The sequence below is a fragment of the Astatotilapia calliptera genome, chromosome 15, assembly GCF_900246225.1.
Source record: "Astatotilapia calliptera chromosome 15, fAstCal1.2, whole genome shotgun sequence".
NCBI lineage: Eukaryota > Metazoa > Chordata > Actinopteri > Cichliformes > Cichlidae > Astatotilapia > Astatotilapia calliptera.
This window is the reverse complement of record NC_039316.1, coordinates 38,418,273-38,479,229: the sequence shown is the minus strand read 5'-3', so window position 1 is coordinate 38,479,229 and position 60,957 is coordinate 38,418,273. Positions and strand designations below refer to the sequence as shown.

The window sequence follows — 60,957 nt, the reverse complement described above, 5'->3', positions numbered from 1 at the left end:
TTACTGACAGTTTAAGGAGACTGGCAATAAATACAGCGCTGATTGTAACTATGGCAATTACGTTTTTGATTATAATTTTCTTGAGATGCTTGATGTTGAATGTTTATTTCCTATTTCAAGTAAAAGAGTTGATGAGTATTTTTAAAATATTTCACATAAAACATACTAAAATTACTTTGGGGACTTTAAGGACAAAAACTTTCAGAGCAAATAAAACTAAAAGACTACGTGTGATTAAACATTTCATTTAACATTTCACTTGATTTTTGTTTTACAGCACAAACACAAAAAACACCAGAAGTATAACAGCTCTGCATCAAACACATTTGTAATTTTATTACCATCTTGTACTGAGTTTTTAAAATGGTGTAAGATTGTCTTGAAAGAAATTTTCATGTTATAGCAGCTTACAGGAAAATACGTCTTTAAAGGGCGCATCCACTTAGAAATATGATTTTGATGCATACTTCACTTCATGACATCTGCGCAGATGTTGTTCGTCTGCTTGCTTGAACACCTGCAGCTTTTATGACATCACAGCTATTTTTCAGTCACTTGGGTTTGAGCTTTAAATGTGAAACGTTTAGGTTAAAGAAGAAATAAATCTCAAGTTAAGCTGGCCTACATGCCCCCATGGCACAGAGGCAGGCTGTCCTTAATTCAAGGACAATAGAAGGGTGAAAAGTAAGTTGTAGCAATGAATCTTTAAGTCATGCTTTATCTGTATTTTCAATTTTAATAATGTAAAATATATATGGTTAGATATTTAATGATATGAGGTGCGTCAGATTTTGACAAGCTCTAGAGGTTTCTGCTTACTAATGAGAAGTTTTTTACTTTAATAACTAATAACTCTTTTTTTTAAACTATTCTTCATTAGGTCAAAAAATGTTGTTACATGTGTTTCCCTGTGCATATTATTAATATAAAAGAGATTATAAAAAACTTTCAGATAACCTCGACATTCATGGTATAAATTTAGGAGTGGCAGAGAAGTACATGAAGGTTGTGCAGAGGCAGCGCTGAGGTGTGCAGTAAGAGTGACAGAAGGCTTTGACTTTACACCAAGGCTCAACTCTGAGCTGCTTCTTGTTTGCAGTGGTGATGATGAACAGGTTGACAGATGAGGTCAGACAACAGTCTCTGTGAACTATATGTTTGCAGATGATACTGTGATCTGTAACAACAGCAAAGAGCAGGTAGAAGAAAGCCTGTAAGTAAAAGGAATGAAATGTCCTGGTATTACAGCACACATCTGTGAATGAGAAAAAGGTATAACAGTGAAGCTGCACAGAGCACAGGTGGTGAAGGTGGATGAGTTTAAGTACCTGGGGTCAGCCATCCAAAGCAGCAGTCAATTCACAGGAGAGGTGAAGAGGAACGTGCAGACAGGGTGGAGTGTGACAGAAGGACAATAGCAGGAGTGAAAGGGAACGTTCATATCCACCAAATCAAAACACACACACACACACACAAACAACTAAATTATGCTGAAAACACAGTAGACACCAACAAAACCACATCACTGCTGTCAGAGCACATTCACCGACCAAACACAGCCTGGCTAACTGCTGCAGCTGTGCAATGGTTTCTCAGGGGAAATGGGTGGCAGAGGAGTTCAGGGAAGAGACAGGACACAACAACAGGCACACAAGGCTGAAACTATGTTTGGATCAACAGTTTTTATTATGGAAGGTATCAACAGGAAGCAAGCATTCTTGCTGGGTGAACAAGTGTGTTTCCTGTATTTGGCAAAGACAGAATCAAAGAAAAGATAGCGTACTGCAATGTACAAGAAAGGCAGTTTTTATTTATGCATTTTTAGCTTTGCTGATGCTATAATCTAGCAATAAATCTGCCAGCAGAAATGGTGGGGAAAGAAAAAGTAGTGCCACAAAGCAAATACCTTTACAGCAACACCTTCATTTGGCCGGACTGTGAGAGCGCATGGATATTGAAAAAGCACAGCCTTTAAATCACTCTTAATTCAAACACAAGTTAATTAAAAATCTCAGAAACTTGGCCGTTGTACATGTAAGCTCACTGTTTTCAGTCACTGCACAAAAAAAGCACATTTATTAAACTGTGAGATGGGGTGCAGATATTCTTCTGCGTATGATGTTCAAAGATGAGGCTTAAAAATGAGGGGAACTGAAGAAGAGCAGAGAAACAGTCTGAACAAGCAGCCAAGTAAAGCCGATCCTCACTCCTGACATTATTTCCTTCTGCGGCTCCGTGGCCTTGGTTCCTTCTTCCGGTCATCTCCCCGGCTGATTCCACAGTAATAAACCGCCGAGTCGCTCTGCTTGGAGCCTTGCACCACCAGTGAGCCATCGGCCGCTATAGAGACTTTACTGCGGGGAACACCGTTGCCGTATTTCAGTTTGAGTCTATCCATAGACCTGAAGGAGACAAGGAGCTGTGGTCCCTGTCCTGGTGCTTTCCTGTACCAGCTGAGGGTGGTGGGCGCGGTCGGGGCAGTGGTGGTGGTGAGCATGGTGAAATTGGAGGTGTCCAGCAGAGGGCACTGCAGGGTGGCATTCTCTCCAAGCCTCACCTGGATGGTCGACGAGGGATCGACAGCTGCGTGGTTCTGTAAACCTTTACATGAACAACATCAAAGCGTTTGATATTCCTCACATACTGAAATGTTGTGTACAGTAATATGAACCCGTAAAAAAAGCTTGTAGTGGAAAATCAAAACCTACAAAGTGAGTGTTAAAAATAAAAAATTAACATGGGAAAAAATGTTATAACATGTCATAAAATCAGAAATGTTTGGGTCCAGATTTGTTGAATAAATGTTAAAGAAGAAAATAGCTTAAAAATTAAAGTATGTTAAAAAAATCTCAAAATATTACCATTATGATCAAAAACTTTAACCTTTTGGAAACGTATTAAAAAATGTGCCTGTTTTCTTTGCATTCAACTTTAAACAACATCAGCGTTTAGTTTGTTTGACCAAGATTTAAAACAGAGGAAAACCTTCTAAATTAATTTTTAATGAATGTTTATTCAATCAAACCTGTAAGTCTGTAAGCCAATAAACATTTTCTCTTTTGCACTCTAATCTCTTAATCCTGCACACAGGAAGCTTCATTTTGAACAGATTTTCACCATAAAATCCTTTTAAATTGGCCTAAAGTGGCGAACAGAGCTTCAGCCTGTCGACAGCGTCTTCGTTAAACATCCAGTTTTAAAGTCGGTGAGTCAGTGAAGTGTGAATTTGAATTCATTAATTGACGACAGAAAAGACAGAAAGTAGAACTCACCACTGAGAGCGAGCAGGATCACCCGGACCAGCAGAGACTCCATCATCAACTGACTGAGGAAGCTGCTGCTGCTGTGAAACCAGCAGAGTGTTTCAAAACAAGACTAACGGATAACAACACATGGCTCAGTATGTGAACGCTGGATGTTTTTCCCTCATGTGAGACTTATTTCTGTCTGGTAATGTGGTTTTCGTAGTTGCACATTCTAAAAAAAATGTGAGAATTTCAAAATTCAAAGAAGGTTTGACTAATAGAAAACATACTTTAACATTTACATAGTATCAGATATATTTGGACACTGACACAGTTTGTTTTTTACCTGTCGACTGAACTATACATGGCATAACTCTCAGCTGTTGGGCTATCCAATTCAGTTCGATGTTAGAGTTCAGCTCCTAACATGTGCTACACTTTTAAAGCGCGAAAGTATTGACACTGACCAAAGATATTTCTCAGCTGTGAGGAATTCGTTATGTCTTTCAATTGACAGATAAAGGCTGAAAGAGTGATTTGAGGTGTTGTGTTTGCATTTGGAAGATTATGCGGTGAACCGATAACAGTCAAAGGAGCTCTCCATGGGTGAAACAAGCCAATCTTAAGCTGCAAAAACAGAAAAAAGCCCATCCGAGGTATTGCTACAATATTAAAGGTGATAAAAACACTAAGCTTTGGTTCAGTCAAACCCCAACCCATTTGACCTTAGAACTGAAGAAGCTTCTCGGATGAGAGGTGAAAAGTCCAGACGCTTTTCTTTGCAAGCTCCTTTGACTACAATGACCTCGATGACTGAGAACCTTCACAGACATGACAGCATATATTGCTCTGCACACCTTTCAGCACTGATCATGCTTATCTAGACGTGCAAGCTGCCAGTTCCATATGCACTAATGCAGCGGTCTCCAACCTTTTTTGCGCCACGGACCGGTTTATGCCCGACAATATTTTCACAGACCGGTGTCCCAAAGTAGGTATCCCCGACATAATTTGTTTCCCCTGTGCTGGGAGTATGCAGGAAGTACTGATGTTTTCATTTTGTGAAAAAGTGAAAAATTAGTATTGTTACGTTACCATTCAGTTTGAAGGTTACAACAGAAAATTATATATTTATTGCTCACGAGGTATCAGATGGGATTATTTTAATAAACCATTAACATTTTGGCTGATAAATATTTTTATTCTCCTGTAACTTCACTATATAAAGAGCTAAATCCTCCAAAGTTTCAGGAGTAATGCGTGTTTGTGAACAAAAAATCAACAATGTGGGATCCTGTTTGTCCGTGATTTACACAGGGGGAACAAATTGTGGCAGGACCAGCCTGATATTATTTGTATCCCACTATAACTTCGTTGTATAAAGAGCTAACATCTCAAAAATGTCAGGAGTAGTTGGTCATTATAAGAAGTGTTTGTAAACGAAAAATCAACAATGTGGGATACTGTTTGTCCGTGATTTGGACAGTCCAGCGTGTGCTCCCTACGCAGGGGAAACAAATTCTGTCGGGGATACCTAGTTTGGCACAACACCTGTACCGGTCCGAAGCCCGGGGGTTGGGGACCGCTGCACTAATGCACCCCTATACCAACAAAGATACGGGCTGTGGACTGAGTGCTGATAACAAGCCATATGGTCTCTTTCTCTGACCTTTACCTCGATGGATGCAGCATGCATGTTTTACAAACAGAATTACAAATCTCGATTCTTCTGACCATAGAACAGGTTTCTACTTCCCCACATTTTAAACGAGCTTTGGCCCAGAGAGGAAGGACGCATTTCTGGTAACAAATGGCTTCTTCTTTCCATGATAGAACTTTAACCTGCATTTATCGATGGCATGGTGAACTGTGTTCACAAACAATGAAGTGTTCTGGAGCCCATTCAGTCATTTTCACCACAGAATCATGCCTGTTTTTATTGCAGTGCCAGCTGAAGGCCCAGAAACTGAACGAATACACAGATCACTATTGATGGTCACAATTTTTTTAAAATATAATTTTAACAGAATTTTGTTAAATGATCACAGTGTATAAAATAATACCATGAATAATTATTGAACTCTTGTCTGTGTTGGGAGTTTGAAGGTGTAGAGTATGTGATCTTCCAGCAGGTGGTGCTGTAAAATCATCACTGCTTCGGAATCAGTCCGAGGTATGAAATCATGAGATGATGAAGCCTCAAAGGGCACACAGGGACTGGAGACTGTCACAAGCCAAAAACAACTTGTTTCAAATCTGAGCTTGTGCAAGGGGTTGCACAAATCTCTCCTCACAAAGCGACAGTACTTCACTCACTGTCTGACATGCTGGATTCTTATGCGTTCTGTTAAACTGAACCACATTATCTCATTAGTGATGTCTTAGTGTCAGCAGTAACACAACGCTGAACAAAACAATTAGAAACAGAAATGAAAACTTTGGTTGTTTTTGGACAACACAATCAGCTGCAGAGCACAGCACTGCTTTTATTGGTAAGCTGGAATATGAAGCCACTAACACACAGCCAGCAGCAAGTGTGACAACATGACACTGTTTTAGTTTACCTGAGTCACCCACACATTCACACACACATTCATCCAAGCACACGCTCACACTCCTGGTGGATTGGGGGCATTTCAGGGTTCAGCAACATTCAAGGTTGCTTTGGCAGACAGGGAGAGCTCGGGATTGATGAGTAGATTAGCTGTTCTTCCTCTTAAGCCTCTGTTTTTGGTATATCTGCTGCTAACATCAGCACCACTGTTCCTGGTTTGAATTAGCTCACTTTGCTGAGACTGCTTTTGCACTAAACTTTAAACATGTTCATTTGTGCTGTAAAGTTTTGTATTTTAAAATCAGAGTCAGTGGAGATTGATTCACTTTTGACACCAACACCAAGCGGCCATCAGAGCGACTGTGGATGTGTGGCACTGATCGGCTCATCTCGTTTCCAGGAAAGGGAGGAAAACAACCTGAACCTTATTAGAAACTACATGTTAAAATGCATTTAGATTTCAAAGGTTTTAAAGAAGTTTAAAATTGTAGGTTTGAGTTGATGCGACCATGTCTCTGACCGCCATGTTTCTATCATTGGTTAATACTGCTGCACCATCAATAAATAACAAATACAAGGCACTTGATTCATAAGACAAAATTCACATTTAGATTATCCCAGAGTGACGGAGTACAACACCGTGTATCCAGTACTCTCATCATATGGAACTAGAGGGTTGTATTTTTACTCAGTTGTATATAGTATTTGTATTTGTATTCTATTCTTATCTTATTGTATATTTATTTTATTTTATTCTACTGTATATAGTATTTTATTTTATTCTATTCTGTACAGCTGTGTACTGTATTTATTCTTATTGTATTCTAATTTTTGCCTCATAACTTTTGCACTGTCCACTTCCTGCTGTGACAAAACAAATTTCCCACGTGTGGGACTAATAAAGGTTATCTTATCTTATCTTATCTTATCTTATCTTATCTTATCTTATCTTATCTTATCTTATCTTATCTTATCTTATCTTATCTTATCTTAATTTAATTTTAAAAATACAATCATGGACATATTATTTCCGGTCTTGGCTTAGTATTGCCATGCTGTGTGAGAGTGCGGTTAACCCCTGACCTCATCTGAATGCACAGCACTTCCTCTGTTTGGACAGTAGAAAGGAGGGTCAGAGGTCAGCTGGCTGTCTGCCTTCAAGCCAAAAACATCAGATCTGAGAACAGAGGAGTGTTTTCTTTCTCTGTTCTCATGTTTTCTCTGCATTATTGGGTCTTTACCTAACAACACGAAGCCCCTCGAGGAGACCGATGTTGTGATTGGTCCTATATAAATAAAAAGAATTGAATCGGTTCACAAATCTTTATATGGTGGCAAGAAAGTGATGCTGATTAAACATTTCCTGTTGGCTTTTGCTGCAGCTTTTGAAGGTTTGAAGAATTCAGATAGTTTTGTGTTTGCAGGTGGTTCATATTTTAAGGTATACACACCATTTGGCTAAAGTGATAGCTACTCTGTTTCTTAGTTTAAACGGTGATTTTGAAAACCTGCATTCAGGATGGCAAAATGAGAAAAACATACGGTAATTTTAATGAATGATTTATTGCTTTAATCAAGAAAAATAATCAGTTTCAGCTTCTCCAAAGTGAAAGGTTGGTGCTCTCAACTGTTCTGCATCCTTGTATATTTAATATTTTTGGAGCCCTAAATGAACTAAACCTGTGAATGTAAATATCTTTTTCATGGCACTAACATATAATTAACTAGTGTAACTGAATTGTAGCTATCGAAGCATGCAGAGGTCCACAGCATTGTTAAACTTGACTTCCTTTGAGTCTCGATTTCTATAAAAGAAGTTAAAACTGGACTGTAGCTCTGATGTGACTAAATGAGTCGCAGCTCTCGTTTGAAAACTAATTCTAATGGGACAGTCGATTGGTGTGAATTGTAGAGAAACATATTTTATATTTTTCAGTCGGTTTTCTCTTTTTAACTGAAGGATACACAAACACCTGCAGAATAATAACAATGGGATTATTTTTCAGTATGAAAATGTGCATGTTAAACTAAAGCATCCTGTATAATGAATATAATTAAAGGATTGAAACAAACCAACCTGGTTGAAAATGAGCTGAAATTGTAGAGCAACCGATTTTGTGTACAGCTGTCGCTCCTCATAGATGCACTCAACCACCCAGCACTATGGCAGCTGTGCTGATAAACAGGCATATTTATCATTGACAATGATGGCAGAAAGCCACTGTTTCCTGCTCACTGTTTTTCTCTGCTATTTATGGACTTGGCCCAGGACACCTTCACTACACTAACTGTTTATCTGTCAGAGCAGTTAGCAAACACAGAACTAAAGGCAGAGGTCAGTGCATTATTGTTTGGACAGGAAAATGAATGTTATTTCCAGTTAGATTTGAAAAAAGAAGCATTTTTATTTAAGCTGTAATGCATTTTGATTCTAAAATCTCTTTAAAGCTCTCCCATCAGCAACAATAGTTTGGTGTTTTCCAGCTGTGAGCAGCTGGTCCATTTACCAGAAGTGAGTGTTGTTTGGTCTTAAGGCTCTTTGCTTTCAGTAAGTCTCCCTGTTTCATCTATTCTGCAGACGCTGCCCGTAAACCTGCTGAGAAGTATTATCCACTGGCTTCTTTATGAAAACAACTTGCATGTGTTTGGCTCCATCCCTGAAAACTCTGTCCTGACGGGGTGGGGTAGGTGGGTGTTGTTAAAGGAGTGGCTAACCCTAGGTGATTCAGGGACATGGAGCCACAGCTGGACCAGGGTCCCTTAAAGCTCCTGGTAGGAGTTACAGATGTTTAAAAAGATGTTTGGCTAAACCACAGAGACTGTTGCCCCTGAGCCAATCACAGCGAAGGTAGACATGGTGGGCATTGGGGGCTGTGGTCTTGTGAATCAGAGGGTGGGGCTTGTGGGATCTACGTGCCAGCAGCTGGCATGAAAACATGAATGCGGCTGTAAAGTAGGTTTTCTTTCTGATGCTGCGTTTCTTTGTCTTTCTTTTCTCTGTTTCTCTTTTCTGAGTTTCATTTCTCTGCCTGGAGCATATTTGCAGTTTGAGTTCATCCAAGATCATCACTGGCAAGCTGGGAAATAGAAACAGAAAGCTTCAGTGTTCGACACACACCCACACACCCACAGACACCCTCCCTCTCTCTTTACATGTAACTTTCCAACTTAGCTCTGTGTGAGTGTTAAACTCTGCTGGCTTCACTCTGATGTTGTAACTTTCCTGTTGATCGCTGCATGCTCTCTGGGTTTGATAACACCGACACAGAGAAGGAGGGCGAGGTTCAGGGTGGGATGGTTCCTGGGGGTGGAGATGGTGAGGTTTGCCGTCCTCCTGTCATCGTGTGAGGGAGCCCCTCCCTGTGTCCCTGCCCAGCCTGAAGGGAAACTCCAGCTCACTTCAACCTGAGAGACTTACTGAGAGCAGCTGCTCCACCGTTCTCCACCGTTCTTCATCGCTGTCATCATTTTCATAGCCTCCAATCCCCCCGATGGCGGCCGCCTCCAAGTCCTCCCAGATGGTAAAGAGTGTGGTGATTGCCCTGCTGGCGCTCTGGTCCATCATCTCTCTCATCGTGATCGTGGTGTGGGCGACATCTCCCGACATGAAAGGCGCAGCCCAATGCCGCGCCGAGCTGCAGGAGGTCACCGAGAAGATGGAAGGGGCAAAGGTGGTGTATAACAAGAACAAAGAAGCTCTGGAGAGGATGGTGTTGGAGGAAAGGAGGAAGACAGAGCAACAGAGAGCTGAGAACCTGGTGCTCCTGGGCCAACTCAATACCACCAACGTCACACTGGAGGAGTGCCGGCAGGAAAACGTGAGTTCAGTCATTTATTTATCATTTCAGCACCTCCTCTGCTACCCATGGGTGGCATTTATGTCAGATTGATTATGTAGTTTACAATGATGTAGACTTAGTTGAAGAAATAGAAAAGAATAGAATAGAATAACAGAGCACCAGTTGGATCAGTTATCAGAGCCATGCAAAGCTCCCCTCCTGCTGTACCTATCTTTGCATAGTATGGTTGTTTCATTAAAATGGTGAGCCAGCCTTTGCTTCATATTAGAAAATGTTCATATATCGTTGGACCAACGAGTAATTTTCTTTGAGGTTAGTTTGCACGATGGTCGGTTGGCCTTACTACACCCTTAACTCCACAAACCCTTCAGAAGCTTCTTATTGTATCTAAGACATTATAATAATTTTCAGCTGCAACATTGCAGTCATATGCACATGAACAAATTACTAAATATTATCCTGCCATATCATGTGCACGACAATTAAAAAGCTCTACGTCTTTTTTAATAGAAGTATGTTGTGTAGGTTGGCCTGCTGCTACAGTGGTTAGCACTGTTCTCGTACACCAAGAAGGTCCCGTGTTCCTGTGTGGAGGTTCATGCTCTACTCATCTCCGGGTACTCCTGCTTCCTCCCACAGTTTAATGATGATTCCTAATTGAATGTTAGTGGGAATATTTGTCTGAAGGGCATACCTGCCTCTTGCCCTTTGATAGCTGGCATAGCTAGGCTCCACAAAGTAGAAAGGGGGGAAAGGTGGATGTTTGGGTGGCAAATTTCAACTAAATTAAATGACTAATATGCTCCTTTCACTTTTTAGACTTTTAAACCGGTTTAAAAAAACGCTCTCTTTATCTTTGATACTGCGGGAATAAAAGTCAAAATCTTTTTGATTGGTTCCTTTCATCACAACCACCAATAGAACCTATGGTCATACGGTCGACACTGCAAAGAGCCAAATAGAAATGCATTAGATTCACCTCAGTTTTTTATTCTTGCCAGCTTTAGACTGAAGCTGAAGTTGTGCTTAACTCACAATGAGTCCCAAACATCAGCAGACTTCCCAGCATGCACTGGAAGCGCCCAAGAATGATAGTTTGACTTAAATTACAAACTTAATACTGATACTGAAAATAGCATCTTTTTTTAATCCAGCTTGCAAAATTGAAACCAAAGCTGCCCCACCCACCTCACCAAAACACTAATGGCTTCCATCTGTCCTCAAAAAGAAAAAACGCTGAGACATATCAATAAATGTCATCAGAGAGGGTAGACGGAGACCAGAGTTTAGCATGTTTAGGAGTCAAAATGTGAAATATCCACAGTGACGGTGCAGAGCTGAGTTTGATGCAACAAGGATTTCTCTGAGTGTGAAAATGAGCTCAGATATGAACAGAGTGGGATTCTCTCCTCCTCTTTGCTCAACTCTTTCCACTTTGGGAGACCTGATTTTCCTTCGCGTACAACAACTTTTTTCCTCCCTGCAGGCTTGACTCAGTGTTTATAGGATAAGAGGCATTCAGTTGCTTCCAACATTTCCAACTCTGTATTCTGAGAGTCGCTGGTTGGAAAAAATGAGTGTTTGCCTTCTCTCTCCCTCCTCCTGTGGTTCGTCCTGACTCACTCCCACTCTCCACTCCTTCACTCCTCCCTCCCTGCCTGCTCCTTACTTTTTCCTCAGTCTAACTTCTCCCCTCTTGACTCTGACTTTTCTACTCATCCAGTAAAAATGTTTGGCTTCTGCACACATTTTTGTGCTGAAGTAGTTGCAGGCGTCATTGCTGCTAGCTGTCCACAGCTATTGAGATTATGGAAATGGATGCATGCACAAACACGCAGCATTTTTCTAGAAACATGCTCACCACTGTGATGTGCGCAAATCAGGTCATCGCAAACATAAAAGCAAAATGAAACTCAAGGAAACAGAATCTTATGTTGAAGCTGCTTTTAGGGCTGAGTGCCAATGAGCAAAGATCTCTTAAATATGCATGTTTATGAGAATTATAGCAAGATGATCATCCACACTGACAAAGCAGACATTTTGGAAAGTACCAAAGAAACCAAAGTTTATTTTGTCCTTCCTGTCAGCTTCCTGTGCTCAACTTCAAGCTGGTAGAAGAAATCCTGTCAGATATCCTTCAGCTGCTTTTCAGAGGTTAGCAGTTATTCTCAACTATCTTCATCAACATTTCCCCAGCACTGCAATTAATGCTGTCAAGTCAACCGTGCAGGCTTTTTCTTTTTGCAGGTCTCCTGTGGCATCCCCACACAGACATACAAAGTTTTAGCAAAGTCCACCTAAACAGGGTTACCATTGTGAAGAGTTTCGTTTTACCCCAAAGTACTGGCTAAACCCTCCCAGCAAATGAAAGCAAAAGTAAAAAGTGAGGCACAACAAACAAACAAAATCCTCCTAAGAAGCTTTGAGCCTTGGATGCAAAGTTTTCAAAGGGACCTGACAAAGTTGCACCACCTCTATCCTTCTGATGTAGATTTCACCTGTCTATAAAAAGGAAAGGTTATCTTATATTACTGCAGCTGGTTAATCGGGACATTCAGTGAATATGCAGAGGGCATCTAACAACAACGGGGCCAAAGCTGGAATTCCTCCAGTACACTTACGACCTTTTGGAGGATTTTTAAAGGAGATATCTGAAAGATAATTCTTAACTTTACTAACATGTCCAAGACGTTTGTGCTGAATTCGCAGTAAATGAAATTGTAGTGTTTTTTTATTTATTTGTTTTATATTTTATGTATTTGTTACTTAGGACTGTGTGCATGAAACACCCACCCAGTAAATGGATGCGGCTTGCTAACAGAGGCTACTTGGTAGCACTGGCTGATAACGCCTTCCGAGTCCTTTCTGGCTCCATAAAGCCTGCAGCACTCATGCTGAAAGTCCAAAACCTGTAACTCCACCGTGCTTGGATTTTTCTTGATTCTGATTAGTTCTTTGGGTGTGACTGTGCAGAGCGACGTGCAGTAAAGTCTGTTACCTTATATGACCATTACTTCTAGCCATCTAATAAGCAATAGTGTTAACTGCACCTGAGTAAGTGAAAATCTAATTAGAAAAACTGGTTAAAAAAAGGCAACAACAATGTAAGAGGTGGGAGTTTCCTAGGATTTGTCTAAAACCTTTTTCCAGGATTAAGAAAGACAAAAACGTCCTCTGTCGAGGGAAAAGCCTGGACGTGTCAGTTAAACTCCACTGCTGTAAACACACGCTCTTCTTTTCTGCATGTAAAGAACAACTGTCGCTCAGTCCTTCCAGTCATGCTCTGAGCTCTCAGATGTGAAACGTTTGGACTACATGTGATATTTGCAGTTGTTACGTGAAATTTTGAGATCTGGGTTTAATTTTAGTTGGTGTGTTTTCATGTTAATCAGCTGAGGCTGTCTGTAATGTTTGTCTTTTGACTTGGGTATTAACTTCCTTTAAGTTTGTCACTTTTTTTTTTCTGTAATCAGCTGGAGGCTGTCTGTAATTTTGTCTTGGTTAGACACATTGGAAGGCCTAAAAGGTTCTACGAAAACAAGAAAAAACCCAAAAACTGATCAAACGGTAAAGTGAACCACTGAAACGCCATCAACCTGAGTCGTGTCTGTGAAGGTTCTCAGTCATCCAGGTCATCGTAGTCAAAGGAGCTTGCAAAGAAAAGCGTCTGGACTTCTTTAAGTTGCTTGAAGACGTTTCACCTTCATCCGAGAAGCTTCTTCAGTTCTAAGGTCAAATGGTGGAGAGTCCCAGATATAAACCTAGTGGGAGTTTCTCCCCACAGAGGGACAAAAGGACCCCCTGATGATCCTCTAGTCGCCTGAGCCAAGGTGGGAAACTGGGTGTGGGCCCCAATCAGCCAGAGTTTCGGGTGTGTTCATTGTGAAACCTGGCCCCACCTTATCATGCGAATTCCTGAGGTCAGATGGCCCAGGATGTGAGTGGGCGTTAAGGCGTCTGGGAAGGATCTCAAAACTGGATTATAGATGGCAGAGAGTTGGTGTTGTAAACCCCCGCCTCTGTTCAAAGATGGTCGCTCACAGTGGACATAGATGCTTCTTTCACTCCTCTTTCAAACCATCTGTCCAAAATGTGAACATTGGCATCCTCGAAAGAGTGACCTTTGACCTCTAGATGCAGATGGACTGCTGAGTCTTGTCCTGTGGAGGTGGCTCTTCTGTGTTGTGCCATGCGCTTGTGAAGTGGCTGTTTGGTCTCTCCAATGTAGAGGTCTGGGCATTCTTCGCTGCACTGTACAGCATACACCACATTGTTAAGTTTGCGTTTTGGCGTTTTGTCTTCCCAGATGCCTTAACACCCACTCACATCCTGGGCCATCTGACCTCAGGAATTCGCATGATAAGGTGGGGCCAGGTTTCACAATGAGCTCACCCGAAACTCTGGCTGATTGGGACCCACACCCAGTTTCACACCTTGGCTCAGGCGATTAGAGGATCATCAGGGGGTCCTTTTGTCCCTCTGTGGGGGGAAACTCCCACTAGGTTTATATCTGGGACTCTCCACCATTTGACCTTAGAACTGAAGAAGCTTCTCGGATGAAGGTGAAACGTCTTCAAGCAACTTAAAGAAGTCCAGACGCTTTTCTTTGCAAGCTCCTTTGATCAACCTGAGTCATGCAGATATCTTTAATGTTGTTATGCTAAAACCTACACATAATCGTCTAACAATCCCACAGTGCACTACACCATATTTTACAGATGTCAAAATAACCAACGCACAACTCAACTTCCGACCAGTGATGATACAAAACCACTGCAGAGGTTGACTTTAGTTCTCACGTTTGAGAACTAACATGAAAGTTCTCACTTTACATACTGAGGAGTCATTGTGATAACAATAGGGGGATTTTGGAAACCTGTCCTTATGCTCCAGTATTGATAAGAGATTGACGTAATAAAGATCTCTGTCTCTGCACAGCATCAGTGTCATTATCAGTGAAGTCTGAGTGGACAGATTATGTTATATTGTATCATTAAAAGGCCTCTCAGGATGGAGAGATTTGTTTGGACTGGTCCTTTACATCTAATAATAACTGTTGCCTGTGATGAAAGGAATTCTTCTAAAAGCCAGCGCTGCCCTGCTTTCAGTCACCAGCTTAGCTCTGAGAACACAAAGTTTGGTCCAAGTTGATGTCGTACCAAAAATGATATGAAACACTGAGTTGTTGCCACATAGAAGCTCTGTTCATTACAGAAAACAAAAAGTCCTAGCTATATATTATTTATGTGAAGTCAAAATATCTAGATTTGTTTTACTGAAAAAAAGTTCATAATTAAATTCATGTTTCTACTGCTGACTTAAGCTTTGCCAAATTTTCTCAATTGCTCAAAATGTTCATGTTGCATGCTCCCAAAGAGCAAAGAGGAATCCTGCCATCACACAGCAGGAAGAAGGCAACAGAAAACCTTCAGTCGGAGAGTCTGAGTCATGATGTGTGCCAAACCCAACAGTCACTGAGATGGCATGAAGACCCAGCACACATTTTAGCAGCTGATTTACAGGTTTAACTAATCATATATATAAAAACATTAAAATTGTTGGAAAGAATCAACTTCATGAAAAACGTTGTTTACAAACAAATAAATCTTTTGTTAAACTTGAAAATCTTTACTGCATGTACAGAGATTCAAACTGCAACGTGACTCTTGGTGAGGCAGCAGTTCTAGTTGTTACACATAAAGAACCTGTCAACTTGTCATGCTGGTTGTGAACATTTGAGTTCTACTGAAAGACTAGTGACTAGTTAGTAGAGGTAGTCCCGGTTCATCTACTTGTCAGTTTCTTGGTTCATTGCTTCCTTTGATCCAAAACACCTGTGAGGTTTGTTTACGCCCACATACTTGCCTCCTAAGAGGAGGAAGCACCTTGTGACAAAGTGGATGAGCAGTTGGAACACGCTCCTCACACCTAATCAATGCCCCACATCTTTAAAGCTTCTTGAAAATAAACGAGTGAAATCTTTCTCTCACAATACTCTGAAAGTCAACAATGTCTCAGACAGGAACTTTTTTAAACTCACTAAATCTAAATATGAATCCTATTGTATGACTAGAAATGAATTCTTACCACCAATAAACTGTTTGTGGTAAATTTACACAAAACATGGACATAACCCTGGTGATGCCACCCAGTGGTTAGTGAAGCTGCATGTTTTTGTCCACACCATCGTAGCCTCAGGGTGATGTGTACTCGGGCCATTAGGTGAGCAGTGGCATCGTTTTCCTACAGATTTTGATCAGAATTTTGCTGTAAGTTTTAAATTATTACAATATATATAAAATATGTGGTTGATAATGATGGAGGCATAAGAAAAAAAGGGCGTAGTCTTAAACTAACCACTGACCCTCTTGCTACAAGTTGCTGATAGTTGACAGAACCACGGTCAGAAATCTTGCTGTTAAAATCAAGGGATTTGTGATATAAAATGAAATATTATTGATAGGAAAAGCTAAACATTACACAAACGCAATGCACAGAACTGTTAACTCACAGTAACACCAAGGTTTCTTTTTCTTCTTCTCCCTTTGGGGTGTGTTTAATTCATTCTACAGGTCCTCCTGAACAGGAACATGACCATCATGCAGGAGGACATTGAGGAACTGCGACAGAAAGAAGCGAACCTCACTGTTCAGCTCGGCCTGCTGAGAGGTAGGAAAAACTCCATCACTGCCATGAAAGGAGACTTTTCCCCGGCCCTATTCTTAGCCATATTTTCCTCCACTGTTGCCATGAGGACAGAGTGTAAATAAATACACGATTGGTCGGTCAAAAAACAAAAAGAAGTGGAGGGTTGGTATTACCAGCAACAGCCCAAGTTGTAGGTGTTGTTGTCTCAACACCTAAAGCACCCATTACTCTGTCTGGATGTCGTTGTCAGTGTTGTGGTCATTTCTGTACGTTGTCGCAGTAGATTTGCCTCATCAGTAGAATTTATTCCTTTTTTTTATGTTTACTTTATCAGGAATTCTGAGATAAAAACCTGGCCAAGGTAGCAACTTTACACACAACACTGGTGCATTGTTCCTTTGTTGCCGGTGTAATTACTTTCAGAACAAACAGCGGGACCCGTCAGGTCTGAGGAATGTGGGTTTCCCTGTATTGAAGGATCACAACGCTATGCCAACAGCTCGCAGGGCAGAAGTGACTTCACAGAGCAGCTCAACATGTCACAAACTCCAACACCTGCATTTTAATTTAACTCTTACATATCTTCATGTTTCCTCTAATGATCAGGTCCAAAACCTGGTGCAACAGTTGTCTTTGATTCTTTGTGCTGTTTGCAGCAACACAAACTACAAAATTCTGTGTGAATCCAAGTGCTGGAGATATTTCAGTACCAGCAGGGTTGATGGTTGAACTGCATCAGCATTGTGTGGTGCTTCTAAAATTAATTAGATCATTTTTTGTTGTTTTGTTTTTCTTTCCAAAGCCAGGCAATGTCTCGCTGTAAAACAGCTGCCCATCGGTGTTCTTTCATATCCTTTGTTATTCTTTTAAAGCTGATGAAACAGTTATGTAAAAAAAAACCTTCGACTGAGGTGTTACAACAGGAAGCTCTGCATGGTTTTGAGTTTAGGAACCATTTATGTTTCACTTCCTCTTTTGTGCACATTCTCTCAGGGAGGCAAGTGGTTCACTTTGTGGTGTTTTTGGTGTATAAACTACCAGTCAAAGGTTCAGACACGCCTCCTCATTTAATGGTTTTTCTTTATTTATACTACTTCCTACATTGTAGATACATACTGAAGAAATCAAATATTTGAAGCCAGATATATAGAATTATGTAGCAAAGAAAAGATTGATAAGATATTGATATGTTTTATATTTTATATTCCTTAAAGTAGCCGCCTTCTCTCAGTGAGCTTCATGATGTAGTCACCTGAAATGGTTTCTACTTCACAGCCGTGTCTTGTCAGGGTTCATTTGTAGAATTTCTTTGCCTTGAGTGGGACCATCAGTTGTGTTATGCAGGTTGGTGCACAGCTGACAACCCTATTTAACAATTGTTATAATTCATATTATGGCAAGAACCAATCTGCTAAGTAGAGAGAAACAACAGTTCATCATTACTTTAAGAACTCAACGTCGGTCGGTCCGGAAAATTCACAAAATTTCAAATGTGTCCCCAAGTGCAGCCACCAGAACCATCAAGCGCTACAACGAAACATGATCACATGAGGACCGCCCCAGGAAAGGAAGCCCAAGAGTCACCTCTGCTGCTGAGGATAAATTCACCAGCCTCAGAAATCGCAAGTTAGCAGCAGCTCAGATTAGAGCCCAGATAAATGTCACAGAGCGTTTCAGTAGCTGACACATCTTTACATCAACTATTCAGAGGAGACTGTGAATCAGGCGTTTGTGGTCAAATAGCTGCTGATAAACCAAGACTAAGGAAAAGCTACAAGCAGAAGAGATTTGTTTGGGCCAAGAAACACAACGAGTGGACATTAGACCAGAGGAAATCTGAGCTTTGGTCTGATGAGTCCACATTTGAGATCTTTGGTTCCACCTGCTGTCTTTGTGCGATGCAGAAAAGGTGAATGGATGATCTCTACATGCATAGTTCCCACTGTGAAACATGGAGGAGGAGGTTTGATGGTGTGGGGGGGCTTTGCAGGTGGCACACTGAACCAGCATGGCTAACACAGCATCCTGTAGCAACATGCCATCCCATCCAGTTTCCGTTTAATTAGTCCATCATTAATATTACAACAGGACAATGACCCCAAACACACCTCCAGGCTGTGTAAGAGCTAACTGACCAAGAAGTGATGGTCTGGCTTCCACAGTCACCCGACCGTAACCCAATCAAGATGGTTTCGGATGAGGTGGACCACAAAGTGAAGGCTAAAGGGCCGACAAGCGCTCCGCCTCTCTGGGAACTCCTTCAAGACTGTTGGAAACCATTTCAGGTGACGACCTCATGAAGCTCATTGAGAGAATGCCAAGAGAGTGCAAGGCAGTAATCAAAGCTAAGGACGGAAAGTTTTGAGTTATTTCACACTTTTTTTACTACATAATTCCATGTGTTCATTTTGATGCCTTCAGTGAGAATCTACAATGTAAATAGTCATGAAAATAAAGCAAAACCATGAAATTGGAAGGTGTGTCCAAGGTTTTGTCTGGTAGTATATATGTGACGTAGGATTTCTTTAAGCAGGTGTAAAGTCTATATGTTGTCATTTTGAGAGTTGCACTCATGGAGATCTGTTTGTTGTTGAGGCAGTTGGGCTTTCTGAGCGTCTTGGAGATGATGTCTGGATTCTCTGTAATGTTAATGTTTAGTGTAAAAATGTCCCGGACACCAAATATGCAGAAAAGAATCACTATCGACTAAGGTTTTGGGTTGGTCATTAAGTTTAGTCATTAACACTTTCACAGCAGCTTAATTCAAACCACCTATTACTGACTAATCAGTTAAGTATGGGGTCATCTAAGATGTTCTAACCCTGGATAATGAAAACATGCATTTTTTAAAATTCTGATCCAAAATATTACCTGTGCCCAGTGTTTATTTTAACCTATTGATTTAGCCCTGGAGGGCCTACTTCTGGTAGCTAAAGATGCTAAAACCATAGCGTAGTCAGAGGGATGACAGCAGCATTTTTTCTTTGTCAAACCAGTTTGAACTAGTAAACGGCAACAAATAAGATAACCATCTCAAAAGATAATCTGCTTTAGTCTTGTTTGTCTCGTTTCATCGTAAACTGAAAATGAAACTAAAAAAGTGTTTGAGGTTCAGAGGCACCACTTTGTGGTGACACATAGATGTCTTCTCTCCTGCTGGTCAACTCAGCACTCACATTCTTAACTTTTGTTCAATGAGATCAGTTCTTAAAGCTGTTCATACTATGAGTTTTGAACCAAAGCAGCAGGACTTGGTTTAAGTAGTTCCTTTTTAAAAAGAGCTCATTAAAAAACAGATGTCAAACTAAAACTTCATTAAAGGACTCTTTGTATTGTTTAAGTGATTTTTTTTAATACTGTACCATAAAACACTAATCTTTATCATACGAAGGAAAGCAATTTTCTTGACTAGGAATCTCAAAAAATAACAGGGCAAGAACAGCGGCCTGATGGGAAGTGGAGACATTAATGGAGGTGACTTCCTGCAGCAAGCGGTTGAAGGGAAACAATAAATTCCTGTACGGAGGAGATATGAAAGGAGCATTGTGTTAGAAGGGAGAGGGTTGCTCTGATAAACATCAGTCACTATTTAATATGAACAAATCAGTGTGGAAGAAATCAGTCACAAAACATCGGACTAGGAAAAAACATGTAGCCAGGGCGTGTTTTCGTTTAAAATGTGTGCTTTTGATCCCTGGAATTTTTCTGTTTGCACCAAACGCTGTATGTATGTATTAAACAGACTAATAAAACCCCACTAATTGTTTTTCACCAAAACCAAAGTGCAGATGTCTTGGACAGTTATTCAGCGAGCCATGCTATTTATCACATAACTGCATTTGAGTCATACTGAATAAAAAAAATTAAGTTACGCTTAAAATTTAAGAATGCTCATTGACTTACAAGTTTCCAGTCTCAGGCCATTAGGAAGCGGTTTCACAATCAGACCCGTGCCTTCTTGTCACTTCTGGTTTTTGAAACCAAGATGTCAATGGGAAAAAACCTAATCTCAGAATCAGACTCAACGAAACCAATGGATGATGTTAGGTAGCTACTTTCATCTTTTACACCATCTATGCACCAATGACTGTAGAAAACTTTTATACAGTCATTGCTATGAACCTACAGCTACAGCCCCCTATGTCTCTAGCTACCTGGCAGTCAAATAAGCCAAATGCCTAATAATGCAAACTTTATTTAAACTGGTAAGTTACTTAAAAGTTCACATACTTTACAGCTGTTATGAAGGATGGGATTTGCTACAAAGTCAAAATTGTTGTTTACCAGGTTTGGGCTGCAGTTTTTTAGGCTTCTGATTCAGGTTCATTTTCCAGCTTTAGATGTTGCTGCTTTTTTTAAACATACTGAAATAATTTTGCTGTTTCGCAGAAGACTTTAGGAGCCTGGTTTTTGGAAGTGGAGGAATGTTGGAAAGAATTAAGTATGAAAGGAAATAAATGAATGTGTGTTGGAAACAAGTGAAATGATGACACAACTCTAGAAAAAAAATCCGGTTGTAGGATTGATGATGATGATCTCACTGAGCCTGAGTAACATTCTGCAAATAACGAAGTCAAAGTCCAGACAAGACGAGTGCTGGCAGCACAGCACAGGTCATTCCTCACATAGCTCCCACTGGAGGCTCTCTGATACCACTCCATGTTTCCTTATAAGCTAATGCAGGCGCAGACCTGAGACAAACCCTCAAAGCGTGTCCGGACTGAGGAGTTCCCAAGAAAACAAATGTAGGATTGGTTAGTTACTGTTGCTGGGTTGGAAAACTGACTACAGGTCCAGAAAACTAAGCAGAACGTAGACTTGGAGTTTTATTTCTACTTCACAGATCTACATTTTTTTTAAAGCACCTGTTTCCAACCGCAGTCCTCTCAAGATCCTTTATGTTGTGAGACAATATAATAAGATAACCTCAGCTATCAGCCAATCCCATGTAAGGAAGCACTTGGCGACAGTGGGGAGGGAGAATCCCCTTTTAACAGAATCTGGAAGTATCCTGTATGTGTGCTGTTTGTGTGGTTCATCTGTTTTTGCATGGTTCCTTGCATTCACTGGAGCTTTCCCTGTTTTCTGTTCTCAGATCAAATTGACACCCTTGAGCAGAACCTGACCCAGGCCGTTCATAAGACCGAGGCTGCAGAGAGTCTGCAGAAGGCTGCTGAGAGCAACATGATGGCAGCTCAGGCTCAGACCAAAGGCTGTGAGTCCAGCAAGCAGGCTGTGCAGAAGCAGCTGTGAGTCCACACTGTGAGCTAAACTGATCATTGGGGGATTCTCCTGAATGAGGCGGTAGTTCTGACTCTGTCTCTGCTTTTGTGTTAACAGTCAGAAGTGTACAGCGACCAAATCTGAAGCTCCTCAGCTGACACAGCCACGGGCCCCCACCTCTGCCCCTAGTTCCACTGCTCCTCTGTTTGCTGGTATTCCTGCACTGATGCTGCTTGTCTGCAGTGCTCTGCATCTGATAACCTGTGAGTAGCAACAATGCTTACACATCTGTCTCACTGCAATGTTAATCCCTTATGCATGATGCCAAATCTGATCCTAAACAACCTGCTGCACCCAAACGTGTTCTGCACAGGGTGTAGCAGGGAGTCATCCTGGTTTTATCTTTGCTAAATTATTTAAAGTTGAGTTTAAGTAGATTTGCTTATTTCACTTAAGAGTTTATTGTTAAAAACATTTTTCATTTTACTTTAGTTTTATTTATTGTGTGTGTGTGTGTGTGTGTGTGTGTGTGTGTTAGTTTTTATGTCTTTAGTATTTACCAGCTGGCATCCTGCAACAAACACAGATTGAAACTCTTTTGCTTAAAAATGTAACAACATGGAAATGAATGATCTATTGTCACTTGCAAAAAACGTTCAACAGAAAAAACTCATTAATGGTGTAAAATAAATGATTAAACATGTCATTATAATATGCAACAACATAAAATGATGACAAAAGTCTGCATGAATCTGCAGTTACTAAAATACCATAGTTCATCACACAGGTTAAGTTCTCATTAAGAAAGACACACACTCACAAAATAAATAGTTCTCCATCTGCTGGCTGGAGTTGCTCACTGCAACGAAGAGGCTGCAGAAAAGCCGTAGAAAAGAGCATCCTTAAATTATAAGTCCTTTAAATTTTTGAGTCCTTTAAATGTTGGGGTGGAGCTAGACACTTCAGTTAAATTCAGTTTTATATATAAATCGTGCCAAATCACAACAGTTGCCTCAAGGAGCTTTACTCTGTAAGGTAAAGATCCTACATAAATACAGAAAAAACAGAAAACAAACGGCCCCTATGAGCAGGAACTAGGCGACAGTGGGAAAGAAAAACTTCCTTTAAACAGGAAGAAAGCTCCGGCAGAGCCAGGCTAGGGGACAGGCAGCCATCTGCCACCACCACAACGTGAGATTTCATAGATTTTCATTGTTTTACACATTTCTGTTGTCCTAAATCAAATTCCATTTGCTAAGTTTCAAGCAAATGGAATTGAATCTGGCAAACTTAGTTATTCTGAGAGAAAAACAGTTTTTAGGTTTGAATATATGTGGAACTTTTTTCATGTATTTTTTCTGTATTGTTTTTTAATGTGAAGAAAAAGTAAATTCAGTGGAACGCAGAGCTCTGGTATTTGCTTTGTAAAGTAGACTCAAATGTCTTTATTATTATTATGACCAAGTTTCTTTTGCATCTTTTGTTAAAGGAAGTAAGCTCTTAATCTGCATGTGACATATATCTATGTCACTGTTTTAGTTAAATTTCTTCAGTTTTTTTTTATCCATTTGGGAGATTTTAACAGCCTCAACAACTACTGATCAGTGGCCATGAGTACCATTCATAGAGAGTTGGTGAATGGCTACAATCAAACCATTGTAAGATGGCGAAAGATGTATCTTTGGTCTGTAGATGTTGATCAGTGGTCATGAGAATCTGAATGATCATAAACTGACCTCCCAGCCCATTGTTCCTTCAGAGGGCTGGTTTCAGTCATTATGCAGACGTACTGTTTATAAGATTGAAACCTGCAGTCAGCTGAGACTGAAGACGTCACCTGGATCAGCGACGAAACGTTTCTCCCACTGAAAACGTCCAGATAACAAAATCAACTTTTGGGACTGACTTACCTGGATGGTTGAGCATGCATCAAGACACACAGGAGATGTTCATTATTTATTTACTGTATTATGCAGAGTGAATAGACACCCACTTTATTGGTGGTAAGGTGACAAAGGGTTTAACACTGCCACCTCTACAGCAAAGAGGTCCTGGGTTCAACTCCCATCGTCCAGCTAGTTTCTTGTGTGTGGAGTCTGCATGTTCTCCCCAGTGTGGGTTCTGTCTGGGTTCCAGCTCCCTCCCACATTCAAACACATGCATTTTAGGTTAATTAATGATAACCATCACTTAACTTGTTTTTTCTGCTTTGTAGGAGTTGAACATGGAAAACGGTCGTACTAACAGCGAGCACTGCTGTCCAGCAGGAGGAGCGGAGCCTGGACTAACATACCGACTGCTGTACAAACGTTTTGCGTAACAAACGAACTGGTTACCGTGGGGATGCATCACGCTGAATGGACACAAACCTTGCTTTTTGTTTTTTACCCCACAGCTGAGACGTTTACTGCCCACTGGACGCTGTTGACTGTCTTTTTTACTGTTACATATGACCATTTGTAGAACAACCATTTCCATTAAATGAAATCAGATAAAGGTCGGATTTTTACTGCTAGCTGCGATCAGGTTCAAGTGTGTGAACGATGTTTTGCTTTTTGCATGCCTTTTTGTGCGCTTGAAGCTTCACTCATCCAAAAGACTTTTACAGGCTTTTCATGACTTTCATTAGATGCTTTTGTTTTAGGCAGAGGGGGTGGGGGTCAATGTTCCATTTAAATAAACCTGAGGATTGTTTTAGGTTAACACCATATTTTTTTCTCAGTTTTGGATTAAAGTAGCTTTTTTTGTACATTTCAAGCATTGCTCTTTCATTGGGAAATTTTGATGACTGAAATAACCTGAATGTTACTTCGTCCAAATCTGAGGATCTATTTTAGTGTTTTAATATTGCAGCTGTTGGTTTTGCAGGATATCCTCAAATGTTACTGTTGAACATCTGAAATGTTTGTTGCAGTAAAGGTTGAGGCACTTGGAGTAATGTAAGTGTTCTGGAAATATTGCTGGTTTTAATTTCACTCAAGTACTTGTAAGGTAAACATGACAACATGTTCAGTGTGCAACTTTTTTCAGGTATTAAATGTTCTATTTGGTCACAACAAATTTTTTGTCGCCAGAAAATTTAATGTAATTTGCAATTTTCAACTTAATGCAAAAACTGGACCCTGTCTGATTATCTGGTTTTTGTACATACTTCAAACAAGTACAGACAGAAATTTGATTATCACAGATGTTACTTTGTTTTTAATGCTTTTCACACCGGCAGCTACAGTGCTGACGTCAGCTTCATTAAACATCAAACACCACACACTCTGGCTGTTACCAAGTGATCTTAAAATCTTTTAAAGTTGACTTATTCTGCTTTTGGTCATTTTTTTCACATGTACTGTTTCAGTGATTGAAACTTTTTAATATGAGTATCCAAGTCAGTGTTTGCATGTATGCAAAAGGTAGAGGTCAGACTATGTGCAAATAATCCCTGTAAGGCAAAAGTACAAACTTAAGACTGTCCCCGATATCGTTCCATCTGTTGTTCATTAAAATAACCCAGAAACTGATAAATAAAGATAACTTTGAACTGTGATGTGTAATCATGATTATAAATACAGTAGTATCTGTGCAAATTGAGTGAATAAGTTCATGTTAGTTTTGCTTCATAAAAAAAGCTAAAAAAGAAACAAATTTCGATTGTCAGTGATGATTTTTTTAATTTGAGGTAATGTTTGTATAAAAAACAAACAAACAGACGAGAGGCAATTTTAAAAACGTGTCTTTATTCTCTGAACAGCAGGACTTTAGTGTTTGAACTTTACAGACACTTGAGGACACTGAAGTTACAAGCGGTTCCTCCGGGACAGCCACACAGCTTCCCGATTCTCGAAGCCTTACGTATTGCACACTGCTCACCTGCATCACACTGACATACAAAAACACAACATGACTTTCAGTCTGGATACAGTTTGATCATGATATTTGCTAGTACAGTATTAGTTGGACAAACAAAGCCTGACAAGTACATTGTTACATATTCATATAAAAAGAGATGTGAATCACCAGAAACCAAAAAGGTTTGTGTCTGTAAATCTTTCGTTTTTGTGGAAGATGGGAGGCATTTCAGTTTGGCACGAGGCCGATTGTCTTATCCACTCAGGATCAGTGGTACTTGGATGGCATCCTGCTCTAGAACAGCAGTGTGAGAAATGTGCATGCTTACTCTGGAGGTGGAAATCTGCTAACCTGAACACCTAAAATAAATCCCAAGCTATCTGATCAGCACTGGAGGAGGAAGGAGAAATGAACGATCGTACTTACAGCAGCAAGCCAGCCGAGTTTTTTCTCTGAGGATGGCAGCTGTTTGCCCTTTAGCTTCTCCAGAACTTCCTGCAGAGCTTCAATCTAAGGAGGAAACGAGATCATGTTAAAATCTGACTCAGAAATCAGAAGAACTGAAACTAACATCATATTGTGTTTATGGCTACGCCCATCGAATTAATTTGAGATCCCAGAGGAGCATTTACCATCATCAGCCTTGGATTGATAATGATCAGTGGCACCTACTCTGTCGTTTTTAAGGGCTGTAAACATTGCATGAATTCAGACTTTGCTTCATAACTATTACAATTCTTGTATATCTAATTTTCATACTACATGTGGACAGTATTTCAAATAAAGAGAAAAGCATGTAAACTAAATCCTGCTGCTTGGCACCAAGTACAGCTGTCAAAGACTACGGTTTGCTCTTAAGGTTTCTGAGAGATCCGGCTTTTAGGCAGAGGAGGGGGCCTTAAAGAGGCCTAAAGCATTCAGCTTTGCCCGTGATAATCATTAGCATGGTAACACTAAACTGCTTCAATTAAACTGGTAACATTTTCAAGTCAACTTCTCATAATGAAGAAAATGTTAGCATAATTTAACAGCTATAGATGATGATGTCAGCATGATGGTTGAATAACTGAGCCCCCCTCTCTTTTACTGCAAAGGAAGCCTTTATGATACAGCCAGTACAAGAAGGTGGCTGGGAATATTCAGCCCTGAAGTTTGTACTGGATTTAGTTTATATCAGTCAAAGCCAACTCATTTTTAACATTTATTGCAAGTCCTGTTTGCAGGAAAGCCAAATAAAACAAGATAATACAACTGACCAAAATCTCAAATTTGCTAAACTCAAACTGCAGGCAGCAGCTGATGGACAACATGGTCATGCAGAATGGACGACAGACCCAGCTTCAGATTTTCTGTTCCTAAAGGCGTTGCTGTTGTGGGTTAGGGTTAAATAGTACAGACAAAACAATTCAGAAACAAAAAAAAAAAAATTGTTGCAGCCCCAACAATCAGCCCCCTTTGTCTTTATAGCATCATCATGACCCATCATAAGTCAGCCATGACGTTGCTACTCACCAGCTCTTTCTCTTCTTGTGTCTCGATGGCGTCGTATTCGGCTGACCTCTCTTCGATTGGCTCCTCGCAACTCCCTAAAACAACGAGCAGCCAGCAGGAGGCACCGAGAAGCAGCATCCTGCTGCTGACCATTGTGCTGAAGGACTGCCGACAGGTAACGGACACTAAAAGATGCTGGCCAGTGACGCTCAGTGTGCTCCCTGATTCTGAGGCTTATTCTCAGATGTTTTTAAGTGAGCAGCTCTGACGTCACTCAGACAATGTTTAGTTTTCAATAATGAGACAATCAGCCATCTCACATCTGAGGTCAACTGTGAGAAGAACCTCTGCTCTGTCAAACAGGACATGAAAGCAAGATCTTCATTTTTAATATTGGATTAAAATCAGACTTAAGAGATGACACGATTCCTGCTGCCATACAACACCACCACACAATAATTTTAAATATTTTCTCTAATCAAATTCATCAGTGTTTCAAAATGATCAGTTCTTATTGCTGTGATTTATGGATAAAGCCTCTTTACAAACAGCAGCTTGATAGGAAGAGGTGCTACGCCCAAAGGTCTTCATGTGTCACCGTTTACGTCAAAGCACATAAGAAGCTTTAACATCTAATCAATCGAGTCAACATGTGTCACGCAAGCAGAGAAAGGGGGTTAGAGTAAAGTTCAGTGGCATGAATGAGGAGCAAATGTCAACCGGCAAAAATAAAACCATGTGCAGGATCAGAACCTGCCACAGGAAGTTGATCTGTTTTTTAAGACACAGAAGAAGATGACGCTCAGAGGTAATCCAGCTTTCTTTTTAATAACAAAACACTCTTTTCTCCAAATAATCTGATTTAATTTGTCAACAGCTGCAACTTTGAAACAAACACTTCATATTCGCTTCAAAAAAAATAAACAACAACAAAAATTCCACTACGTGCACAGTTTCCATGACAACATTCAACTAAGAACAAATAAGATACTTGTAGAAATACAAACAATAATCAGAATACACGTGAGCTGTGAATGAAAGATGAACATCCCAACTGCATCTTGTCCCTTGATTCTCTCGACTCTACAGTAAAGAAATAAAAGAAATAAATGCATACATTTAAGATCAGTCGCGCTGCTCAGATCCTGCACTCATTCAAACTTTGTCTTTTTCCTTTTAATCAGGTAAGTCTGTAGAAACACAACTGAAGGGAAACGCTACTGTGAGAGAGATCTTCCAGGAACAGTGACACCATTATCTGGATAATCGATTGGTCAGCAGGCCGTGATTTCATATCTGCTTACCTCTAATCTGGAACCTAACCTGCTCCACAGGCCTATAGCATACGTTTCCAAGATGATTTACCCCAGTAAGACATGAACCACCTTCACAGTACAAAACACCCAGGGTTAACCCCAATAAGCCAAAATTATGCTTATAATACAGGCCTCTGGTCCATAACTTGCAACTGTCATCTGAGCCAATGTTGGGACTTTTAAAGCTTTTCCTATTTATAAAGACCTCCTCAATGGCCATTTAGGCTAAACAGAGGAATTAAGTGACCGATGAACAATTAAATGACAGAAAAATAACGTCCATCTGGTCTTTAAGTCTGACGTCATCAGCCGTGTCAGGCCCAAACTCTGCTGCAGGTTATAAAGTCAAACGAACACTGCAGCATCACTGAGAGTTACAAACTGCCTAAATTCTTTCATCTTTAATAAAACGATCAGCGTTGCTGCTTTACCAGGTGTAACAATGAAGTTTAACATCCAGGCATCCATGAAAATAGAACTGATTACATTTAACAAAGTTAGAAGTTAGCAGGAAGTTAGCTTGCTAGCTTCCACCTAAACATGATATAGCATGTTCTGACTGAGAGGTTTCTGAATAAATTCAAACGCACAGCTCTGCTATCACTTCCAACATAAATGAAGACAGAAAACTAAACAGCAGTGACGTTTGTAGGGTTACTGAAGTTGGGCTAGCTGCTATATAATGATGTGCTACGTGATTGCTAGCAACACAGCTATGTTAGCATAAACACAGTGAAGCTGGAGGATGAAGCTAACTTTCTTCCACTGGATAAAAGTTAACGTGAGGGTTCCTGATGGTTAGAGACAAATGTAATGGCATGGCAGGATGCTGTAAACGGACCAAACTTCAGCAGGAGAACAACTGAGATAATCCATCCACAATACGAGGTTAGTCATTAATATACTGCTGCTGGGCTGCAGCTACATCGTAAGGGTTTAAACACTGAGCTGTCAAATGAACAGTGATGATTAAAACCGAGAGAGGCCGACAGTGATCACTGACTGTTTTTACGGGCTTGTTGAGATTAAACAGAACAAGATACAAAACATTAAAACATGTTAAAAACACAACAGCCTTAATAAACACAGACTAGTTTGGACCTGAAAGGGTTCATCACGTCATCACTTAAAGACCAGATAGAAGTTTTGGTTATAGAAAACAAATATAATAAACTCAAACTGGAGATCTTTCACGTTACAAAAGTGTAAACCACTACTCTATGAAGCTATGTATACACTCCATGGCATAAATATACCTTAAAAAACTTTTTATATATACACTGACATGTTTTCCTGTGATGCCTTTGTGTGAAGCGCATTATCACGACATTCTATTCCTGCCTGTCTGAGTCTGCGCACATGTTCAGTGTGGATTCTCACCTCAGTCTCTGGAGGCCGGCTTGAACATCTGCTGAGCCTGAAACAAATTCACGACACATAAGTTTAAAAGCAAGTGTCACATTCTTATATTTATAACTGAGCTACAAAAAATTAATTTAATGACACAAGCAAAGTCCTGAGTGTCACCCCCAGCTTTTACAGTGTTCACTACTCAGTTACATTTCAATGCAATCAGTATCATTTACTGTTTTTTTTAATACATCTCTACGTTCTATAATTCAGCGGTCCCCAACCCCCGGGCCTCGGACCGGTCCGTGAGTCGTTTGGTACCGGGCCGCGAGAGTTGAGGCTCAGGTGTGAAATGTCTGGTTTTCAGGGTTTTTATCGGTTTTCAGCGTTATTTTGTTATCGTTTTTATCATTTACTCTGTTTTCCTGGGTCTTTTCACGTGTGTTATGAATAAATCTTCTGTTTTTCGGTACCGGTACTGGTTTTATTTTGTTGTATTTATCCGCGACACCTTAAAGGCCGGTCCATGAAAATATTGTCGGGCATAAACCGGTCCGTGGCGCAAAAAAGGTTGGAGACCGCTGCTATAATTCATCTAACACATGATGCTTTCTACTAGCTAGCATCTACTGGGCTTCACCTCAGGTCATGTTTGTGCTGCTGGTGACTTTGTAGCATTTCTGATGCAATTATCTGACAACTAACACAGCTTTCAGGATTAACTGTTCCAGTGTTTCAGTGAATGGACCATTATACTGTCTGTTACTCACTTAATGCCAAACAGTTTATGGATGAAGCTTGCTAACGAGGAACTCCACCCACTTGTCTTGATATTGTCACTTCAGGCTAAAAAGTAGGTGACGTCAAGTAAGATCCACCATTTATGTTTGGCTGTTCTGAAGGAACAGATTTTATATAATTTCAGCACAATGAGCTGCAGTTGTGAGATTAATATGCAAAATATTACCAGAGGTCAACTTTTTAAGGTTTATTATAACCTCCCCTAACACTACATCCAGTGATACCCTTAACTGGCAGTTCATTACAACTGTACCATCAAACCAACTGGTCACATGGTTTGGATAAAACACGTGACCTCTCAAGTGCTGCGTACTTCAGAGATACCTCATATATGAAGACAACAGACATGGATGAAGATGTATTATTTTTTGTCACAATTGTCAACTTGTTTTGTTTAAATGGCAGTCACACATTTTGTGATTTATCAGGTCATATTCATTCATAAAGAGCTTTTTATACTCTTCATATGTCCTCAGGACGTGTGATATACGACCATGGGCCCCATAACGAGAACAACAGGAAACAGCTGGGGGTGAAAGAGCGTTGGAACCGTTAGTGAAGTATAAACTTCAATACCATAAAAGGTGTTGCAGCTAACTGTCATGATGCATGATAATATACTCTGTTTACGCATACAGGGCGTGTACAGCCCTTTATACAGCCCAACATCAACGAATCGGGACACTGTCTAATAACCTGCTACTGACCATGAAGCTGCCCGTGTGGAAGCCACACATGTACCACAACATCAACATGCTGGATGTGGAATCAGTGCCAGGAGAGCCATCAGACTCTTTCCCACCAAACATCCACGAGGGAGGAGGAGGAGCAAAAGGGGGTGGAGCCAGGAAGGACACGCGATCCTGACGAGGGAGACACCGGCACAGGAAACATTATTATTACATTAAAAACAACATTGATAAACATTAACTTGATCCAAAGTAAAGAGAATTTGATTTCCATGTGTCACTGAAAAAGAAAACGTGAACAACGTCCACATTAAGCAGATAACGATTAGAAATGGCAAAAAAAATGGATACAGCACAGCATTGCAATGTTTTGTGCATCCATGTTGTGTTAACGCACAGAGACAAAATATTGCTATATTATTATTTAAATTGCTATTATAAATTTAACTTTGCGGTACTAAATTAAAATCACTTCCTTTTTTAGTCACCAGATGGTGCTGTTGAGTCTTTTGCTAGTTCCTACAGACAGGTTTATAAAACAAAGACGGAGACATTAGAGAAAAATCAGAGCATTTAAAAACATCTGGACTTATTTGGGATTTATTTTTATTTTTCAAGAAAGAAAAAAATCTCATAATTTGAATAAATGTAGGTTTACCTCTGAGCCCAAATGAGGAGGAGGAGGAAAAGGACGGAAGCTGTGACTGGTTGTCTTTTCTGCTCCTACTGTCTGCTGGCTTTCTTTCTTCTCCTCAGCTTCTTTCTCCACTTTGCGCTGATCACCAGGTCTCTCCTTATCCTGCAAAAACACAAGACAAAAAACACAAAATATCAGAGGAATCTTTTCTGTAAAGTAGATACTAGCTATGAGACAAATTATAAATAAATTAGGCTATACTGAGTGAAAACACTTGTAGTGTATCTATTAAACTTTGCTGAATTGACATCAAAGTGAACAGTGTGATCAGTAATCCAACCGGCATTTAAATGATTGGTTATATGACTTTTTAAGTTAGAAGTAGAAACTAGTTATGATCTTGGTTGCTTAGTCTGCAGTTTCAGGATAACATCAGTAGTGCTAGTGTCTTGATGCATACTGATGTCATCCAGGTAAGTAAATCCCAAAAGTTGATTTTGTTATCTGGATGTTTTCAGTTTGAGAAACGTTTGAAGACTGAAGACGTCACCTGGATGATGATGTCTTCAGTCTTCAATCTTATAAACAGGACATTTGCATAATGACTGAAACCAGCCCACTGAAGGAACAATGGGCTGGGAGGTCAGTTCCTTAATCATTAATATGCAAATTCTCATGACCATTGATCAACAACCACTGATCAAAGCCCAGATCACACCAAGAAGGTCCTGAGTAAAGGTGGTTGTCCCAGCTGGAAATGTTCTTCGCCTAAAGAAAGCTCCAGCCGATCCAGGAAAGAAGGAGAAGCGCAGCCTAATGCTGGGCTCACACTGTGCGATTTTTGGCCCATTTTGAGCCGATTTTTCAGTCGTGCGACCGTTTTGGGGATCGGCCCGAGTTTGGCCTTAATCGTGTGTCGTGTTTCGTATACACGGGGTAACGAGAAGCGATTAACACCTCACGACCAGCTCCCGATCATCAATCGTTTGGTCGTAAGAAAATCAAACCTGTCTGAAATCCTGAAAAGTCGGAGCAGCACGGCAGCGCAGCGTGTGATCTGGACACAAGCGATGGAGGCACGACTTGTAGAACTTTGGCTCATCCGAGCATTTTCGATGTGGCCTCACAAAATTATCACGACCACAACAACCGTGAAAATAGTTGGATGGACTTTGCTGCTCAATCACAGCTGCCTGATCAATGTTTTTCATTAGCAAAGTTGATGTTGGTGTCTGTGTGAGTGAAAGACAGAGAGGGAGAGACAGATTTTGTGTTTTAAGCTTCATGTTATGGACGCACAGTGTGAGACCTACGAACTTCTCACCCCTGCGAGTCAATCGTACAGTTTGAGCAGGAGCTGAATAACGTAACTGATAAAAATCACAATCACAGCTTAAGCGAAAAACAGCAGTGATCCCGTACTAGAGCAGGGCAATGTGACCAAAAATATTTATCACAACATACATTTGAAAATTTATGATAACGATATAACTGACGATATAATTGACACGAGACAAAATACTTTACAACTCCACAACTTTATTAGTGCAAAAAATCCCATCAATGTATTTTCACTTAAACAAGCAGCTGTTTTTTGCATTAAAGTTATATAAAAATTTAACAGTGCAAATGCAAATTCCTCGCTGACAGTTTAACCAAAAGGCGTTTCCAGTGGAAACTGGCCGACATATCCTCAGCATAACCATGTATAATGTCCACAACACTTAAAAAGAGGTTATACACACACAATACGGTAACATTATGTTGAAGCGCAGTACGTTCTGAACCAGAACCAGTTCTGGTTCATCCGTTTCATTCAACGATCCGCTCTCGCCCTTCTCATTCCCCGCCGCCGCCATGTGCGTATGAAAACAAAGGCACTGCGCATGCGTGTTTTACCCATATTCTATCGTGATATTTCATTTTCTTATTGTTGCCCAACATTATACCGCTATTACCGTGAACAGTATGATATGGCCCAGCACTACCCCGTACGTGTCAGAAGTATCACAATAGTTGAGACGTATTTTTTTCTAAACACAGAGTCTCACGCTGCGCCAAAAATTGGTCCACTCCAACAATCGGGTCCCCGAAACAAACAGAGTAGCATAGTGTACGCTGTGCCAGGAGGATTGGCAGGATTTATACATCGGGGAAACCAAACAACCTCTGGCTAAGCAGATGGTACAACACAGCAGAGCCACCTCGTCAGGCCAGGACTCTGCAGTCTGTTTACACCTACAGGCCAGTGGACACTCTTTCAATGATGAGGATGTAACATCCTGGACAGGGAGGAACGCTGGTTTGAGGGCGGAGTCAAGGAGGCCATTTACGTGAAAAGGGAAAGACCATCTCTGAATCGAGGAGGGGCCTAAGGGTACATCTGTCACCATTCCCCAACTCTCTGTGAATGGGACTCATGGCCATTGATCAGTGGTCATTAGAATTTGCATAATTAAGATTAAGGAACTGCCCTCCCAGCCCATTGTTCCTTCAGTGGGCTGGTTTCAGTCATTATGCAAATGTGCTGTTTATAAGATTGAAACCTGCAGTCAGCTGAGACTGAAGACGTCACCTGATGATGATGAAACGTTTCTCAAACTGAAAACATCCAGATGAACAGAATCAACTTTTTAGGCTTTTATAAACCTCTTGAAGGCTCTAATGTTTTGATCACTCACCCATGAATCACTATTTAGATTCTTGACCACAAATGGAGACTCACTCTGGAGTAGTTCTGATCATCTTTCCCTGCAGACCTCCTCTCTGCTCCTCGTTCTCCTTGGTTCTCCCTACTTCTCCGCCTGCTTGTTAAATTGGACCTCCAGTTGCTGGCCTACAGGAGAACAACACAACACCTTTTTTTCTTTATGGGGCATAAAGACACCGATCAATGAAATTAAAAACACAAAAGAGAGCAGAACAAACAAAACAACCCAAAAACATCATTTTGAATAGTTAAAACAGAAAGACTGCGCCTCCACTTCATATCAATGATGAGAAAAGCTTTTAGACCACATCAAAGAGGTTAGATTCTGCCCTCATCAGACAGCAGGGAGGATCAGAAGTGAGCTACATCTAATTAAAAGAGTCCTTTAATAAAGAAATGTATTTTGTTTTTTATTATTTTAGTTTAACTGCTTTCATATTCGTGCAGTGGTTCAGTTATTTTTTAAAAATGCACACAATGTTGGTCCATAAATCTAAATGATTTTTTGTTACTATTGTTTCTCTACTGCTTTGAAAAGTCCTGAACACTTTCTTTCATCCTGAACATAGATCACATATAAAAGGTAGACATCACAGCTTCGGTGACTAGCTTGATTAGCATGTTATATCCACCTATACTGCACAGGTGCAGATAACTGCCGATCAGAGCTAAACAACGTACAAAAATAATACCAGAATTTCACTAAACTCAAGCAGAGACAGCGAGAGCCAACCTCAAGTTATCTTTAAGGGAACTGCAATGTTGAGCTGACTGAGACTGCCGCTTCGCTACAACAAAACATTTTTTCTCAAGTGTTCATATCCATATCAAAGACAGGAGCTACTGTATAATTGTAGGGTCTTTATAATATAAAGCACTTTGATTTGGTGCTATAAAGTTGACTTCAACTGAAGTAATAACCCTCTGTAAAACAACTGAGTAGCAGCACAAACAGCTGAAAAACCACCTGAGGTGGTATTAACTAGAGATGGCACGATACCACTTTTTTATGTCCGATACCGATATCATAAATTTGGATATAAATCTGATATAGTGTGTTTTTTAATTAAAACTGTTTTTTTAATATCTTGTTTCATTTTGTATAAGTTCAAATTCAAGTTTAAAAAAAAACAAACAAACACTAAAGCTATTCTGTTACACCTGTATGTAAAAAACACACTGCACCCAAAATATTTCATAGTTCAGCAAAACTGATCAATCTAATAAACTTAAACCTGCTCCAGCCTCCCTATTCTGGTATTTTAAAGAGTAAGCAATCTAATTAATAGGGTTGCAAACTCCCAGCAAAAAAAAGAAAAAAAAAAGGAACCACCCCCCCACGCTACACCTCATGATGCTTAATCGACGTAATCAACTTTAATTTGATGCAGTGTGAAAAAAAATGCACAGAAATCAATTATTTTTCTACAATAATTAAATAGATTCAACATCTTTCTTCAACAGAACTGCAGACTGCACAGATGGTACCTTCCCAAAGGAAGAAGTACTATAGCTTACTAGGGTATATATATATTAGACTTAACAGTTAGTATATACAGTAATGGACTTCTATACATTTTACATCAAATTAAAACTTTGGGTGTAAGATTCAGATAATTATTTATTAAAAGCTTGACATTTTAAATGAGAATAAGAAAGAAAAGTATGTCTTTGTGCCCCCTCTTCCCTGTTCATGCCCTCTCGGCCCCCCTGGCTAAACTTTGCTAGATCCGCCCCTGCACAGTTACCAGCCGTCAGCTGTAGAAAAAGATCCTGGTGTAGAAAGTAATATTAAATAAATTCTAACAACAGCTGATCAAGCTTAAACGTGCTGCTGTTGTTCAGCCGCTGGTTTCCTCTTTCTGCTGCAAAGTGGGACAAAAACAAAGAAGAGACGGACTCGCGACAGAAAAGTCGATCAGCTGATCATTGATCAGGGAGGGGGGGGCAGTCGCTCCATATATCGGTTGTTAAGCTTAACGCTGGAATGCTTTACAAACATTCAGAGATGAACTTACACACTTGATTAACTCCTCTCTGGGATCACTTTGTCGGAGATGAAATGCCGGGTTGGTAGCGAAGCTCCAAATGCTCAACCAGACAACAGGTCTCGCACGCCACAGCCGCTCTATCACGTGACCACACTGCTCCGACGTGCTACGGTTATGAGCAGAGTTATGCCATGTCGCAAGTTTTGTGAGGTGCTCTTGTGATATTTAATGGATCGGATTACATTTTTTATTTCTCTCCGATATCCGATCCAGTAATTTAGGTCAGTATCGGACCGATACCGACACGTAATATCGGATCGGTCCATCTCTAGTATTAACCTGTGATCTGGACCAGGAAAGGTTCTTAGACAAACAAATTTCCCACGTGTGGGACTAATAAAGGTTATCTTATCTTATCTAGACTGTCTCACTTGTCAATACTGTCTAGACTCTTTATAGACATTTCCCCATCACTCAGAGCCTGGTGTGGGTCTCTACCTTGATTGTGGCGGCTCTGCTGGGTCCATAGAGCTCATCGGGACTCAGCAGGCAGTTAACATCTTGCTCCTCCTCATTGTTGTAGTCATCAAAGCGAATGCGGCAGCGCTGACCTTTTACCCACAGAACCACAGCAGGATAAAACAAACCATCCTCTGAATACACCGCCCGACATTGAGAACCAGGCTTCCAGTCCTGAAACACATATAACCAGTTACTGAATACAGATTTACATTTTCAGGGCGATCGTGGCTCAAGAGTTGGGAGTTCGCCTTGTAATCGGAAGGTTGCCGGTTCGAGCCCCGGCTTGGACAGTTTCGGTGTTTGTGTCCTTGGGCAAGACACTTCCCCCGTTGCCTACTGGTGGTGGTCAGAGGGCCTGGTGGCGCCAGTGTCCGGCAGCCTCGCCTCTGTCAGTGCACCCCAGGGTGGCTGTGGCTACAATGTAGCTGCCATCACCAGTGTATGACTGGATGTAGTGTAAAGCGCTTTGGGGTCCTTAGGGACTAGTAAAGCGCTATACAAATACAGGCCGTTTACCATTAAAAAATGATGTACTTTGATGTATATTGTGATTCCAACTGGTTTTCTGTATTCAATCAAGTGGATACAAAAAACTACTTTTATTAAGCTAAATTTACACCAGCACTACTCTAAAAAACTCGCAGATTTAACGCTGTTCATGAAGCAAAATTAAAAAAAAAAAAAGTGTTTTAGGTTATGGTACTTAAAGCATGTATACCACCATCTTGCCTAAATGGCATCACTAGATTGGCTGATTGTCTGTAGTCGATAGTTTATGTTAGCTACCTAGTCACAGAACCAATAAGTCAACGGAAAACAAGGAAACTAAAAAGCAGTTTATGGTCACTCTTGTGTTGGTCCTGACTGCAGCAATACATTTTATGTTTCAGGAAAAACAGAAGGAAAACAAGGAAAACTGTCCACTTTCACTCTTAAGCAGTAAGTGGCTCTTTATTGTTACTTGCAAAGCTGGTGTTTGCAGAGAACTAATAAATTACAGATGTCTTGAGGACTGTGAGGAGAGGGTGCTTGAATTAGATGCTCTGTTGGTTTGCCAAGCCAACAACGTGAGGTTGATGCTGAACCCTAAATTTGATTCCTCATTGGGTTGGGTGCACAGAGTGTTTGACACAATCAGCTGACATAACAGATGTCCCCAAGACACGATGAGTATCACTTTATGCAATAATAATATTTCCCACCATTACACTGGGTTATTGTGACCATAGGACGACGGAAGGAACAGTCAATAGTGAGGAACCACTTACTGCTTAATATTTTTAATATTTATTATTATTACTATTATCATCATCACAACAACAGCAACAGATACTGACAATATTTGATGAAGTATTTAAGGAAAGTTAACACACAAACTATGATGAATCATTCTTCACTCTGAATGTGTTGCTTAACAAAACTGAATTAAGACATTTTTTCCGATTGATCTTTTGACTACATACCACAGCCAAGCAGAGCTTCCTCAGCTGTTACCATGTGCCTTTAGTTGTTCTTCTCAAATAACTAATAAGCAGGTATCGAAAGAATTTTTAAACGATGATTTTAAAAATACTGACAACTGCCAGTGATACCCCTCAACAAGACTTTCAGAAAACTCACTCTGACATAGAGATCAAGGTCAATACCCCATCAGCTTTTTACAGCTGAGGAGTCAAGAACAACCACTGACTTGCACTTTAACCCATTAAATATTGCCATAATATGTTAAAGTGCATTAACCTGAGCATGTGAGTTCTCCATTTGTGGTGTAGCATTAGGACTCTTAAGCGCACTCAGTTCCATGTCCTCCTCATTGCCATAGCCAGTGAAATGAACTCTGCAGTTGTTACCATCCACAGACACCACAGTTGCTGGATACTCCTTCCCATCTACAGACCACACTGCCCGACACTGAGCTCCCACGACCCACTGTGAGACATAACAGGGGTTTTTTGCACAACATATTATTTATTGAAATCACCAAAATAGCAATAGGTGTGTTTACTTAATTTTTTATTTTAATTGGTCAGGGAGTAGTTTGTTAGTTGATCCTGCATCAAGTTATGAAAAGACAGAACAAATTCTGAGACAGTAATTTAAGTGACAAAATTATAAGCTCACAAACTTGTAGTTCTCTCAACTTCTCTGCAGTTCTTGATCTCTGTCTGCAGAGTGCAGCAAAGTCCCACGTATCTGCTCCGAAGCTCTGGGCTACACTTAAAAACTGCTTCTGCAGATTAGCCCTCACCTGTCTGTGAGGTCATTACCTTTGACTCAGGATCAGCAGAGTCAGCTGAAGATGGACAGGCCTTCTGTCCGTCATTCTGTCCAGCCCCATGTTCTGGCTCCTCTCTGCTGTCTGCATCCTCTGAGGCTTCAAGCCCTGTCAAAGTCACATCCTGTGTATACACACACACACACACACCTTATCCAAAATTTGTACAATTTTTACTATGACATGGAAGCCACAGTATTATAAAAGCTGGAAAAAGACCATTTTACCGCATTCTAGTCACCTTCATAAAGCAGTTATCCACTGGTTATGGTGGAAATGTCTATTTATTTACAATTTAAAGCACAAAGCATTTAACTTTTGGCTCAGATACTCAGATTCTGTTTTCCTTTGTGCCATTTCTTTGGAAAGTAACATCCTTAAAAACAGAAATGCCTGTTACGCTGAACAAATGTCTTCTTTTAATTTGGACGCTCCCTTTAGGGGTCACCACAGCAGATTATCTGCCTCCATCTCACTCTATCCCCAATATCCCGCTGTGTGTGTCCTCCTTCACTACGTCAGTCAATCTTCTCTGAGGTTTTGCTATTTTCCTCCATCCTGGTAGCTCCATATTCAACATCCTTTGTCCAAAATATTCACTATCCCAGCTCTACACATTTCCAAACCATATCAGCCAATCTTCTCTAACTTTGACTCAAAACTGCTCAACCTGAGTTGGGTCTTCATCTCTGCCACATCTCTCTTTTTTCCCTCAATAAAATATACTGTAAAAACATAACCAAGTTGAAGAACAAATCTTTCAGTTAAACTGACAGAAACTGCAGAGGTAACCCAGAAATTTACAGTAAAAAAATTATCACATTTATTATTATGCATTGCATACCCTTAACTTTGAATATAATTTAATGGGTGGTCTTTGCAGTTTGGTGCAGCTTTGTGTTAAAAAAACAAACAAACAAAAAATGTGATTTTTTTTCCCCTGTATTAGGATATCTTTGGGAATAAATGTGCAATTATAGATTCTGTACGGTGACAGGGGAGTTTCACTGGTCTGGCCCGTTTAAGATTAAAGTGTGCTGTATGTGACCCACAATGTGAAATGAAGGCCACTTGTGGAATAATGTAGATATTTAACTTTCAAACCCACTTGGGATATTTCCAGGGCATCCCTGAAAACTTCTGCCAGAGAACTTTGGTCTTTCACGGACTCCTCCTGAGGACAGAAAACGGTTAGCTACTCCAGCACACAGGCTAAACTCAGCACATTATAAAATATCTTCAACCCTTCAGGCCCTCGGTTTGGTGTGTAGCTAGCTATAGCTGCCTTTGAGGTTTGTTGTACTGTTATTAGTCGCCGTCTGGCTGTTTTGTTCATTAAAATAGCAAATACACATAATACACAAATAAATAATATAAACACGTACCAGACAGACTCCGTTTTCGGCCAGTTCAGTCATGGCTGTAAATAGTTACAGATACAAACATTTCACAAACTTTAAAAAAACGCGCCAGCACCTGCGTTAACGAAACAGCTTCCGGTCCTGCATTTCAAAATAAATGTGGGACCGGAAATAAATCTTTTAATAAAGAAGCTGGAAAAATCTAAGAACACATTTTTCGTTTTTTTGTTTGTTTTTTTTTTGCTTGTTTGTTTTTTTTTTAACGTCACGAACTTCTACATAAATCAGTTTTTTAAATTATAAAGTACATTACTTTCATTGTTTCCCTCATATCATAAGATAAGATAAGATAAAACTTTATTAATCCCTCGGGTGGGCTCCTCTGGGAAATTCGGTTTCCAAAAACACAGCACCGACAGAAGTTACAGAGTTACAGAGTTATATATATATACACGAAGGGGATAAATAGAATAAATAGGAATGAAAATAAATAAAAATACAAGTGAATTGCACATTTCAAGTATGGAGTCTATTGCACCGTTGACTATTAACAAAAGTATTGCACAAAAGGTATTGCACAGTGAGGTGAAGAGGCACTACAGCTTAGTTGTTCCCCCCTCCTTTGTCCTCCTGTTTCCCCTCCCTCTCCCCTCCAGAGAGGAGTTAAACAGTCTGATGGCGTGTGGGACAAAGGAGTTTTTAAGTCTGTTAGTTCTTGTCTTGGGGAGAAGCAACCTGTCACTGAACAGACTCTTCTGGTTGTTAATGGCCGTGTGCAGAGGATGCCCAGCATTGTCCATAATGTCCAGCAGTTTTTTTAGTGTCCTTTTCTCTGCCACCTTAGTGGCATATCATCCCCATGCTGCGCCAGGGCATATTGGGAGCTCATCTCTGATCTTTATCATTCAGCTTATTGTCAAATGCTTAGAAACTAAATGAGCAAATGTGCAATAAAACCTGAAGAGATTAATTTTTTACAGAAACATCGTTAACTGCAACCCCACAAATCTGATAAATTACAAAAAAAAGGGGGGGAAAAAAAGAAAACGAATCACCTTTGTTCACTCATATGTCTACACCAGGATGAAATTCCAGTAGCTGCTGGTACAAAACTGTCAAAGCCTTTTCACATTTTTTTCTTTAAACTGAGGATCTTGCCACTCTTCAATTCTAGATCCTCTGAACTGACGCGATTAGCTTTGTAAACGTAACTATGGTCTTGGAGGTGCTGCAGACAAACCCACATTGTGCACGCGGAGATCACGTTTGATTATTAGTTTGTTTTTTTCGTTTTAACTGCTTTTTCTGCCCCATGTTCACAGGTGGTCCGCCTACGTCTGATTTTTGCTACCTTTGCAGAAGCTAATCATCAGAAGAAGACTGCACGCGTATTTCCTCGTTTTTGCCTTTGTTTACAAGACCTGTGCTGGCAAATGGTATGGGGACAGTAATTAATTTCAGTTCACTTTAATAGGTAATTGCACTACCGAGCATCAGGATGAAAGTAGAAACGTTATAGATTCACACGATTTGAGAGTTGTGTGTTCACAACTTGTGCAGGAATGCGGGAGTGAACCAGGAAAAGAAACAATCGCTCTCACCGGGGGCTAAATCTAAAGCACGGTCCCTTCTCAACAGTTTTTGACCAATCAGATAGACGCGCTTTCTCTTTTATAAATAAAAAGAGAGTGTGTGTAAAATAAAGGAGATGCCTATCAGAGAGTGCCATCTCTGCAATGACTACGCATTGACAGGATGTTCCGGTCCCATTTTACACCGATTCTTAGACCAAGTTACTGACCTGACCTCTATTTCCGTTTTTTCCCCGCATATTTAGCACCAGCGGCAGAAAACTGTGGAAGTTTTCTTTTTACAAACCCATCTTCTTAAGTCATGATCTTGCAGTCTTGACTTTAGCACGTGAAGAAAGCTCCGGTACACACACACACACACACACACACACATCGAGACGGGTTTATCGTTTTCCTTCCACACCGCCCGGCTAGCTCAGTCGGTAGAGCATGAGACTCTTAATCTCAGGGTCGTGGGATCGAGCCCCACGTTGGGCGATTCCTGTTTTCTTGGAGCAAGCAACTTCCTCACGTGTGAAGTCTTTGCACGCATCCAAGAGTTAACTCAACCCACTACAACTTCCAAGCTAGGTTCAAGGTTCTTTATTTGTCACATGCGTAGTTATACAAGTATAACACACAGTGAAATAGCCTGACACGCTCCTCGACATGTGCAAAAATGATGGGGGGGTTAGAGGAAGAACATTATATATATAGTATATACACTGGGTGAATGTGCAAATCAAATCAAATCAAATCACTTTTATTGTCACATCACATGTGCAGGCACACTGGCACAGCACATGCGAGTGAAATTCTTGTGTGCGAGCCCCACAAGCAACAGAGATGTGCAAACACAACAACACAAACGAGCAAAATACAAGAATGGCCAACCTGAAGTAGTAGTAGCAGCAAGCAGGTGAATTCTGTACATTAATATGAATAGATATCTGACTATTTTACAGGATAGACAATATAAACATATTTAAAATTAAAGGAATTTGAAATGTACATTGTGCCTGGGTTTAGAGTGTCTGGAAGAGTCCTGTCTCAGTCAATTATAGATGATGTGAGAGGGCGGGTGTGTGTGTTTAGGGCACGGATGGCTTGGGGATAGAAGCTCCTCTTGAGTCTCTCTGTCCTTGCCCGGAAGATGCGGAACCTTCTACCAGATTGCAGAAGTTGGAACAGTTTGTTGCCAGGATGGGACGGGTCCTTCAGTATCTGCTCTGCTCTAGTCCGGCATCTCTAGCAAGACTAGAGCTAAGCAGAAAAGCTAGCAAGACTTATCTGTTCAATCTAGCATTAACAGCTCCATTAATATTCAATTCAATTCAATTTTATTTATATAGCGCCAAATCACAACAAAAGTCGCCTCAAGGCGCACACGTACCACATGTTCACAGCATCTAGTAAAGACAGGCGTAATTATGATAATAATGAACTAAAACACAATCAGGAACTTCAGGGTGGATAAAGATAGACAGATATAATTAGTGTTGGAAAAGAAATGACACCGACCTCTCCCACAGTGGAATTGAAGAAAAGGGTATGATGCCTTCATTAACATCGGACAACAGATTTAGACATCAGACAGTAAATTACAAAAATGATGTTTAATCAACATCAACGTGATTTTTTTATACAATATTATGTGAATGAAACACTTTAGATTTATTAGTGAAAAATAAAAAGAGGGGAACGAGTGAAACTGTGTTAGCTGACCACATTCCATCATGTAGGGGAGACCGGGGATAGTTGTAACATTTTTGACATTTCTGTCTGTAAATTGGAGCTCGTTTAAGGTAGTGGATTCAAAATGTAATGCAAAGTCTGCTATTAAATAGTGCAGCTATTTTCTCTGCAGCACAATTACCCATTGCATGGTATGGCCTCAAACACAAAGAGTGAAATGTTACAATTAACCCCATAGTCTGGGTTAGTTGTAACACATCCTGGGGTGAAATGTAACACAATGAAATAAGGGTACTGACAAAATATTAACATGTAATCTTTGTTTATTCAACACAGTGCTCTGCATCTGATAACCTGTGAGTAGCAACAATGCTTACACATCTGTCTCACTGCAATGTTAATCCCTTATGCATGATGCCAAATCTGATCCTAAACAACCTGCTGCACCCAAACGTGTTCTGCACAGGGTGTAGCAGGGAGTCATCCTGGTTTTATCTTTGCTAAATTATTTAAAGTTGAGTTTAAGTAGATTTGCTTATTTCACTTAAGAGTTTATTGTTAAAAACATTTTATTTATTGTGTGTGTGTGTGTGTGTGTGTGTGTGTGTGTGTGTGTGTGTGTGTGTGTGTGTGTGTGTGTGTGTGTGTGTGTGTGTGTGTGTGTGTGTCAGAATGCAGAAATCTAGCTTTTGAACATATTCCAACCCCCCAAAAAAGACAAATTATGGAATTTTCTGCAACTGAATATTTCATTAATTTTGGTTGGTCTTCCTTGAGTTTGGCCTCATTGGCTCAGTGGGCATTATAACCTACAACTCTTGCACCAATTTTGAACATAACAATGAAGCTGAAAAAATGTAGTTGTGCACCAGCACCGCAATTCCATTACTTTTTATCCTGGCTTACCTTGGTGTGGTTTGCAAAGTGCTTCAGAAAGATGAGGAAATCTGTTTCTTGCACCCATCCTGATTTATTTCCACTACCAGTACTTCCTACTGGTCCATCTCTGACACAGTGGTCTGCATAATGTGTGTGTGGGAACACAAACAGTGGAGGAATTGTGTTGCCAATGGCATTAACCACATATACAAAAGCGACCAGTGAAGCTCTCTCTGCTGATGCCGTTGCCCCAACTTGTTTAATATAAGTTAAAGTAAAAGTGTGGTAAGTTGAAACATCTGCATTATTGTTACAACTAACCCAGACTGTTGCTGTTACAACTGACCCAGACTCCTATAGCCATGAACTAGCTAACATTACAGCCAACGGCTAAAACATTAGCACTAAAGACCTACACAGAATATATCCCCATAGACATACAAATAACATAATTCAGGTCTGATGAGTTTAACTGCAAAGCAGATAATGCTATTAGAAATTGAAATAAAGTAGAAAAACGTACTTTTTGGCATACAAATTACTTTTTTTCATGTTAAATTGTCTGTGTTTGACAAAATGTGCTGATTTTTCACATGTGATAGCAAAACTGAGTTGGGCATGCACAGGATGAGTCACATCATTTGAAACTTAGCCCTGACTGGAGAAATTGGAAGTGTTACAACTGACCCACGTTACAACTATCCCCGGTCTCCCCTACGAGCAATGTAGGGAATACTGAAGCACATTCTTTCAGTTGATAAACTGCAATTTATTTTGCATGCACTGCTTAACAAAATGATTGCGTTTTAAAACGAAATCGTCCTCAACTGCTCTATTAAATCTGACACGGGTCTGGATGAACCCTCTGCCGGCTGCTGTTCGAGTTTCACGAGCAGTTCCTCGGTTTTCCACCCGTCCACTCAGGTCACATGTCTAGACATTTTCTCACACACCTCTTCGTGGCCTTCAGCTTCCCGTCCTGAACCAGATCAAACTGAACTCCCGATAAAGCAAAACCCCGTTACTCTACTTGGGCCAGTTTCCATTAATTCGAACCGCTCTGCAGCGGTCTAGTTTAGGTCAGCGGTCCTGCAGCTCAAGGTGGGGGAGACACTCGTACCTGTGGCGGCTCTCCTCGCAGAACCTGGCGACCTGCTGAAGAGCCTCGCACTGCAGAATCTGTTCAGAAGTGTTCTGCAAAACAAAGCATGGTTGAATATTTATGTTAACCAGAGTTTATCTAGAAAATAAGTCGGGATCCACACTGGCAAAGTTTGACAAATGCAGTGGAGCAGAATGAGGCGTTTGGACTTACAGTGACCAAGATGCAATGCAGGTCGCGGGATTCGCTTCTGTTGCTGGTTTCCTCTAGCAGCTGAGCGAGCCGCCTCATTCCCGTCACTCGCAGGATGTCGAGGTAATTGTCGTAGCAGAAAGCCTGCAGCAGTTTGAAGTGAATCTGCAGCGCAGCGTCATCTTCATCCTCCTCATCAAGGGCCAGCACACACAGCACCGCGCCATCCGGGTATCTGCGGGTAGGACAGGAGAATAATAAACCCCACATAGCGTCAAAATCACTATTATTCTGACAGTACAAATGAATTGCTTTACATTAATACTTACTCATTCAGGAATTTTGCAGACTCATAAACTCCCACAGTCAGACAGTTCTGATGATGAGCTGTGACCAATACATGTTCCAAAGTCTGGCTGATGGTCTCCATCTACAGAAACACGAAGGAAAGTAAGTATAATACAGGCTCTAAACAAGGGCATAAAAGCTTATCAAAGTGCACTGTAGCCGGATTCAAAATGTAACTTGTGTCAGTGCGTAATTACGCACCAAACATGCCTATCTTACCTTTTTCTGTGTGCTGCTGGATTCCAGAGAAGAAGAAGAAGTAGTCGGAGACAAGTCGGTGGTCATTGAGCAATGACGAATCTCTGTCTCTTCAGGTCAAAACTTTCATACCTGCTCTGGGACGTCACACCTTACCACTCCCTCTGTTACTGGCCAGCTGTACCCCCCGTCCCTTTTCAAACTTCGCTCCCTGTCTCCCTCCTCTTCTTTCTGCACACAAGTTTGTTTGCTTAAATCCTTCTCGTTAAAAAATAATAATTAAACTTTGGAGAAGATGATTTTAGCATAGGGATAACCTCTCAAGATAAGGCTGTATATTAGCTTTGTTTTTTATGGATGAGCCACTGCAAGAAGAGGCACGCAAAAATATTCAAAATAATATTCTGATATCTATATTTCAAATGTATGTGCAGCGTCTCTGTTCCTGTCATGCTTCACATCACGCATGTTTGACAAACATGACTGGAAGCGCCCTCTCCCTCTTTGATCAAGTCACGTAGACCTGGAATGGACCTTTTGGAGATGTGCACAGTGAGTGGGTTTAAACGGGTTCTGCTCTTTTGTTTGGTGAATTCGAAAAGTGTTCCGGTGGACGCGTGAAGGGCTCCCAGAGATTAAGGTGAAAACAATGCAGAAAGCTGTGAGCTGTAGCTGATAGCTGGTTGAAAGTGCATTGATTGTTTCTTTAGGCTGATTCACTCAAACATTAAGGACATCATGTGTTCACTGTCCCTGCAGGGATAAGACCCCCAGAAATATCTGGGCTCTGTACTTAATCTCTGGACTGTGTATTTAGATAAGATTTATGATTTTAAATCTCTGCAGTTTCTTTCACTTGTAAGTATTTATCTTCATATTCAGTGTTTATTACATTAATACGTTAATATCAGATAAAATTACAAGATCAATTAAGTGAAGGAATCCAGTTTACACAAGATGTGGGGGCATTTTATGTTAGTTTATGTCAGTCTTTGAGTGATTTTGGGGTTTTCTGAAAACACCTCCAGGAAATGTTTCAGTTGAATCATGGCTATTGTGTTTAATGAATGAGAACATTAAACTTGATGAAGCCCCTAATAAGGTCTCGTGCGGAAAACACCTGATTGATTAAAGACTTAATCAGTGGCGCTGATAAGGTGAAGCTGTGAAATTTACTAACAGGGTCGCTGTTACAGGCATGCACCCGAAATGCGTCCACAGTCTTTTTTTTTTTTTTGTTCAGTTTCAGTTTGCTCGTTATGAGGGGATGTGGGTTTGTCTGTCTCTGTCGGCAGAGAAAGTGTGCGATAGTTAGACAAAGGTGACAAAAAAAACTTAGTGCCAATAAAAATTCCAAGATCACATGAAAACTAAAACTAAAGATTTTCTTAAAACATTTATTTTAGTTACATTTGCAAGCAGAGAATAGCCCGAAGTCTGTTTGGTTTAATTATTTTTTGTCATCTGGCCTTGAAGCATTTTGTTGTCGTGAAATTTCTGTACAGCACTGACAATGAAATGAAACAGCGAGATGATAAACTTTATTTGGCTTTAGTTTTATTTTAATTTTTGTTTTTCTCTTATTTTTCATCAAGACAGCCCCAGGACGCTTTGGCGCATCCGTTTCATTGGCAGAGATATGACTTTGTGCAGTTTTCGCTTTAAGAGGCAGTAAATCCCTCGTTTTAAAAATAATACATTGAAAGTTTGAAACTGAGGATTTCACCTTTACCCCATTTTTTTTTCTCTTTGCAACTTTAGAACGTGGATTCAGAAACAACGAACACGCTGAAGAATTAAATCCTTCACTTTTATTTACAGCAACGACAACAACAACAACAACTGCGGCTTGGGTAGCGATAAGAACAAACGTAGTAACAAGAAAGGCAATGCACCGACGAGTCCCTCCGTCGGCTTTCTTCGCAGAAGCTGCTGAGGATCTGCAGGGCCTGGCGTGGAAGCGGCTTCACTGGAGGGACCTGCGAAACACAGCGAGGAAGGACGGTGAAACTCCCGGAAAACACATCACTTTGCTTCTTATTCGAAGTAGCCTATCATGAAGCCAAGTGTACAAATTACAACGATTTTAATAGAGATAATCGGCAAACATGCTAACTGCGCAGCAGCACAAATGGAAATTTGGCTTACAGTGACCAGAATGCAGTGCAGGTCCCGCGAGGCCTCGTTGCCGTTGATGTCATCCATGTTCACCAGCTCTGCCAGCCGTCTCGTGTCTGTCGAACACATGATGCTGACGTTCTTCTTGTAGCACATATCCTTTAGCTGGATTAGATTCATCTGTAACATAATGTCACCCTCTGTTTCGCTGGCAAGGACGCACAGGACGACTCTGTGCGGGTTTCTGCGGGAAACAGGACGACATTAATGTCACCATTGCCACGTTGTTCCACTATTAGATCAATTACTGCATTTGAACTATATTTAAACGTAAAAATTAAAATACTAACGCTTTCATGTATTTGTAGGACTCAATTACACCGATTCTGAGGCAGTTCTGGTGATAAGCTTCCACGAGCAGCTCCTCCAAAGCCTGACCCACCATCTTGATCCTACAGATACGCAGACGGTTAGAAATGCGCACAAACTAAGACAAAACAGCCCCAAAGTCAACAAATAACCCCAAACAATGAGAATACACCCTAACCCATGACTCAACATTAGAAACTGCTATAAAAACCCGAAACTGGGATGAAATTTGAGCAAACTTACAATGTATCGTGTAGCAGGGGTGCGTAATTACGCACCACTGAGATACAATGTAAGTTTTAATTTGGAAAATTGAGACTTACAAAATCAAGTTAGCGTAAACAAATATAGTGATTAAAGAAATCAAATCCTTTTTCAGACACCGCAGAATGTTTCACTGAACTGAAACACAAGCAAACTGTGGAAACCCCCCCGTGAAGTCTTACATCCACTGTTCGGTCATCTTGGATGTAGCAAAAGTGCAGAGATCCAAAGCAGGAGCAGAGTGTATGTCTTTAAGAGAAACTGAGCCCAGTGGATCAGGTCCTTCATTTATACTCAGGTGGGGTGGGTTGGCCCACCTGAACACAGCAGGCGGTTTGAAGGTAGACAGTTTTAAATGGTTTTAAAAATGTATTTGCAAGTCACGTGTGCGAATGCTTGGTACAAAATTCAAAAGTCCGAAACAGAAAATGTCTTCTTTAAACGGGAAGAAATGTATAATTACACTTTTTTGGACGGGAGGTTCTGACACTGTTATACAGCTATAATCATGTGTAATTACCTGACCTTACTTCGACCGAAGCAAACTTTTAGACCAGGCACCCAGCCCACGATTATTCTAATATTTATCGACAATTGGAAATTAAAAAGTAAAATAAAAACTTTAATTGAGGTCAAACAAACATGTCTGTGCGTCCCCCTTACCCCCTCGTCTCCTATACAGACTTGAACTGAACTTCGTACAGCAACACCAGGTCTCGGACCCCTACCCCCACCCTGCCGGTGGTGGGGTGTAACTGGGACAGAGAACCTTGCTCTCTGCATTGTCTCTGCAGATCTCATTTCCCCCTAAATAATTTAGACACTGCCTTAATATGAAGTGTGTAGGAAATTAAACTCGAAATTGAAGATCAGCAGTTTCCGTAAATGCGTGTTGATTAGTCTTTGGAATTGTGAGATGAACATATGTATAATTCAATAAAAGAGTGTTTCATTTCTTTCTCTTTTGTTGTGCATTTGTGGACTTCCTGAGGTTTTTAAATGGGTTGGGGTTTCCTGGATTCAACTTCATGATTTACAATGATATAAATAAAACACCCCAAGAGAAAGAAAAAAAAAACTGTTATGTTTAACATCATGTTTAAACATTTCCGTTAGGAGAATTAATCAAATCTTACAAGTATCAATATTTAGACTTCCAGAGAGCAATGTAAAACACTTCCGTTTTAAAATAAAACATTTTATTTGTCATATTTCTAAAAACAAAACAAAAACAAAAAAACAACTTGCAATTTTTAGAATGCACGGAAAATAAAATTTTATTGCTCTTATTTATTTTAAATTTTCTTAACAGGTTAATTGCTACTGGGGTCAGAAAGATCCTTCTACAGGTTAAATAATAATCCATACATTACATTTGTTATAGAAATTCTGTATGTATAAACATAAAAAAACAAAACAAAAGCTAAAATGAAACAAATGTTCCCCCTGACCCTGAACAGCGCAAACACCGACAGTGTACCTCAAAGCAAATATGAAACTTAATTTGTCACGGCTCTTTCAGTACCAAATTCAGCTGAACGACTGTTTTCACACTGAAACACACTCCACCCACTTATTAACGTTTCTTTTATTTTATATTTTCTGTATATAACTTGTGCATGTCCTTTTGTGTAGATACATTCCCTGTGCAGGTACCTCTTAAACGTATTTTATCTTTATTAATCTAATTGTCTTATCCGAAAAATCTGAATGCAAAAACCTAAAAGCTGCAGAGAGACGCCAAACAGTGACAATAAAGATCTATCTGTAAGACAGATAAGAAAACAGGTTGGAAAGTGCCAGACTGACTCACTGTTACAGGGATTCACCTGAGAGAACCTGTGGTAGGACTCGACTTAAGCGGTCAAAGAAGTGCAGGAGACTGATGCTGTCCAGTAGTGATGGCCCGCTTGAAGCTGACGCTCCGGAGCGTGTGTCGAAAAAAACAACACACTGGTTCAGAAGCACTGTGTCGAGGCTTGCTTCGTTTGGCAAAAGTCACGTGACCAGTGACGTCCGAAGCTTCATTACGCACGTAACTGCTTCGGTACCTGATTTAAACGGATATAAGGAAGCGAATCATCCACGGGATTCGTGGAGTGTGTTGATGGTGACAGATAGCGAAGAGGTGATCATTCCACTGACAGATATGGAGCCAGCGAGGAAGAGAGGACGTTCTGGCGTGTGGGAATATTTTGAGTTGATTTTGCTCAATTCTTTTTATCTGCCGAAGTGAAAAACTTGAAATGTCCAAAATCATGTTTTCATAATGTAAATATCATTACAGCATATGACTTTAGGAACACTTCCATGTGAATTAAAGCTAATGAAGACTACAACAATGTATTTGACACTATACGTACATTACATTGCTACAGTTTAGAAAATCATTTTGTTTATTGTTTTTAGGTGATAGTCTGCAGGACCCAGGAATACCTGCATATCTACCAGCTTGCAGTGTGGTTCCTGCACTCCACAGCCTCTTCTGTTCCATGCAAGTGGATTTTCTTCAGGGCAGGAGAAACTATTTCTAAGAAAAGAAACAGACTCAGCCAGCGCACAGTAACACTAATCCTCTTTTTAAATGTAAATAACAAAAGGGCTACCTTACATTGATCATGTTTTTACTTTGCAAGTTCTTGATTAGGGGTGGGTTTTGATTATTGCTTTTCTGATTACAATCCATGCTAAATTGAATAAAGTGATATTGATTCATTAAAATCCCGTGTCGATTTGTGAATTAACGTTATTATGCCTGAAACGCCAGCATCTCAGGTTAAACCTCACAACATGTCGTCAAACACCATACAGCTAAAACAGTAACTGGGAGCAGGTTTACGGATTCTGCATACAAACGTGAACACAGAGCGCGGACCCGACGCGTCAGAGTCAGATTTTGATGTGTCGGCGGGTCCGCGCTGTGTTTGCCTCTTTTTCTTCGCTGGCTTCTGCAGCTGCAGGTTTCATAACTCTCTGTTTACATCTCTAATTAAGTCTCACATGTGTCAGCTTTCTTTTAATAGATACGAAATTATGGATATATACTGTTAAATGATCAGAATTTTAATATTTCTGACTGAGGCAAAACTTTCCAGATTCCAATCAAATTGAATCGGATCCTGTATCGAATCAAAATGATTCTACAAATCAGTGACGATGCAGCCGTACTCAGCTTCCTAAGCATTTTCCCTTTCCAGTTCACAATCAATCCCACCCCTAGGTCAAAAATATGTATAGGACAATTGGCCTCATCTAATATTTTGTATGAACCTGTCCAGCTGTCCAGTGATTAAACGACAAGTAGATGGAGGCAGGACTCCACAGCAGGGGCATACTCCATAATGTGCTGTGCATTCTCATATGTATATTATATATATTGCTCACTTATTGTATTTACCAACATCAAGGAGTTATGAGCAGAGAAAGGCCACACCATAGTGCATGTTTAAATAGGAAAAGTTTATTGATCAAAATGTATTACGCAGATACGCATTACATTTTTTTCAGCCCCCCAATCGAGAAAACAAAACCAATTACATGTTCAAAGCAACGGAACGGTGGCCCAATATCAGAGAGAACTCCACTCTTGAGTGAGCAGTGATAATTGAGCAGTCCGTTTTATTTTGCAGATTCAAGCTGCTCTTCAAAAGTTTCACCACCAGATGTCACCAGAGAGGACTGTGTTGAAAAGCTTCGAGTAATGAACCGTTTTTCAATACAAGCTTCAGTGCTTCGGAAAGCTTCGTGGCACTGAAGCTTGTATTGAAAAACGGTTCATTACCAGTTCCACATCACTTCCGTGATGTGGAACTGGTTTGGTGTTTGTCAGATACATGACAAAGCAAATTTTTTTGCAGAACATGCAAGCGGCCATCGTTATTGTCGGACTTAAGATGCTCTTAAATCTGGGAGTAATCTGGGTCCTAAACTCCATAATATGGAGTTTAGGACCCAGATTACTGTTCGTTTGACCTGAAGTATATTATACTTCAGGTCAAACGAACACTGCAACATCACTGAGAGTTAAAAACTGTCTAAATTCTTTCATCTTTAATAAAACGATCAGCATTGCTGCTTTACCAGGTGTAACTATGAAGTTTAACTTCCAGGCATCCATGAAAACAAAATTTATTACATTTAACGAGTTAGAAGTTAGCAGGAAGCTAGCGGAAGCTAGCGGAAGTTAGCTCGCTAGTTTCGCTAGCATGTTCTGACTGAGAGACAGAGATTTCTGAAAAAAATCAAACGCACAGCTCTGCTATCACTTCCAACATAAATGAAGACAGGAAACTAAACAGCAGTGATGTTTGTAGGGTTACTGAAGTTGGGCTAGCTGCTATATAATGATGTGCTACGTGATCGCTAGCAACACAGCTATGTTAGCATAATATAAACAGTGAAGCTGGAGGACGAACACTAACACTTTTCCACTTATAAAAGTTAACGTTAAGGTTTCTGATAGTTAGAGACAAATGCAATCGCATGGCAGGATGCTGTAAACGGACCAAACTTCAGTCAGGAGAACAACTGAGATAATCCATCCACAATACGAGGTCAGTCATTAATATACTGCAACAACATGGGAATAGAGAAGCTGCCAGAGAATTCAACATTAATGAATCAATGGTACAGAAGTGGAGGAAGCAAGAAGAATGAGTTTAATAAAATTTGATTTATCTGACTGCTTTGTTTCGCTTAATGTGCCTTATAATCCCGTGCACCTTATGGTCCGAAAAATACATACTGCACACTGCAGTTTAATGTTGCAAAGCACCTCTTTTTAACTTCAGTGGATATTATACATGGTTATGCTCAGGATATGTCAGCCCATTTCTACTGGAAATGCCTTTTGGTTAAACTTTCAGCAAGGAATTTGCATTTGCACTGTTACATTTTTATAAAGCTTTAATGTACATAAAAACCAGCTTCTTGTTTAAGTGAAAATAAATGGAAGGTTGTGTTTTTGCGCTAGTAATGTTGTGGAGTTGTATTTTGTCTCGCCACAATTATATCGTCAGTTATATCGTTATCGCAAATTTTCAAATATATATCGTGATAAATATTTTTGGCCATATCGCCCTGCTCTAGGCAGAGGCACCGATCGGTTTTCTATCGCCCATTTGCTGGGAGTAAGGGCGCCCTCTGTTTGCGAGGTGCGCCTGCTGGGACGGGGACTCAGTGCAGGCTGGTTGTCGTTGAACTCTCTGGGTGTAGCCATAGCGCAGCTTGTATACCATCCGGCTCGAAGGACCACTTGTAGAATATATATTGGAAGTGCTGGGTATACAAGTCTGGCCTAAGTCTTCGGTCAGAAAGACTGCAGCAGTCCAGGAGTTTAGTTCACCGTCTTTAATGAAGCTTCACAGAAGAACTGGTTACCGCAGGGCTTGCCAGGATAAATCCAACTATGATACAGCCAGATATGCACTTATAATCGTGGCAGATGCACTATAGGTGACTATAGGCATGGTTGTCTGGAAACAGAAACTGGTAATACTATAATTAGCAGGGTCAAAGATAACTAAGCAACAATCAGAGCACATCATCTACTCAGACACAGCAATATTTTACAATGTCCACAAGGGGTCGCCGTAAGACCAGAAGTTGGCTAAATAGCACATATCTTCCCAGTTGCTAGTACTAAGGCAAGCATGTGGCAAGCTAACAACAGTTAAACTAAACGATAAACAGAAAAATCCCTTAACCGCGGGATATAGTCATTGGGGGAGATTCTGGCCACTGGTATTAACTTAGTGCTAATTAATTAAATAAACCTACTAACGTGGTAGCAGTGTACTGAGGCATAACTTTAGCTTAAACATACACAAACGACTATAACTATTATCATACCAGTTAACCTGTCAAAGGTAATAACACTTACAGTCTCATTAACGCACACGGAATCACATAAACTGATACAACTGCCATGCTCTGCTGCTGCTTTTCGTCTCTCACTCTCCCTCTGCGTGATGCGCACATGATCACTGATGCCCTCATTTGGGTGCGCTTGATTCTTGCCTCTAGACATCCTGAGGCCGAGTCAGCAGGGAATTTGCACAGTCATTTTGCGGAAAACTGCGGAAAACTACATTTTCCGCAAAAATGACATCACTTCCGGTTTCGGGCAGGTCATGGTGGACATGCGATAGTTCGCGCTGATGGACGTAGAAAGTGTTACAAACAGCTGATCAGATCGGCAAAGAGTGTTTCTGGAATGTTATGTTTTTGTTGCTGCAAGTGCTTTTTATGCAGTTTTTGCAAAGCTATATGTGGAAGGAAACTGTGACCGAGGACAAGCTGATGGCATAAGACGTAAGAACAACTCCTCCGGTTTCATATGCAAAAAAAAATTATTGCGCTAGCTTTTTAAAACTATTTAAAAATAGTTATGCAAAACAGAGCATGCCGCTTCGACCGGCTTTAAAGGGTTAAACATTAAATTAGGAACATTTTAACATGATTAAACAATGAAATTACCTATAAACAAGGTCAATGCGGCAATATGAATAATAATACTTAAATTTACAGAAATATACAGTTAACCGTTGGTTTAAATAATAATAATGGATTGCATTTATATAGCACTTTTCGAGACCCTCAAAGTACTTTACAATTCCACTAATCATTCACTCTCACATTCATACACTGGTGGAGGCAGCTACGGTTGTAGCCACAGCTGCCCTGGGGCAGACTGACAGAAGCGAGGCTGCCATATCGCACCATCGGCCCCTCTGGCCATCACCGGTAGGTGAAGTGTCTTGCCCAAGGACACAAGGACCGAGAGTGTCCGAGTCGGGGCTCGAACTGGTAACCTTCTGATCACAAGGCAAACTGCCAACTCTTGAGCCACGATCGTCCTAAATAACATTATTTGATGTAAAAAAAAAAAGTTTATCAGAATCATTTTATATATTTTTCCATAGCATTACATTTGAATTTAACAGTTCAATCTTTCAAATAACGGACAAATATTTGTGAAATTATGATACATTTGTGAATGTATTTTAACAATCTAAATATGCATATGTACAGACAGATACATTTAACAAACAAGAAAATGATGTTTTATTACATTTACAGTGATTTTATGTTATTTTACATTTGAAATGTAAAATCACAGTCTATGTAAATTTAATAATATTCTAGAAAAACAGTACAAAACCGTAAAATACTTTTATATTACAATTTTTTTTACAGTGTAGCTCGTACTGAATATCGACCCACGGAAATGCACACGATAAAAAGAAAGCATTAAACTTAAACATGTCTGGACGCATGCTCAGTCGTCCAGGTCAGGTCAAGTCGATTCTGTTCATCTGGACATGGCGTTTTCGGTGGGAGAAACATTTCGTCACTCATCCAGGTGACTTCTTCAGTCTCGGCTGACTGCAGGTTTCCCCAAATGAAAACGCTACTTTGCAGATGGACAGAATCACTTCATTTGTTCCTGTAAATATTTGTTTGGTTGTGTTTTTAAAGAAAGATGGACACAAAGCCCAGTTTGGGGAGCAATCACCCTTTGTACTTTATATACATACTTAAAAAAGAAAATCTGTTAGTTCCAGAAATGAATCTGCCTTAGGAGAGGGCATCGACTCCTTTGTATCATTATTACAAATATTTTGTTTTATTTTGTTTTTCTTTTGTTTATTTGTTTTATTTTTCCACCTCTGCTTCTCCCACAAAATGCTATCTTTCTGCCCAAGCTCGACTCAGTCCTGGCCGCTCGTTATGGAAGCTATAACGGGACACTCCCGGGTTCTTTCCATGTGGAAAGCTTCTCATTTGTTCCTTATGAGGCCTATTAGCAACCATTCAACCTGTTTTAAAAACCAAAATGAGGACCTGATAAAAGAACACGTGCTTTATCATTACCAGAACCGATTAGCTTAACAAAAAAAGAGGTGAGGAGCAGGAGCATCGGACTTTAGGGCTAAAAGTACTTAGACAAAAAAGATATAATAATCCGGTTTGGAAGATGTAGAAACATTCGCTTTCTTTTGAATATAACGCAACGTAGAATACGGGGAAAAAAGTGGAAAGAGACCAGAGGAAAAAGGTATATTGTATTTTGAAGCAGAACTGTTCCTTTAAATAACTTCAAGATCCAGTTACACACGTAGACCCAATGCGTTTAAAGCTGCAATTATACATTATAATCGTAAGTACAGCTAAAATGTCCCATTCGTGTCATCAAGAATTCAACAACTGAGACATCTTCTATGCAGTTGGTTTGTGAAATTGGCTTAAATTCACCCTAATAGTGTGAACTTTTGTACAACCCCAACTTTTATCTTAGTGAGTCAGTGTGGTAACCAGTCTGCTCTAAGCCCTGCAGAAGAAGAAGAACAAAGGAGGATAGGGTCCTACAGTGCAGCACCTGGACTCTCATCACCAACATGCAGACTTCGCTAGAAGAACAGGAAGTTTGAACCCAAAACCCTCTTGCAGTAAGTCGACAGTGCTAACCATTACAACAGTCTCAGGGCAAATGCTTGGTTTTCTTAGGCCACCATATTAAAACATTTTGATGAAACACTACCATCTAGTGGTGAGGTCTTTTTTTGGTTACATTTGGCAAATTGCAAGATCTTATTTGCTGAGAACTTCATTGAAGTTTACTTGTATTTGAACCACCCTCACGTGCCAGTGTATTTTATCACTTATATCATCAGTTGATCATACAATATTCTGTGGCTATGCTCTTAACAACAGATACTGTAACCCTGGACACGTCTCCGTTAAAGTTTCGGTATGCCGTCCGGACCTGGAGCTGCTAGCTGTTAGCTTGCGGCCATATTATCTACCTCGGGAGTTCAGTCATGTGATCTGTGTGTGTGTTTACATCCCTCCGAGGGCCGACACAACAGCTGCCTGTGAGAAAATACACACAGTCACAGCAAGACTTCAGACACAAAACCCCGAGGCTTTCATTATTATATCTGGAGACTTTAACCATGCCACACTGGACTCTACTCTGGCTGCTTTTCACCAGTTTGTGAATTGTCCCACAAGGAGCAACAGGACAATTGACCTACTGTATGCTAATGTGAGAGATGCATACAGAGCCACCCCCCTCCCCCCACTAGGGAAGTCAGACCACAACCTGGTTTACCTACAGCCACAATACACACCCCTCGTCCAAAGGCAGCCGGTCACAACGCGCTCCATCCGGAGATGGACCCCAGAAAAGGAGGATGCTCTGAGGGACTGTTATGACAACACAGACTGGGATGTGCTCCTGAGCCCACATGGTGAGGACATAGAGGGGGCGACACACTGTCTTACAGACTACCTCAACTTTTGTGTGGACACGGTCGCCCCTGCTAAGACGGTACGGTGTTATCCTAATAACAAACCGTGGGTAACACAGGAAGTCAAAGCTGTCCTCAACATGAAGAAGAAGGCTTTCAGGAGCAAAGTGAAGGAGGAGATGAAGGCAGCACAGCGGGAGGTGAAACGCTGCCTGAGGGAAGCAAAGGACACCTACAGGAGGAAGGTGGAGCAGAAGTTGGAGAGGAACAACATGAGGGAGGTCTGGAATGGTGTGAAAACCATCACAGGCCACAACACCAAGAAAAGCACAGTGGGGGGGGACTGTGGAGAAGGCAAACGAACTCAACAACTTCTTCAACAGGTTTGACCAGCCCACAACCCCCCCACCCTCACCTTCACTACAGAGTCCAATCCCCACTCTCCTACCTCCCTCGCTTCCCCCCCTTCCTGACACCATGACACCCCCCTCCTCCAATCCCTCTCTCAGCAGCAAGACATCTCCCCCCCTCCCCTCCTCCCAAACATCTCCCAGTGTCACAGTGGATCAGGTCAGGAGGCAACTGAGGAAGCTTCGCCCCAGAAAGGCAGCAGGCCCAGACAAGGTGTGTCCTAGGATGCTAAAGGCGTGTGCTGCTGAACTTGGGGAGCCGCTACAACGAGTCTTCAACCTCAGTCTGCGACTGGGGAGAGTGCCCGCCCTATGGAAGACATCCTGCATCGTCCCGGTCCCCAAAAAGAACCGGCCCAATGAGCTGAATGACTTCCGACCGGTGGCACTGACGTCACATCTTATGAAGACTCTAGAGCGGCTCTTCCTCAACCTCCTCCGACCACAGGTACAACATGCCCAGGACCCACTACAGTTTGCATACAAGGTGGGTGTCGGAGTGGAGGATGCCATCCTGTACCTCCTACACAGAGCCCACTCACACCTGGATGGGGGAAAAGGCACGGTCAGGATCCTGTTTCTTGACTTTTCCAGTGCCTTTAATACCATCCGGCCTTGTATGCTTCAAGAAAAACTGAACAGGATGGAGGTGGACCCCTGCCTGGTGGCTTGGATCTCCGACTACCTCACCGACAGACCACAGTACGTCAGGCTGAAGGACATCACGTCTGACACAGTGGTCAGCAGCACAGGAGCACCACAGGGAACTGTGCTGTCCCCTCTTCTCTTCACCCTGTACACCTCTGACTTCTGCTACAACTCTGAATTATGCCACATTCAGAAGTTTGCAGATGACACGGCCATCATGGGGTGTATCTGGGATGATCAGGAAGAGGAGTACAGAAGTCTGGTGAGGAACTTTGTCGCATGGAGTCACACAAACCACCTGCAACTCAACACCTCAAAGACTAAGGAACTGGTTGTGGACTTCGGGAGGTCCAGAGAAGGTCCACTGCCGGTTCAGATAGAGGGGGAGGAGGTGGAGGTGGTCAACAAGTACAAGTACCTCGGGCTGTGGGTGGACAATAAACTGGACTGGTCATGCAACACAGAGCACCTGTATAAAAAAGCCCAAAGCCGACTGTACTTCCTCAGGAGGCTGAGGTCTTTTAACATCTGCAGGAAGCTCCTGAGGATGTTTTACCAGTCGGTGGTTGCTGGAGTACTTTTCTATGCTGTGGTGTGCTGGGGGAGCAGCACAGCAAAGAAGGACTCATCCAGGTTGGAGAAACTGATCAGGAGGGCTAGCTCTGTGGTCGGCATGAAGCTGGACACTCTGGTGACAGTGGCAGAGAAAAGGACATTAAAGAAACTGATGGACATTATGGACAATGCCAGACATCCTCTGCACACGGCCATAAACAACCAGAAGAGTCTGTTCAGTGACAGGTTGCTTCTCCCAAAGACAAGAACTAACAGACTTAAAAACTCCTTTGTCCCACACGCCATCAGACTGTTTAACTCCTCTCTGGAGGGGAGAGGGAGGGGAAACAGGAGGACAAAGGAGGGAACAACTAAGCTGTAGTGCCTCTTCACCTCACTGTGCAATACCTTTTGTGCAATACTTTTGTAAATAGTCAACGGTGCAATAGACTCAATACTTGAAATGTGCAATTCACTTGTATTTTTATTTTTATTCCTATTTATTCTATTTATCCCCTTCGTATATTTTATTTATATTGTCTCTGTATTTATATGTGTGTGTGTGTGTGTGTGTGTGTGTGTGTGTGTATTATATATATATATATATATATATATATATATATATATATATATATATATATATATATATATATATATATGTGTATGTATATGTATGTATATATATGTATATATGTATGTATATATGTATATATATATATATATATATATATATATATATATATATATATATATATATATATATATATATATATATATAATATTCTGTAACTTCTGTCGGTGCTGTGCTTTTTTGGAAATCGAATTTCCCAGAGGAACCCACCCAAGGGATTAATAAAGTTCTATCTAATCTAATCTAATCTAATCTTGATAGAGATAT

At 40.7% G+C, this 60,957-nt stretch overlaps 6 protein-coding genes and 1 non-coding gene across 9 annotated transcripts; 2 read left to right on the top strand and 5 right to left on the bottom strand.

Moving 5' to 3' along the window:
* Nucleotides 1-1,663: 1,663 nt before the first annotated feature.
* Nucleotides 1,664-3,323, bottom strand: LOC113006906 (Ig kappa chain V-III region PC 2485/PC 4039). The gene is made up of 2 exons (XM_075410350.1): nucleotides 3,273-3,323; nucleotides 1,664-2,601 (listed from the first exon to the last, which is right to left on the bottom strand). Exons 1-2 carry the CDS (start codon nucleotides 3,316-3,318, stop codon nucleotides 2,216-2,218), a joined length of 432 nt encoding a protein of 143 aa, XP_075266465.1. The 5' UTR covers nucleotides 3,319-3,323; the 3' UTR covers nucleotides 1,664-2,215.
* Nucleotides 3,324-9,022: 5,699 nt separating this feature from the next.
* LOC113007109 (uncharacterized) lies at nucleotides 9,023-25,011 on the top strand. The gene is made up of 5 exons (XM_026143519.1): nucleotides 9,023-9,617; nucleotides 16,172-16,268; nucleotides 21,343-21,496; nucleotides 21,588-21,733; nucleotides 23,686-25,011. Coding segments are annotated over exons 1-5 (726 nt in total). The 5' UTR covers nucleotides 9,023-9,290; the 3' UTR covers nucleotides 23,688-25,011.
* A 189-nt stretch (nucleotides 25,012-25,200) lies between these two features.
* Nucleotides 25,201-27,030, bottom strand: LOC113007099 (cocaine- and amphetamine-regulated transcript protein-like). The gene is made up of 3 exons (XM_026143499.1): nucleotides 26,826-27,030; nucleotides 25,740-25,823; nucleotides 25,201-25,344 (listed from the first exon to the last, which is right to left on the bottom strand). Exons 1-3 carry the CDS (start codon nucleotides 26,955-26,957, stop codon nucleotides 25,237-25,239), a joined length of 324 nt encoding a protein of 107 aa, XP_025999284.1. The 5' UTR covers nucleotides 26,958-27,030; the 3' UTR covers nucleotides 25,201-25,236.
* Nucleotides 27,031-27,606: 576 nt separating this feature from the next.
* LOC113007098 (survival motor neuron protein-like) lies at nucleotides 27,607-40,595 on the bottom strand. Of its 3 annotated transcripts, XM_026143495.1 has the most exons (10): nucleotides 40,481-40,595; nucleotides 40,204-40,269; nucleotides 39,088-39,219; nucleotides 38,561-38,749; nucleotides 36,797-36,991; nucleotides 34,323-34,433; nucleotides 31,619-31,759; nucleotides 30,979-31,134; nucleotides 29,501-29,537; nucleotides 27,607-27,887 (listed from the first exon to the last, which is right to left on the bottom strand). In XM_026143495.1, exons 1-9 carry the CDS (start codon nucleotides 40,511-40,513, stop codon nucleotides 29,502-29,504), a joined length of 1,059 nt encoding a protein of 352 aa, XP_025999280.1. In that variant the 5' UTR covers nucleotides 40,514-40,595; the 3' UTR covers nucleotides 27,607-27,887; nucleotide 29,501. The 3 variants fall into 3 exon arrangements, with proteins under 3 accessions (XP_025999280.1, XP_025999283.1, XP_025999282.1); XM_026143498.1 differs by lacking the exon at nucleotides 38,561-38,749; XM_026143497.1 differs by lacking the exon at nucleotides 40,204-40,269.
* A 1,857-nt stretch (nucleotides 40,596-42,452) lies between these two features.
* On the top strand, nucleotides 42,453-42,525 carry trnak-cuu (transfer RNA lysine (anticodon CUU)). Its single transcript has one exon. It is a non-coding gene; the product is annotated as a tRNA-Lys (tRNA).
* Nucleotides 42,526-45,681: 3,156 nt separating this feature from the next.
* LOC113006604 (growth arrest and DNA damage-inducible protein GADD45 beta-like) lies at nucleotides 45,682-46,477 on the bottom strand. Its single transcript, XM_026142670.1, has 4 exons — nucleotides 46,463-46,477; nucleotides 46,225-46,325; nucleotides 45,917-46,130; nucleotides 45,682-45,795 (listed from the first exon to the last, which is right to left on the bottom strand). The coding sequence occupies exons 2-4, from the start codon at nucleotides 46,323-46,325 to the stop codon at nucleotides 45,682-45,684; spliced, it is 429 nt and encodes a 142-aa protein (XP_025998455.1). The 5' UTR covers nucleotides 46,463-46,477.
* A 1,774-nt stretch (nucleotides 46,478-48,251) lies between these two features.
* On the bottom strand, nucleotides 48,252-49,432 carry LOC113037131 (growth arrest and DNA damage-inducible protein GADD45 gamma-like). The gene is made up of 4 exons (XM_026193857.1): nucleotides 49,375-49,432; nucleotides 48,910-49,011; nucleotides 48,590-48,803; nucleotides 48,252-48,420 (listed from the first exon to the last, which is right to left on the bottom strand). Exons 1-4 carry the CDS (start codon nucleotides 49,389-49,391, stop codon nucleotides 48,253-48,255), a joined length of 501 nt encoding a protein of 166 aa, XP_026049642.1. The 5' UTR covers nucleotides 49,392-49,432; the 3' UTR covers nucleotide 48,252.
* Between the last annotated feature and the right edge of the window lie 11,525 nt (nucleotides 49,433-60,957).

Excerpts from the sequence above, each read along its gene's own strand:
- LOC113007098 (XM_026143495.1), bottom strand. The coding sequence starts at position 40,513 with ATGACTGAACTGGCCGAAAACGGAGTCTGTCTG. Across the intron at positions 40,270-40,480 it reads CCGAAAACGGAGTCTGTCTG|GAGGAGTCCGTGAAAGACCA; the intron begins GTACGTGTTTAT and ends TTCTGTCCTCAG. Across the intron at positions 31,135-31,618 it reads CTCCTCATTTGGGCTCAGAG|GATCGCGTGTCCTTCCTGGC; the intron begins GTAAACCTACAT and ends CTCCCTCGTCAG.
- LOC113006604 (XM_026142670.1), bottom strand. The coding sequence starts at position 46,325 with ATGGAGACCATCAGCCAGACTTTGGAACATGTATTGGTCACAGCTCAT. Across the intron at positions 46,131-46,224 it reads TCTGCAAAATTCCTGAATGA|ATACCCGGATGGCGCGGTGC; the intron begins GTAAGTATTAAT and ends TCCTACCCGCAG. Across the intron at positions 45,796-45,916 it reads TGCATTGCATCTTGGTCACT|AACACTTCTGAACAGATTCT; the intron begins GTAAGTCCAAAC and ends TTTGTTTTGCAG.
- LOC113007099 (XM_026143499.1), bottom strand. The coding sequence starts at position 26,957 with ATGGTCAGCAGCAGGATGCTGCTTCTCGGTGCCTCCTGCTGGCTGCTC. Across the intron at positions 25,824-26,825 it reads CACAAGAAGAGAAAGAGCTG|ATTGAAGCTCTGCAGGAAGT; the intron begins GTGAGTAGCAAC and ends TTTCCTCCTTAG. Across the intron at positions 25,345-25,739 it reads AACTCGGCTGGCTTGCTGCT|TGTGATGCAGGTGAGCAGTG; the intron begins GTAAGTACGATC and ends TTTGTATGTCAG.
- LOC113006906 (XM_075410350.1), bottom strand. The coding sequence starts at position 3,318 with ATGATGGAGTCTCTGCTGGTCCGGGTGATCCTGCTCGCTCTCAGTG. Across the intron at positions 2,602-3,272 it reads GATCCTGCTCGCTCTCAGTG|GTTTACAGAACCACGCAGCT; the intron begins GTGAGTTCTACT and ends GTTCATGTAAAG.
- LOC113007109 (XM_026143519.1), top strand. The coding sequence starts at position 9,291 with ATGGCGGCCGCCTCCAAGTCCTCCCAGATGGTAAAGAGTGTGGTGATT. Across the intron at positions 9,618-16,171 it reads AGGAGTGCCGGCAGGAAAAC|GTCCTCCTGAACAGGAACAT; the intron begins GTGAGTTCAGTC and ends TTCATTCTACAG. Across the intron at positions 16,269-21,342 it reads TCAGCTCGGCCTGCTGAGAG|ATCAAATTGACACCCTTGAG; the intron begins GTAGGAAAAACT and ends TTCTGTTCTCAG.
- LOC113037131 (XM_026193857.1), bottom strand. Across the intron at positions 48,804-48,909 it reads TCCTACAAATACATGAAAGC|AAACCCGCACAGAGTCGTCC; the intron begins GTTAGTATTTTA and ends TGTTTCCCGCAG. Across the intron at positions 48,421-48,589 it reads TGCACTGCATTCTGGTCACT|GTCCCTCCAGTGAAGCCGCT; the intron begins GTAAGCCAAATT and ends TGTGTTTCGCAG.